Raw genomic sequence first — 72,089 nt, 5'->3', positions numbered from 1 at the left:
TGGACGGCCCCTAGAAACCGGACAAGGCAAGGAAACTGATTCTCCCTTATAGTCTCCAGAAGAAACACAGACCTGCCATTCATTTTTGACTTCTGACTTCCAGAACTGTATGGTAAAAATTTGTGTTGTTTTTAGTCAAGTTTGTGGTAATTTGTTACAGCAGCAACAGGAAACTTATACACTCCGGTTGAAACAAAACAAGGCCACAGAGTCATATAACTCCTGTAGAACTTTGGAGCACATGCTTGTTGGGACTGGTGGTGAGGGGTTGGGAAAGGTGGGAAACAAAGTTTCTATCAAAGACAACTGAAATAGACGTGATGTTCAACTAACTTTGAGCATGTGCATAAATAGAGACCAAGTAATTGTTATGGGTTGAATCTTACTCTGCCCCTCCCCCCACAAATTTATATGTTGGAGTCCTAACCCCTAATACCCTATAATGTGATCTGTTTGGAGATAGGATCTTTACAGGGACAGTCAGTTAAAATGAAGTACTTAGGATGGGCCCTAATCCAGTAGGTCTGGCGTCCTTATAAAAAGGTGAAATTCAGAGACAGACACATAGGCAGGGAAAACACCATATAAACTGAAGATAGCTAGCTACAAGCCAAAGAAAGAGGCCGGGAATAGATCCTTTCCTCAGAGCCCTCGGAAAGAGCCAGTTCTGCCAACACCTAGTCAGACGTCTAGCCTCCTCAACTGTGAGACAGTAATTTCAGTTGTTTAAGTCACCCAGTTTGTGGCACTTTGTCACGGCAGCCCTAGCAAATGCATACACTAATGGAGACAGTGAAGAAAAAGTGCATGATTTTTACTGAAGCAAATGCTTCATAATGTCTCTTTGAAAGACCTAGATGAGCCCCAGCAGGCAGGGTGTGGAGACTCTGGTGTACGAAGGGCGACTAACCAGGTAGACAGCACAAAGTTCTGTCTCCAGGTGCGTTTCAGGGGAGGTGTGCTGCACGTGACCGTAGTTCAAGTCCTTTATTTCCATATCCTGGTGGCTCTCACAAAGCAGTAGGAAGAAAGTTTGGTCCCATAGGTATGAGAAACACAAATGGGGAAAGGATTCACTGCAGAAGGAAGCAACAGTCCCAGAAATGAAAGAGAAAGAATGGAGACAACATGGGGTTGAGGTTGAGGGACTGAGAGAGAAAAATGAAAAAGAGAGAAAAAAGATTAAGAAGAAAACAGAGATTCAGTCAACGAGGGATAGTATATCCCACTGTACAGTTTTTAAGCACGGTTACAGATTATCTCATTTAACTATCACAGCGACCCTGTGAGGTAGTTACAGTTTTATTTAGACTTACAGATGAGGAAGGTGAAGCTGATCTGAACGACTCTGCGGTCCTCTGACAAGTAATCCCTGTACCTCATCCTGCCTGCCCTCTCCTGATTGCCCCCTCTCGAGGGATACACGGAGCCCCCCATCACTGGGCTTTCTTACGGCTTCTCCCAGCGCCAGATCTGCTGCGGCAGGTTTAGTCTCTTGTCATATGAACACAGAAGCCAAAACCCACAAGATGCTTGTTCTCAAGAAATACAGATTAATTCACCTGCTGGTTAGTGTTTGTCCACATAAATACAAACAGCCGATCACAACCGCTCCACTCCCAGCCTCTTCCCTTTTTTTCATTCCCCAAAGTCAGAGTCCACCCCTAGCTGCGTGCCTGCAGCCCCCTCCCCACCCCCAGGTCCCCCAACGTACCGGTTCACTACCGTGTCCCTCCTCTGGTCACTCCGGTTTCGGATGGAACTGGCCCAGTCCGGGGGTAAAAATGACGGGTTTGGGTAGGGCAAGGTGTGCCAGCCTCAAGGAAATGCTCTCCAGTCCCTCCTTCCCAGCGTGGGGCGTGGCCGCCAGCAAAGGATGGAGTCTGGGCGGGCGCCCCACGAAGGGAAGTCTGCGGGCGCTGAGGTTTCCGGCGCTCGCCACACGCTAGCCAGCCGGAAACCTCTGCTGAAACTGTGAAAGCCGGACCTGCCGCCGATCTACAGACTGGTTTCCTACTCCCGCGATTGCTAAACGGGCAGGTGCAATGGAGACTCCAGGGCAGGTGGAAACGGAGTCATGACACAGAGCAACAGCGCCACCTCCCGCCCGGCCCCATCGCAGCTGCCTTCACTGGCGCTTCAGTCGGTCTTGGTTAGTCACTCCGAGACGGTCTCCACCCCAAGCCTTGGCCCCTTGTTGCAAGACAGTATTGACCACCGCTGTGACATGGGGTAGCCTATAAAGAATTGATGGGGACAAAAATCCCAAGAGTAGGTAATCATTCATTTAGCATACGTTTTTTAAACCCATTGAGTGCCGGGCCCTCCTCTGGGGAAATAGTGATGAAGAAGTTATGTCACCTGCCCGCATGGAATTTGTAATCATAGGAAACAGGAAGAAGGACAGCTGAAAGAATTCCAAATTAGATACTGATACCTAATACAAGTTGTATTAAAGAAATATAGGTGATCGGTAACTGGAATAGATGACCAGTTTGTTCAGCATCCGTAGCATACCAAGCAGAAACTGGTATCCGTTACAAAACTAATTTGGGTGCAATGTAATGTGCAGTACTTAGAAATTGAGGTACATCAGTTCTTGAGTTTTCTGTATTAAAATTTCCACTCTCTTCAGAGCTCTTTTAAAACAGGGTGAATTGTATTAAATGCCACTGAATTGTACTTTTTAAAATGGCTAAGGGTTAATTTTTTATTATGTGAATTTACCTCATTTTTTTATCTCTAGTAATAGGATTACCTCAATTTTACAAAAAGGATGAAGGAAGAAGTTTCATTGGTCAATTGTTCTTTCCATACTTTATTTATAACTGATTAATAAAAGTCAAGCGAACTGATCTGAGCTTCTCTGCTTCTACCTCCCCAAGTACACTCCTTGATGGTAGAGACTGTGGCTTACTCATTTTTGTAATCCCTGCAGCATATTGCTATATATACATTCTGATGCACAGAATTTTGTTTAAAAATCTAGTTACCATTAAAATGATAGATGTTAATAACCTCTAGGATTTAAAAAAAAACATAACAAAGAGGAGGAGGCAAAAATTTACTCTCCAATTTTATTGAGCAATTCAAATACATTATAAATTATTTTTAATTTCTGAAATAGAGAAAACAATGGAAACAGTAATGCCCAGACACAGAAACACCTAAGTACTACTAGACAGCAAGCCCTACTTAAACAGCAGACAAAAACAAGGAGGTATATATGTGTGGCTGGTCCCACACATTATACTCATGAATAAAATGGTTAGAAAATTGGTTTTTTCTCTTTTTTCTCCAACTATTCCTTCCATTATAATTTCAATTATTACTTTGATCTCAAATTTATGCCCCTCCAACTCATTTTCCCCAATACTCAGTCCCAGTATCCCTTCTAGATGGTTATTTCTGCCTCACTATTAATTCCATAAGCATTTATTGAGTGCCCATTATCTGCTCTGCCCAGATTAAGTACTGAACAGTAGGAAATCACACTGAATATACACTGGAGATCTCTTCATTCTCCACTTTACTCTACACAAACCTTAACTACCAGACCCTGCTCTCCTCTAAACTCCTATTGCAGCCATTCATTCACATATTAGTGTATTCTCTCTTGTATTATATACAATTCTGCAATTGTGAGGAGGGAATTCAGCTTGAAGTCCGGTGGAGTGGATACTCCTAGAAGCTATTTACATGAGGCATGGAGGAAGCCCTGGGAAATAATTCATTATAAAGAAAAAGAAAGTCAAAGTATGAAGGCGTTGTTCATTAACAAGAATAGCTTGGGGTTCAGCATCGTGTTTGCCTCTCAATGTCCTTTTGGCCAACCTCTCATGACTCATAATTGAGTCCTAGTGAGAAGGGACTCTAAGTACAACTGGTAGTGTTATTTCACAGGAAAATATAACAACAACAAAAACTGTATTAGACCCTGGGTACACAAAGCATTATTGCTTTGGAAGTATATTCAAAGGAATTTAACACAAAAGCGAGGCAGGTGAATTCTTCCAACTTCATCTGAACACACAGCCCAACTTCACCACAAGAGGGCAAGCAGTGGCTATCAGTGCAAGATAGCTCCTCAGGCTCCTGAGACCTGAAAGAATTGCTCTGGCACAGAGGATCACAGCAACTTTGATGGAAGCTGTAAATAGAGTCAAAAGTGGAGTCACTGCAAAAATGTCTGGCAGCTAAATGGGGCCTCATAGGCATTGAGAGAATAGTAGACATCACCGGAAGGAATTTTACCAGACAAGGAAAATGGCGGATTCTATATAGCAGCTAAGATTTGGGTTGGGAAAAATTTATGAGATCCCATACTACCTTGAGGACTCTCAGGGACAGTGGGGGAAAGGGTCTTTTAAGAAAAATCAGAGGTTCTGGGCCGGGCGCGGTGGCTCACACCTGTAATCCTAGCACTCTGGGAGGCCGAGGCGGGCGGATCGTTTGAGCTCAGGAGTTCGAGACCAGCCTGAGCAAGAGCGAGACCCCGTCTCTACTAAACATAGAAAGAAGTTAAACGGACAGCTAAAAATATATATAGAAAAATTAGCCGGGCATGGTGGCGCATACCTGTAGTCCCAGCTACTTGGGAGGCTGAGGCAGGAGGATTGCTTGAGCCCAGGAGTTTGAGGTTGCTGTGAGCTGGGCTGATGCCACAGCACTCTAGCCTGGGCAACAGAGTGAGACTCTGTCTCAAAAAAGAAAAAGAAAAAGAAAAATCCGAGGTTCTGCGACCAACTAAAGGCAGAGACAAAGGAGTGTGGAATATTACTATTAGTATGGCCTCATGGTCACCCCAGGTTGGTGTGTCCTAGAGAATGTTGATCATGGGTAAGCTTCCATTCCTAAGTTCTTTCTTTTTACATTGTATATTAGTTTTCTGTCGCTGATGTAAGAAATTACCACAAACTTGGCGGCTTAAATAATACAATTTTTTTTTTTTTTATCTTACAGTTCTGTAAACCAGAAGTTCGACAAAAATCTCCCTGGGCTAAAATCAAGGTGTTTGCAGGGCTATATTCCTTTCTGGGGGTCCTTGGGGAGAATCTGTTTCCTTGCCTTTTCCAGTTTCTAGATTTCGTATATATTGTTTAGTTCATAGGTTCATAGCTCTTTTTTCCATCTTTAAACACAGCAATGGCTGGTAGGTCCTCTCACACCATGTGTTTGTTTCTCTGACCCTTCTTCCATTGCTGTCTGTCTCCTTCTCTGACCACAGCTGGGAAAGTTTCTCTGCTCTTAAGGGCTCATGTGATGGTTACATTGTACCTACAGCATAATCTTCCCATCTAAAGCTCCGTAACCTTAGTTGCATCTACAATATCACTTTTGCCATTTAAGGTAACATAATCACAGGCTCCAAGGATTGGGATGTTGATATCTTAGCAGGGGGCATTATTCTGCCTACCACACATTGCTTAGAAGAGCTTGTAGTATAAGACTCATATCTCATGCCTCTTTGTAGTTCCTGTTTCCTGCAAATAGTAAGAGATCAATAAATGTTGTTGAACATAAAAGAAGTATCTCACTTGCCAACTGCTTTTATTCTGGTCAAGAAGATTCATGCTCCCCATGGAGAAAAATGTGATGGTTTGGGACATTACGCCACCCACGTGGCTCCACTCATTTTTTTTCTTCCCTTTTTCCTACTTTCCCCAGGATTCTCATAGAGTCATTCAGTGTAAAGATCGTTGACTTACAGGGAGGTGCCGTGGCTTACTCAACACTACGTAAGCTTTGCAGCCTGAGAAAGATTAGCAGGCTGACCTTTCTGGGCCTCAGTTTTCTCACTTGTAAAATGAAAAGGTGAGATTAGATTAGCCTCAGGGCCTTGTCAAATTTCATATTCTATGATTCCCTAATCCCTGAACACAAAATCTCATCTGGTCCAAACTCCTGCCTACCAGAGCCATTGCCCACAGTGGAGCACCTCTGGCGGGCAGACACCCCGCTCTGTCTGAGCCTTTTCCGTGCTGAGGAACGGCCACCAGGCAGCTTATTCCCATTCATAACACCTGAATATCCAAATTTTTTTTCTCATACTAAGTAGCAAATGTGACGACCTCTCTTTATTTATTAAATATATGTAAAATGGAGACAGAAAAGATCTACCTCACAGAGAAGTTCAAATAAAAAAATATACTTGAAAGTACTATTTAAAAAGCGAAAGTGCTGCATAAGTGTTAACTGTCATATAATCATGAATATTATCAATAGTAATCTAGGTTTCTAGTAACCTGTACTTGTGCAATCTATGGTGGGTTGTACATTTATCTTTTAAAAATTTAATCTTGTTCATTTCAGTCCCCTTCAGGTAAAACATTAAAAATAATCCTGAATCAAAACTCTGGCATATACATTTCTGGCTATATTACTGAGATATAGTCAACTATCAGTTAATTTTTTTAAAAGAAAACACCATTTTTCCCCCCTACTTCATTGATACTAGTAAAAAGAACAGGATTTGAATACGTACTTACTCAATAATTCTCTAAAGGTTGATACCAATTATTTGATAAACACTCTTTGAATATGATTTTCCAGATAACTACCTGCCTCCCTAAGGGGCTATAAGCTTCAAATTAAGAACACCACATCCATGCAGCTGTGCAGAAATGCCCTGTAGATGCTTATCTATCACACTTTTTGGCTCCATTTCACCTCCTCAAATGTCATCAATAATGGTTCTTCTATTAATGCCTTTTAAATCTCTTTGTCTCCATAGTGTGAACTCACCCCTTCCTCTTTTCTTGCCTGAATTTCTGTAAGAGTCTTCTAGCTGGACTTCATTTCTCAATTTTACCCTCCCTCTACTCTTTCATATTACTGCCAGAAAGATTTTTCCTACAAGCAAGTCTTACAAGTTAATACCTTCCCCCATTTAAAATCATTACATAATTACAGAGTAACATCTCTTAATGGTAGTGAATCTCCATAAACATTCATCTTATCTCTACTTTCTAATATCCTCCAGTCATCCTAACTACTCATGTTCCCTACAACAATCAAAAAACAAGAAGTACTAAGTCCTCTCACTGCACAAGCATTTGCACACTCTGTTCCCTATGCTTGTACTTTCCATCTCTCCTAATTTACTTGATAATTTCTCCTGGTACTTTAGGATGCACTTAAACTACTTTCCCAGCACCCTTAAACCTAGGTACAGCCATGTAACTAGCTCTTGTCCACGGACCACACGCATTAGTGACAGTCACTTCTAGGCTGAAGCAGACTGGCTCATTTCCCCGTCTACTGGCTGCGTGGCAGCAGGACAAGCTGAAACCACATATTAAAGGTGACAGAGCCAAGCATGAAGACTTTATTTCTAAGCAGCTACTGGAAGGAGAAATGCCCAGGGAGAGCCCCCAAACCAAATAGTTTACAAAAGAAAAAAAAAATGTATTTTATTAAGCCAGTGGAATTTAAGATTGCTGGTTATAGCAGCTAGCATTAATTATCCTGAGGAATCCAGGCATATTGATTTTTCAGAGTCAATGTTTTCCACATCAGTAAAAAGGAAATAGTATGTCTCACAGCAAAGGTAAAAGATAGTATCTTTACAATGCTTGGTACTTAGGTTACTTCAGTGGGATATATGTAAACTGGGAGGAAATAAAAAGATTTGCTTGTATTTTTATCTTGAAATATATAAAAGTAAGCTTTCACTAAAATTCACTGGTATTTCATACAATGAAGTGACAGGGCACCCTCACTGGGTCTATATGTCAGGGGGTCATACACCAGGTATGGAAGAGGTATACTGAAGAAAGAACAGCAAGTATGTGAAATAAGGAGTTGATAATTTGCAAGTTGCATTTGTTCATGCATGTTTACTGTACTGCAATCTAGGATATCAGTATGGTTTAGTTTATACAATAAAAACCAATAAGCAGTATAATCTTAGCAATACCTTAAAATGAGAGAAATTATAATTAACATTTTTCTTCTATATAGAGGGTTACTGTTATCATCTGTCAAAATACTCAAAAGAGATGTCACATTTAAAATATTATTTATTTTTCTTTTTATACAAAGGCAACTCTCCTATGTTGCTATATTTTCTTGATAAGTACTGGCAAGAGTATGCTACCAAGCAAACAGATGCGACAAAATAAACATCTTCAAGGTAAAAAAGAAACTTTTTCAAAAAGATCATGTTATGGGTTTTGAAAAATTTTGGAAATGCTACCATTCATTATCTTGAGTTTTTGTCACTAAAATGATAAATTAGTCACCTATGAATTCTCTCAACTTACATTAATTATAAAATTTAAAAGAATTTTCTAACCTCTTTAAAAATTATCTTTAGGTTGGGTGCAGTGGCTCATGCCTGTAATCCTAGCAGTTTTGGAGGCCAAGATGGGAGAATGGCTTGAGGCCAGGAGTACGAGACTGGCTTGGGCAAGAGCAAGACCCTATCTCTACAAAAAATAGAAAAATTAGTGGGGTGTGGTGGTACATGCCTGTAGTCCCAGGTACTAGGAGAGCTGAGGTGAGAGGACAGGTTGAGCCCCAGAGTTTGAGGCTGCAGTGAGTTATGATGATGCCATTGCACTCTAGCCTGGGTGACAGAGAGAGACCCTGTCTTCGTTCCCCTAAAAAATCTTTAAATTGCATACTTCTGCTTAATTTTGAAAGCAATTATGTAACATTTCTAACTAGTCTACATAAACTGCTTTGATACCAGGGTGGATGGACAATTTCTATACAAATTTTAACAAAAACATTTAAATAATTGGTCGATGGGATTGAAATATTTATACCATGATACAGTCAGAATACTTTTTTACATTTGGACCACTATTTTTTTTAAATATTATAGCTATTGAAATCAAATATCATATTACACTGAAAAAAGAAACAGATTTTCAAATCATATATTACAAAGTATTAAGATAATACTTTTATAGATAATGAAACATTTTAAATCACATTACTGATTATTAAAATATCTTAGTATGAAGAAATTTGTTACATTAATATACATTTTCTGAAAGTATTTGACCTACAATTGATTTTTGTAGGTTTCATAACATATGCTATGCTTGTGGTCATACATACATGGAGATTATATATTAAAAAATATACATGTACCAGAGGTGCATACTGATTTCTTAAAATAGTTTTTCAAATTAGAATAAATGATTAAAGGGAGTGACAACTGCTCTCAGTGATAACTATATCATCTGAAATTTAAATAACTTATTTGGAACAACTAGAAGAGTATCATGAGAAAAATTGTACAACTGTGTCTTCTCTTGTTTCTTTATTAACTTCAGGAAATTTACCCCTATGAGTCACGGCAGGAAAAGAAACCAAACAACTCCCTGACAAATCTAAATTACAAGTACACAAACTGGGAATGATGGGCAATGAGATTGAAAAGTGCAAGTTAGGCCGGGTGCGGTGGCTCACGCCTGTAATCCTAGCACTCTGGGAGGCCGAGGCGGGTGGATTGTTTGAGCTCAGGAGTTTGAGACCAGCCTGAGCAAGAACGAGACCCCGTCTCTACTAAAAATAGAAAGAAATTATCTGGCCAACTAAAAAATATATATACAAAAAATTAGCTGGGCATGGTGGCACATGCCTGTTGTCCCAGCTACCCGGGAGGCTGAGGCAGTAGGATCACTTAAGCCCAGGAGTTTGAGGTTGCTGTGAGTTAGGCTGACGCCACGGCACTCACTCTAGCCCGGGCAACAAAGCGAGACTCTGTCTCAAAAAAAAAAAAAAAAGAAAAGAAAAGAAAAGTGCAAGTTAAGAGCATCAGGGGTCTATCTAAAAATTTTTTAGTCAGGGTTCTTTAGAGAAACAGAACTGGTACACAGATACACACACACACAGGGACTTCAAAAAGTTCATGAAAAAATTGAATTAAAAGGTAAAAATAAAGAACATAAACTTTATTTCTCAACATAAGCTCCATCAGGTTCAACCTTTGCTCTTGACCGGTCCACTTTTGCTGTGACTGGACCACATCCATCTCTTGGTAGCCATTGCTTTGATTGTGCTTTGTCTTCAGGATCATACTAGGAAACACGTGTCCTGTCCTGTTACAATTCTTTGAATAAATGCTTCAAGATCTTGCTCCCATTTGTTTAAAATTTCCATTGAAAGCTCTCCTCTTATCTGCAGCTGATTTGGGTGCAACGGTTTTGGTACCCTTTGAGTGGAAACTTTGCTCAACTTTTTCAGTGAGAATTGTGTAAGCAGAACCAATTGATATGCTGTTGGCTATTGTTTATGCTGTTAATCATCAGTCCTCTTCAATGAGAGCACAAAGAAGATTAATTTTTTCCTAAAAAATTAATGTGGATGATCCTCTACTGTGGGCTTCATCTTCAACATTTTCCTGTCCCTTCTTAAAACAAGTTAACCATTTGTAAATTGCTGATTTCTTTGGGGCACTGTCCCCATAAGCTTTTCATAAAGCATCAATGATTTCACCATTCCACCCAAGCTTCACTGTAAATTTAATGTTTGTTCTTGCTTCCTATTTAGCCGAATTCATGTTGTTCTGATAGGGGCTTTTTTAAAAACTGATATCTTATCCTTCTTGGTACCTCAAACTAGATCCTGTTCAGACATGTTATGACAAATTAGTACAAGTTTATTTTGGTGCAAAAAAATTTTGAAATATATGCATAATTTTTATCATAATACCCATTTTCCATAAACTTTCTTTTTAGAGACAAGATCATGCTCTGTTGCCCACGGTAGAGTGCTGTGGCATCAGCATAACTTACTGCAACCTCAAACTCCTGGGCTTGAGCAATACTGCCTCAGTATCCCAAGTAGCTGGTACTACAGGTACATGCCACCCCACCTGGCTGATTTTTTTTTTATTTCAGCATATTATGGGGGTACAAAAATTTAGGTTGCGTATATTGCCCTTGCTCCCCCCTCCCCTCCTAAATCAGAGTTTCAAGCATGTCCATTCCCTAGATGGTGCATATCGCACTCATTATGTATGTATACACCTATCCCCTCCCCACCCACATCTGCCTGACACCTGATTAATGTTATTCCTAAATGTGCTCTTAGGTGATGATCAGTGAAACCAATTTGATGGTGAGTACATGTGGTACTTAGTTTTCCATTCTTGGGATACTTCACTTAGTACAATGGGTTCCAGCTCTATCCAGGAAAATACAAGAGGTGCTATATCACCATTGTTTCTTACAGCTGAGTAGTCCTCCATGGTATACATATATGACATTTTATTAATCCACTCATGTATTGATTTCACTTGGGTTGTTTCCACATCTTTGCAATTGTGAATTGTGCTCCTATAAACATTCTAGTGCAGATGTCTTTGTTATAGAATGTCTTTTGTTCTTTTGGGTAGATGCCCAATAATGAGATTGCTGGACCAAATGGTAGGTCTACTTGTATCTGTTTAAGGTATCTCCATATTGCTTCCCACAGAGGTTGCACTAGTTTGCAGTCCCACCAGCAGTGTATGAATGTTCCTATCTCTCCGCAACTATGCCAACATTTGTTGTTACAGGACTTTTTGATAAAGGCCATTCTCACTGGAGATAAGTGATATCTCATTGTGGCTTTGATTTGCATTTCTCTGATGATTAGAGATGTTGAGCATTTTTTCATGTTTCTTGGCCATACTTCTGTCTTCTTTTGAAAAATTTCTATTTATATCCTTTGCCCACTTTTTGATAGGGTTGTTTGATTTTTTTCTTGCTGATTTTCCAGAGTTCTAAATAGATTCTAGTTATCAGTCCTTCATCGGATGTGCAGCATGTGAAAAATTTTTCCCATTCTGTAGGTTGTCTGTTTGCTCTCATGACAGTTTCTTTGGCTGTGCAGAAGCTTTTTAATTTAATCAGGTCCCATTTATTTAGTTTTGTTGTTGTTGTGATTGCCTTTGGGGTCTTCTTCATAAATTCTTTGCCTAGGCCAATGTCTGTAAGAGTTTTTCCCATTTGGCTGATTTTCCTGTTTTTTTTGTGAAAATGGGATCTCACTATGTTGCGCAGGCTGGTCTCAGACTCCCGGCCTCAAGTGCTGCCTCAGCCTCCCAAAGTGCTAGGATTACAGGCTTGGACCACTGTGCCCCGCCTCCATGAACTTTTTAAAGTCCCCTCAGAGGGAAGGAGTGACAGAGGGAGAGAGAGAGAGAATGAGAAAATAAATATCTATGAGGAAGTGGTTCACATGATTCTGGACACTGAGAAGTCCCACAATTTGCCATCTGCAAGCTGGAGACCCACAAAAGCCAGTGGTTTAATTCAGTACAAGTTCCAAATTCTGAGAACCAGAGGGGCCAACGGTGTAAATTCCAGTCCCAGGCCAAGGAGATGAGATGAGATGCTCCAGTTCAAGCGATAAGGCAGGGAAAACGGGGCAAATCCTCCTTCCTCTGCCTTTTGTTATATTCAGGCCCTCAGTGGATTAGAAGATGCCCACCCACATTGGGGAGGGGCAATTTATTTTACTGAGTACGTAGTATAAAATGCTAATCTCTTCCAGAAACACCCTCATAGACACACCCGGAAATAATGTCAAGTTGACATATAAAGTCAACTATCACATGTCCACCCCTTGTCAACTTGGCACCCATACACATCTCCTTAAACCATATCTGATCTCCAAATAAAGCCAATAACAAAGTCATAATTCCCCTTAACATGGTACAACTATCCTGCATATAAACAAAATTGCAGTTACCGTTTCTCAAAAGAGGAGGTAAAGTCCTCGAGTGGTGTTTACTCTTCTCCTTGATCTCCTATAACTTAAATACTATGATGTAAAATTAACAATACAGTTGGCCCTCCACATCTGTGGGTTCCAAATCCACAAATTCAACCAATTGCAGATTGAAAATGTGTAGGGAGAAAAGTGGATAGTTGTATCTGTACTAAACATGTACAGACTTTTTTCTTGCCATTATTTCCTAAATAATATAGTATTACAACTATTTGCATAGCATTTACATTATATTGGGTATTATAAGTAATCTAGAGATGATTTAAACTATACAGGAAGATGTGCGTAGGTTATGTGCAAATACTACACCACTTTATATAAGGGACTTGAGCATCCATGGGTTTTTGCATCTGCTGGGGGTCCTGGACCCAATCCCCCACAGATACTGAGGGAGGACTGTACTTAAATACTGTGAGCTCACACCTGTAACCCATCACTCTGGGGGGCCGACGCGGGAGGATCGCTTCAGGTCAGGATTCGAGACCAGCCTGAGCAAGAGCGAGACCTTCCTATCTGTTTCATTCCTGAGAACATCATTAACAATTAGCCAATGCCATATGTCTGTACAAGTCAGCCTATTCTGATTGATGCTTTGACTCTGCTGTCTATTAATGTCACCATGCCCACCTTGACTTTGGTGGTTGAGGGCTACTGCTTGGCCCCTGCTACCCTGAAATGCAATTACTCCTATTGCATTTAGGTTTCCCAATTCGGTGACAGCAGTTGCTGCTGTGTGGTCTGGCCTACAAAGAAGAGCAATCACAGAGCTCTTCAAGGATGCCAGAGTTCCCCTCACAAATTTATTTTTTCACAGTATTGGTGAAAGGTATGTCTCCTGGACTCTCCTAGTGTGGGTATGTCATAAATGACTAATTCACTCTGACATTCCAATATCCTTAAGCCTTTGCATCCCTTCTTCTACATTAAACAAGGCATGTTCTGCATATCCAATTCACTCATGGTGAGCCACCTTTTGATTCATGTTTTAGCCAACCAAACTGTTAGAGATCCTTCTAACTCCCCAAGGTGAACTGCAATATTAAATGTAGCTTAGTGAGCTCTTATCAATAAATTCAGCCTGAGCCAACTTTATGTTCCTACTATTATTTTATTTTTATTTTTTTGAGACAGAGTCTGGCTCTGTTGTCTGGGCTAGAGTGTCGTGGTGTCAGTCTAGCTCACAGCAACCTCAAACTCCTGGGGTCAAGTGATCCTTCCTGCCTCACCCTCCCCAGTAGCTTGGACTATAGGAACATGCCATGTTGCCTGGATAATTTTTTCTATTTTTAGTAGAGGCAGGGTCTCGCTCTTGCTCAGGCTGGTCTCGAATCCTGACCTGAAGCGATCCTCCCGCGTTGGCCCCCCAGAGTGATGGGGTTACAGGTGTGAGCCACAGCGCCCAGCCTGTTCCTTGCATTATTTTCCCACCCTTAATATCTATTTCCACACATATCCCCTGGATTGTTCTGTATAAATTAGAAAACTCAAGTAGCTCTTCTGGAGTATAATGTACCCCTTCATGGGCCACATATCTTGCATCTCACCTTTAAGGGCCTGCTGGGACTTGAGTCTAGTTATAGACATAGGAGCAAAGAGTAGTGGTGACGTGGGTTCTGAGAATCGGCATTGTTTTGCAAGGCAACTGCCTCAGGGGAGGTCATTACCATTTTCTCAGGCATCTCAAGCAATGCAGGTTTAATACCAGGTGGAAAGGTGATACCGCTGCTATTGAGCATGGAGATTCTGCTGGGGTATGAAGACCCCTGCCACTATTACAGAAGATTCATCAGAATTTAGGGGGTCAGTGTCCCCAGCTTCATCAGGGTCTTCTCATACAGCCACATCCCAATTTAGAGGATCCCATTTTTTTCCAATCAATGTCCTCACTTTAATAACAGACCCCCTGCATGGCTGGAAGTTTAGCTTGTGTTGTAATTCAGCCAGTCACAGGATGAGGTTCTGCCTTTGATTTTCAGCAATTTCAGCCCTGCAGCTATAGGAGATAAGAGTCTCCTTCAGGTCACACACGGAAGCTCGTAAGTCATTTATGCAATGCTTGAGTTGGGATTTCATATCCCTGAGCTCATCTTTTTCTTTCACCACTTTGTCTACTGTCATACGAACAAATCAACCAAACCAAACATGTTTGAAAGTATCATCTACACAGTCACCTAGCTCCTTGCTTCCTCCAAGTGGTTGATTAGGAGTAATCAATGCAGATATTTTACATATCTCCACAAACAGTTTGTGCCATGGACTATCTATCAATGCTCTCTCTACTGTTGGAAATAGAGTGTAAGCATCTTTCAATCTAATCAGATTAGAGAGTCAGAAACCTCAGAACCAATTCAGAAACTCATCCTTAAAATTCTGTTTATGTATAAATATAAAAGGTTATGAGGAATTGACTCATTATGGAGGCTGAGAAGTCTCATGACCTGCTGTCCACAAGCTGAGTTTCAGGAATGCCAGGGCTATAAATTAGTCTGAGTCCAAAGGCCGGAGAACCAAGGGAGCCAGTGGTGTAAATCCCAGCCTCAGGCTGGGAGATGAGATGAGATGAGATGTTCCAGTTGAAGCAGTGAGGCAGAGAAAAGGGGGTAAATTCCTCCTTCCGTGGCCTTTTGCTCTATTCAAGCCCTTAATAGACTAGATGGTGCCCACCCACATTGAGCAGGGTAATCACTTCACTAACTCCACAGGTTGAGATGCTAATCTCTTACAGAAACACCCTCACAGACACAGCCCAAAATACTGTTTAACCTGCACCCCCCAACTATCACCAGTCAGGTGGACACATGAAATTAACCACCACAACCTTCCAGCCACAGTCATACTCATTAAGGAAGGTGGTATTGACATACTTAACAACCACTATCTCAGTCCTCCCTGATTGCTACTTACTGGGGACAATGGAAATGATTAACAATTGCATGTGGCACTAGCACTCATTTAACCTTAAAAAGGGGGAAAAAAAAAAAAAAAGAAGGACTAAGCAGAAAAAGTAGGAGTAAAGGCCTGAGAAGTTCAGACTCTGGCAAGAAAATGACTTCAGGAATTCTTAGCCATTGATTCAGTAAGCTGGGGTAAGCTTACTTTTAACAATTTCACAGTTACCTCAAACTATGTCAAAAAGGATTTAGTATCACAGTTTAAATACACTTTCCTAAAGAGAAACCAATGAGCAGAGTGAGCAAGGTGTCTGATCCTTGTTCACCTTCTCTCTTACTACCTTGGTTACTTAACTTACCACACAATGTTGCCACACTCGTGGGACGCTCTACACTGACTTTTGCCTCCACTAACCTTTGCTCTGCAATTATGTACAGGTAGAGATCACACATCTCAGCCAATAAAATATAATTCCCTGGTGCCATCGCTAGATGTGACCATGACAGAGCTATACACAAAAAAGACAATGGCATGTTAGAGTGGAGGGATGGGTGCGGATAACTGAAAACCCATGATTCCTCCAACGCTTTTCCTTTCAGACAAAGATGTTGAAACCACCATCTGGAATGAGCAGCCTGAGGTTAAAGATGATGAAAGCTTTAGACGTGAACCTAGATCTTGTGATTCCCAGGTTTCTTCTCAGTCTAGCCTCCTTTCTGTGGATTTGAGCCTTATAATGATTTTTGTAACCAGCATCCACAACTTTCTCATTTTCTAAATAGCAACAAAAGCAACTAACAGGGATTGTTGTGAAAGGCCTAAAACAATGCTGAGAATACAGGTACTTAATATGTTTTTCATTTAATAAAGAAACTTTAAATATAAAAACTTGTTAAGTTAATGATACCATGCTTCTTGAGTTTTTTCACAAAATTTTTATAATCTTTCATTTGGCCCCACCCAGTTTCTTAAACTTTTGAAGTAGTTAAGATAGGTTTAGGTTGGATCTCCTGTGAGTCCACAAGGCAAGTTTCAAAGTGGGGGAGGTGCTAAGATGTTGCCCTTACTTCACACAGGTTGGTTCAAACTAGGTCTTTCAGTAAAGCCAGTCAGCACATGGCCCCAGGTTTCCTTTGTCCCCACCCCACCACCCCAAACTCAGCAGTATCACGTTCATGGAGCAGAAACCACTGGACCTAGAAGGTTAGATGGTCTTTCTCTTGATACAAGGATATAGGAGAGCTTAACAACATCGTCAACCAATAGGATCTAATTGACATTTACAGACCACTCCACAAAACAACAGCAGAATTATTTTTAAAAGCCCATGGAACATTCACTAAGATAGGCAATATCCTGGCCTATAAATAAAAACAAAACTCAACAAATTAAAAACATTGAAACGATATAATGTGTGTTCTCTGACTACAATGGAATAAAACTTCAAATATCAGAAAGATAACAGAAAAATCATGGAATACTTGGAAATTAAATACCATACCTCTTAATGGGTCAATGAGGAAGTCTCAAGAGAAATTTTTAAAATACATTAAACTGTATGAAAATGCAAACACAACATTTAAAATTAGTGCGTCACAACTAATGCAGTGTTGAGAGGGAAATTTATAGCATTAAAATGCTTATATTAGAATAGGAAAAAAGTCTAAAATCAATAACCTAAACTCCCATCTTAAGAAACTAGAAAAAGGAATGTGAGGGCGATCTGTCACCCCACTGATCACCAGGGTTGATTTGGCTGATCTGGCTGGCTAGGCGGGTGTCCCCTTCCTCCCTCAGTGCTCCACGTGCGTCCCTCCTGGTGCTGCACACTCAAAGAGGACAACCCTCCCCAACAGAGGAGGACCTTTCTTCAGTCAAGGGTATAACCAGCAGCTGTGCTCCCCTGCTAGAACCTCCAAACAAGCTCTCAAGAAATTAGAAAAACAAGAACAAAATAAAGCCAAAGCAAAGGAAGGAAATAATAAAGAGTAGTTATCAATGAAATAAAAAACAGAAAACCAGAGAAAAATCAATGAAATAAAAAGCTGGTTCTTCAAAAAAGACTAATAAAATTGAAAACCTCTTGTAAGACGGACTAAAAAAAAAAAAAAGGCACAAATTACAAATATCAAGAATGAAAGAGATTTTACTGCTATCCCCACAGACACAAAGGGAAAATAAAGGAATCACTACGAATAACTCTTCACGCATAAATGTGGTGATGACTTAGCTGTAACGAACTAACTCCTTAAAAAGCACGAACTACCAAAATTCACCCAATATGAAATATATCATTTAAATAGTCTTACAATTATTAAATCAAATTTATATTTTAAACATTCTCAAAAAAGAAATCTGTATGCTCCGATGGTTTCAATGAAGAACTCTACTGAACATTTAAAGAAAATTTAACATCAATTATATACAATCTCCTCCAAAAAATAAAAAGAGGAAAGGACACTTCCCATCTTATTTTATGTGGCCAGTATGACCCTGATACCAAAACCAGAAAAAGACAGTAAAAAAAAAAAAGAAAAAAAATCCCTCATGCACAAAAGTATAAAAATCTTCAATATTACCAAATTAAATCCAGTATTATATTTAAAAATTATATAACATGACCAAATGCATTTATTCCAGGGAAGTTAGGCTGGATCAATATTTGAAAATCAAAAACAATGTAATCCACCATATTAACAGGCTAAAGAGGAAAATCCTATGATCACATCAACTGATACAGAAAAAGCATTTGCCAAAATTCAACACCCATCCGTGATAAAAACTCTCAGCAAACTAGAAACAGAGAGGATCTTCATCAACTTGATAAGGAGCATCTATAAAAACCCAACAGCCAACTTGATACTTAAAACTGGTGAAAGATTGAATGCTCCCCCCAATATTGGGAATGAAGCAAGACTATCCTCTGTTACTATGTTTAGTTAATACAGCACTCAAAGCCCTAGCCAGCCAGCACAATAAGACAAACAACAACAATAATAATAAGGAAATAAATGGCATACAGATTAGAAAGGAAGAAATTAAGCTGTCCCTATTTGCAGATCACATTATGAACTATATAGAAAATCCCAAAGAACTTACCAGAAAAATTCCTAGAACAGATAAGTGAGCTAAGCAAATAAAAGGATAAAAGGTCAATAAAGAAGTGAAAGCTGATATTAAAAACACAATTTGCAATCACGAAGAATAAAATGAAACATTTTAATATTAAGTCTAATAAAATACATATAGGATTTCTAGGCTGCAAACTAAAATGCAGAAGAAAGAAATCAAAGACCTCAATAAATGGAGAGATGTACTGTGTTCACAGGTTGGAAGAGTAAATGTCAATCCTCTCCAAACTAATTGTGAGCTTAACACGTTCCTTATCAAAATCTCAGCAAGATTTTTTGTAGATAAATAGGCAAACTTATTCTATAGAATGTACACGGAAAGGCAAAGGAATTAGAATAGCTAAAATAATTTTGAAAAAGAATAAAGTAGTAGGAATCATTCTACCTGATTTTAAGATTTACAGTAATTATGGCAATGTGTTATTGGCGGAGGGATAGACTACACCAGTGGAACAGAAAAGAGATGCCCAAAACAGACCCACACAAGTAGGGACAACTGAATTTTGGCAATGATATAAAAGCAATTTAACTAAATTATAATAGTCTTTTCAAAAAATGTTGCTAGGATAATTGGACAGCCATAGGCAAAAAAACTGAACCTCAACTTAAATTTCATCTTTTATATAAAAATTATCTCAGAAGAAAACATAGAGGAAAATCTTTAAGATCTAGGCTAGGTAAAGAGTTCTTAGACCTGACACCAAGCACAATCAATAAAGGAAAACAAATCTATAAACTGGACTTCATCAAAATTAAAACTTTTGTTTTATAAAAAGCACTGTTAAAAGGGTGAAAAGATAAGCTACAAACTGGGAGAAAAATATTTGCACAACACACATAACCACAAAGGACTCATATCTAGATTATATAAAGAACTCTCAAAACTCAAACAGTAAAAAAACCCAATTTTCCAATCAGAAAATTGATAAAAGACTTGAATAGACATTTTACCAAAGAGGATAATACAGATGGGAAGTAAGCACATGAAAATACATTCAACATCATTAGCTATTAGGGAAATGCAATTACAATGCATACTATCTGGGGGATGGGCACACTTAAAACTTGGACTCCAATGGTACAAAAGCAATTTATGTAACCAAAATATTTGTACCCCCATAATATTCTCAGATTAAAAAATAAATAAAACCATAATAAATATCACCACACGCATATAAGAATTTTAAAAAGTGACAATACCAAACGTTAACAAAGAAGTGGAGAAACTGGGTCTCTCCAGCAAGTGTATGTAAAATGATACAGCTACTGTATTAGTTTGCTAGGGCTGCCATAACAGAAAACCATAGACTGGTTGCTTAAGCAACAGAAATTTCCTTTCTCACAGTTCTGGAGGCTGGAAGTCCAAGGGCAAAGTGGAGGCAGGTTTGATTTCCCCTGAGGCGTCTCTCCTTGGCTTGCGGATGGCTGCCCTCTTGCAGCCTGTTCACGTGGTCTCCCTTCTGTATATGTGTGCTCCCAGTATTTCTTCGTCTTATAACGGTAATAGTCACATTGGATTAGGCCTCACCCTAAAATGGACTCATTTTAACTTAATCACCTCTTAAAAGAACTTATCTCCAAATATGGTTACATTCTGAGGTACTGGAGATTAGAACTTCAACATAAGAGTTTTGTGGGGACACAGTTCAGCCCACAGCAGCCACTCTGGAAAACAGTTTAGGAATTTCTTATAATTACACACACACAAATTATCCCCAATATTCTTATTGCTCAGGAAGTTCTGTTTTCAACTGAGAGGGACTTTTCAGCAGTGGTGCCCTGTCCACGCAGCAGGCATGGGAGTTTCCTGGAACCTCTTACGTGAGAGCCTTCATGAATTAAACAATAAGATTAACACATGAAAGAAAGATATTATGGCAATAACAGCATGGTGACTTCTAGTCTCTTTTTAATCACATGCCTCCAATCTATACGCCTTTTAATAGAATACTGTCCAAACTACAGAGGTGCAGGGAGGCATCTGCAAACTAAGCTCCCTGTGTCACGTGGCCGGCGTGGATCTGTTTCATTACAGCTTACCATCCCCATCCTGGAAATCTGGGCGATTCTGAAGCTAGCTCATCAGATAAAATGAAACGCTTTCACAGAGCGTTTTGGGAAAATGACAAAGCTGATAAATTCTTACCACTGCTACTGACAAGATCACCTAATTTCAGGGATTTATATAAACGCCTGTTCCTTTCTAGGCTTTTTCCCATTAAACAAGACATTTGTGCCATAATATACAAAATCATTCCTCTGAAGTCAAGAGATTAAGTTTGTATTTTCCTCTCTTTAGCTGAAACTAAGCGCCAGCTCCCAGAGAGCCAATCTATGTCAGTGCTAAGATTTAAAGAACTTTATTACTTTAAAATCTCAAATTACCAGGCTTTAAACACATTTATCCACTGCATTAAGAGCAAAAAAACTTTCAAAAATTACATCTTTGTGATGAACACAAGAGACTATAATACCGTCACAATTGAGAGACCTGTGATAGGAAGGCACTCAGCATCACTCCTGACGGAGTGGGCACTCAAATATTCTGAGCTGTGCAGTGCTACTTTTTAGTAGGAGCTATGCCATCAAGTATGTGCAACTCCTGGGCTTCCGATCAATACCAACCATAGCTAAGGTGTGATCACAGTACAACAGCCTTCTACTTAATCGCTGGCTGTACTTCTTAATAAAGCAATCCAAGGCCCTGGCTCCCTGCTGTACAACAGCATGCTTCAGGCCCAACCTCAGATCACATCCAATTTGTGTTCCTTCTTCTGTACCTACAACCAGCGTGTTTTTGGATTATACTCATGAGACCCAGTCTCTACCAAAAATAGAAAAAATTAGCTGGGTGTGGTGGTGCACGCCTGTAGTCCCAGCTACTCGGGAGGCCGAGGGAGGAGGATCAGCTGAGCCCAGGAGTTTGAGGTTGCAGTGAGCTACAATGACGGCACCACACTTTACCCAGGGCAACGGTGAGACTGTCTCAAAATGAGCAGGAATGGGAAGGAAAATTAGAAAAGAGACTGGCTGGACAGTACAATTACCCACAGAATTTTAAAAACAGGTATGCCTAATGATTGTTTTTAAGTCATTAAGGCAAGCACAATTTAAACTCATTTTCTCTCCCAGAATTTGCATTAGGTTGCCAACCTCACACACACACACACACACACACACACACACACACTTTCTCTCTCTCATGCACATAAAAATATCTGAAATAGATGTATTTTTAAAAATGTTAACTGGCTACCTTGAGGAAATTGGGATTAGGTTGGTCAACTTTTTTAATAGAATACTTTTTTATACGTTTTAAGTTTTGCCTTGTGCATATTACCAATCTTAAACATTTTTTTTTAACTTGCAAGACAATATAAAGTTGACCAACAGTCTTTTACCTGCTTGCCATTTATTAAACGTGCTCCCTCTGCCTGGAATGTTTTTCCCTCCAGATATTCAAATTGTTAACTGATCTCTCACCCTCAGGACTCTATTTAAAAATTAACATATGCCTTGTATTATACCAGTCTCTATCCCCTTAACATGTTTCATTTTTTTTAACAGCTTTTATTGCCATCTGACAGATTACGTATTTGTTTATTTTCTATATGCATCCGGTCACTGAGACAAAGGTATGTTATTGGTTTGTTCTTTCCTAGCCACCAGAATTGTGCTTAGAACAAACCTAGGCTCAATAATGTACTTGATTTAAAGAACAACTTGGAAGGTGCAGTAGATCTGAGAACTATATATAGCACTGACAGATACTGTAGTGTTTCTCAATTTAGGCGCACCAACCCTGGGGGGAGTCATTTGTAGGTATAGTTGGCAAGAGTTTCCCTTCCTCTTCTCTGAAAGACACGCATAGACACACACCACACAGCAGCTAGTATTAAAAACATCAGACTGGATGTCAGAACCATTAACTCCTTCATGAATCTAAAGGAAATTACCATTGAATCTGAAGCTATTCACCTATAAAGGCCATGAAGTCACCTCAATGAAGATTATTCAGGAAGAGATAGAATATCAAACAATTCATGCCTACTACTAAACTCAAATTTGTTAATTAGCAGCTGTACATTTCAAAAGGAATCCAATTTTCTATGATCTCAAACTAATATGCCCAAATTTATTAAATATCATTAATTCACTGTACATTTGGCTTTGAATTTACTTTGTTGTTGTTGAGACAGGGTCTTGCTATGTTGCCCAGGCTGGCCTCAAGCTATCCTCCTGACTCAGTCTCCTAAAGTTCTGGGATGAATTTACTATTAATCAAGTGAATGAAGTAGGGGAAGAAAGATGAACTACATGCTAAGACAGGCAAATATATTCCACTTAAACACCTTTTCCTTTGAAGGGTAAAAATTTTATTTTTGAGGAAATTCTTACTGCACATTTTCAAAAAGAGTCACATAGGAAAGCAAAAATGTTATCCTCCCCTCATCCTAGAAATAAATAAGAAGGGCATAAAATTTCTTTTTAAATCACGACACTTGGAAGTTTAGCACCAGCATCCAAACTGAACAAAAAAGAAAAAAAGCATTTACTATATATCTCAGATTTCTTTGGTTGGGGTTCTCCCCACGTGGTATTAATATTTCTTCTTTCAATTCATATTACCAAAACAGTAAAAACCAGGAAAAAAATATAAACCTAGTGGTTGCTGAAACTGGGGAGGTTGCTCTCATCTTCTGTGCAGGCATTCGTAGGATCTCAGCTTGCTGGAAAAATCTGCTGACATTTTCCTTTTGCAGTTGTTAGTTTCTTAAAGAACAATAATAAACATTCTAATGTCCAAATCTTGGTTAGTCTTCCACTTTATTGCTTGGATGTTTCTTTGGTGTTGGTAAGGTTGTGGTCTGCTTTTTGCTTTGTTTTACTTCTGAATGGTCGTTAATTCTTTAGGTCACCTGGAAAAAATTAAAATCAAACTTATAGTGACAAAATGATTAACAGTTAAATAGTATTTCAAATACTCTAAAAATCTATACACTTTGTACAGATTTGTAAATCATACATTAATTAAAACTCTTACTTTTTAGTATTTTTATAAACCAGAAAAGTCAGTATGTAATAGCAAAAATTTTATAAAACTGCATAAAAGAAAATCATCATGAGGCCAAATAAACAATATTATACCATCAATAACTCTTCACTGTCATTTTAGTGGCCGTACCATACATATCTCCTAATATGGATACACCACAATGACTTCGGTAAGTACCCAATGTCAGACAGGTTGTAAATAGTAGAAATATTTTCCCCCATATTCCCCATATTTTGGATTTATTTCCTTAGAAACAATACCCAGAAATAATATTACTTGGGAAAAGGCTACAGCCATTTTTAAATGAGTAATATAACGTTAAGTCAGTTAATGTTAAGTTTAAATAGGAAGATTATTTCTATGATCATCCATGCTACGTAGAGATAAAAATACAATACTGCCAGCATAGCAAATGTCTATCTAATGAAAGGCTGATTTAAATCTGAAAATCACTGCATATAAAAGCAGACAGCATTAAAAAGCAGGAACTTTAAAAAAAAAATCAAAAACTTTATTAATGAAATTTTAACAATTTTTTTGAAAAAAGACACTGAGTTTCACAACCTCTCTTTTAAGTAAAAGCTAATGGAAAAGGCAACAAGCAATAAATATAAAAAAAACCTAAAGTCTCAGTGAAAAGGGTGAAGCAACTATGGCATATGAACCCTCAAGACTGGCTCTGTAGTTAGGTTGGTCTTTCTAGCTATATTTCTATCTATATAAATAAAATTTCCAAGATCTTTAACAAGACAGAAAAAAGTAGGAAATGACAATGATGCAAATAACAAGATAACCTTTATCAGTTATTCTTTATCACACCCTACTCTAAGCACTTCATTCGTGTAATTTCACTTAATCCTTGCAACAACCCTGGCTGCCAAGTGTAATTAGTGTCCCCATGTTACCAGGGTCAGACAGAGAAGATCACCAGCATATGAGACACGCAGAGGAGCCTGCACTGGGTATACAAACCTTGGTTCTTACACATCATACTGCACTGCATCAAAATAAATGTTGATTATCAAAGAAAAAGAGGAAGGAAACAGACACTCTAGTTTATTCTACAGGTTAAACAGTCTGTCTCCTTTAACAAAAACCAGGTCTTCATTAGGGACGTTAAAATTATCAAATCGGGCACTAGGTGCCACAATAGTGAATTATCAGTTTTCCTAAGTGGTACTAATGGTTAAAAACTGCCTGTCTAGGAAAAAACAGTTGTTTATGCCTCCAAAGCTTATCATAATAAGGTCAATCCCAGAGATATTTAACCACCAAAACCACTTTTCCCCAAGAAGCCCAATGGAGACAAAACGTTAGCACAGATGAATCTAACAACTAGTTCAGACTAATTTGTACTACTGCTGAGAAACCAGTGATATCTGAAGGAAACATCAACTCAAGGCTCATTGCCCAAGCTCTTACCCTGCAGATGGTGAAGGTGCCAGGGGAGCCTGGTGTTACTCAGCACCGCTCTGCTCGGTGGCAGGAGCAGGGTTCTCAGATGGGGCGTCACCTGCCTTGGTCTAAAACAACACAAAACCATGAAAAGGGAAATGTATCAAAATTCAGATGAAAGCGGAAAGCTCAAGACTAAAAGTTCTCAAAAGTTGGATTTTATTTAAAAATAAGTACATTTTTATTTATTATATATATATCAAAAATTAGTACCACATTCGAACAAAAAAAAAACCTCACAAAAACAAAAAAACAGAACAAGAAAAAACAAACAAAAAACTCAATACCACAGAGAACAGCTTCCAAATAACTAAATACCACTACTCTCCCTGGAGTCCGGGATATACGAGTGCTTCCAACTCGTGCAGAGGCAGCTTCCTCTCTACAAACGCCGTCCTTTATTTGGAGCCATCTAAATGTTTAGCTCTGAACCCTCACTAGTATCGGTAATTCTTTCAGAGAGTGTTAATTAGCTGAATTCAAATATACAGTTTGTGTCACACTCTCTAGACAGGCTGGATTTACCTCTTTGCCATCTTGTGAGGGAGCGTTAGGAGGACGGGGGCGACGCCGGTAGTTGTAGGGACGCCGGTACCCACGGCGAGCAGACGGCTGGTTTGGACCATTGGCTGCTTGCTGATTCTCTTTATCTTCGGCCTCCCCAACAGCAGGGGCAGGTCGTGGGCGAGGAGGTCCCCTATAGCAGAGAACACAGGAAAAAGAGAAGTGCAGTGGGACAGGAATTCTCGATAATAAAATGTTTTATTTATTTTTAAAGATAAAGTCAAGTAATCAGTACTTATTGCTAGAATTATTCACAGGCCAAGGCAGCAAATGGAACAGAGGTTTGGTGAAACAAATCTTATTTTTCTATCATTTTCCCCCCTTCGTATTTGTATTGAACAAACACACACTGAACACATACTGTCTTCCTATTAGTCACACTTTGATAGGCACGAAGAACAGGAAAATAAAGAAAAGTGGCCTGGTATCTGCCCTCCATGAACAGAGTTTAGTGGAGACTAAGGGGATTAAAACATGGAAAGAAAACTGATGTTACCATGTGCCAAAGCACATAGCATGTTTTCACATTAAATTTTTAATTTCAAATGCTAATTCTGTAGGTTAGATTTATAATGAGAAAACCAAGAGATTCAGAAATGATTAGTATGTGGTTGAACTACATGGAAGTACTGCTTTTATAGCTAAGAAAAAGGTAAAATATGACTTTCCCAAGATCACACAGTTAGGCACTGAGAAAGCTGGGCTTCACATACTACTACTGTCTCCTTTCTGTTTCATTAAGACATTTCTATGAAGTCTCTTTTATTCTGAAAGTCTTTAGTACTTAATCACTAGTGATTAAGCCTGAAACTGGAATGAATGTTGTGAGGTAAAACAACATAGATCGGTACAAATCCTTTCCCATTATAATATACTTACTTTGCCTTCGATAAACCCACATTGACAAATTTCAAGGTAGCACACACAGAATTCGGGGAAGGAGGTTCTACTTTTTCCACTTACCTCAAGGATAAGGTAAAGGAACAGGCAAGGCTTATAGTTTAAATAGCTTCAAAAGGATCTTAGAGAGTCTATCCCAATTCAGTATTCTCAAGTGATACAAACACAAATAATGAGATAATCAACCCTTCAGTAATATTAACATCATTGCTGGTAATTATATCTAATATTTATCAAGGGCTTAACCTACCAGACACTGTACTAATTATCTTAGATGCATTAGTAAATTTAATCCCATTGGCAATTGCAGGACATTCACTGATGTCTACTTTATAGACCTAGTGACTATGGCTTAGAGAGTCCAGAAATTTGACCAAGAACACACAGCTGCTAAACTGTAGAGTGCAAAGTTCAATTTGGGCAATTCGGATCAATAGACCGATTTAGCCCCTCTACTGGACTGCCTTTGGTGATTCAAATATTCAGTATCCCAGATACCCTAACACTCAAGTCTTCCTCCATTGATAGCTCTGCCACTGAATTGATCACCAATTAATTTGTTTATCTGATTTAATAAAAATTAATAATTTACATCATGTAGTAGTTACAACATACAAATAATGCCGTGGTAAAGAGATAACTAAAAATACTAGTTGTTAAATAGCGGGGGAAATGTCACTCTGCCACCTGAAATCTCTGGTGCATACTCAAAGCAGCCACATCTTCTAGTTATATAATAAACCCGCAGAACAGACCAACAGTAACCTCATTCTACTGTTGCTCACAAGTCCTTCAACTGATCATTATTAGTTAGTGGAAGATGTTACCTACCTACGGTACCTTGGGCGATAGGTTGGATTTCGATGAACCGGTCCCTGAAGTTGCGCTCCCTCTGGGACGCCGTCCTTAATCTCTCCAATCTCACCAGCCTAGAGAGGCAATGAGACCCGAGTGAGTGTTGTCACAGTGCCGGGTGTAAGAGACACACAGAGCATACAGTCGTGTTCAGAACTTTTTTAAGAGGTAAAAAGTGAACTGCTTCATTACAAAGCTGGGCACTCTCAGCTCTAACAGTGAACTGTGTTGATCAGATCTTTGCATATGATAGGAAAGGAAGAAAAACTCAGTCCTACTAGAACGGTCCTTTGCCTTATCCCAGAGCACCTAACTTTATTTTACTATATTAATTTAGCATCTTAAAATCTGTTGAGTTTCATTCATCTCTTGTAAGAAAACGTATTTTACAAAAGGAAATTCAATACCATTAACGGTTTCTACAAAGGTTCTCCCTCAAATCACTATGACGAATTGTATCCAAACCTTAACCAGACTGCCTCTACCTCCCATTTCTTCCTAGCAGCTTTTTCCTTTTATCTGCTTGCACTATTTAAGTATAACATCTTAGAAAAAATATACCTTCTTGATGATATACTTATTTTAAGCTTAGGGAATAAAATTAATTTATAGTACAACTTCCAGGGGGAAGAAAGAACTAAAAAGTAACAAACAAATGAACAAAACTCCATCAGCAATCTCTGAAATTCTTTACCATACAGACATATCCCAACTTTCTTTTCTCAAAACTAACATCCCTTCCTCCTCCACAGATTCAAATACTGCCCTTCATATTTCACTAACGGAAACAATCAGAAGATAATCAAGTCTACCAAACTATCTGCATTTATATTAATTTTCTTCTGTCCCACTACACTGGATAAGTAGGTCCATGCTCATCTGCAAAAAGAGCCCCTCTACTCTTACCAGTGAGAGCACATTAACTCTGTCCCCCTCCTTTACTAAGTATTTTTTTCCTTCTCTACACCATCATTTGCATCCAGGCACACAAACATGTCGAAATAGCACCCATCTTCTTCAATTTTTTTAAAATTTTGAAATAGCCAACTTACAGAAAAGCTGGAATTATAGAATCTAATCTTCAGACCCCCAATCGAGTTTCACCATTTGTCCCAATGCAGCAAAAAGATCATTTAGAATCATGCACTAAATTATCTCTTTTTGTCTGAAACAGTTCTTCAGTCTTTACTTGGCTTTCATGACCTTGACACTTTTAAGGATCACAAGCCAGTTATTTTGTAAAATGTCCCTCAATTTGGGTTGTTTGGTGTTTTCTAATGATTAGATTTAGCTTCTGCATCTTGAGAGCAAAGTTACAAAAGTGACACTGCATTCTTCTCACTGCCTCCTGTCAGGTAATGAATGTATAGTTCCAATTTGTACTGACAATAAGGGGTTAATTTGATAAGGGGTTAGGGTGTTGTCTACCGGGGTCTTCCACTGTAAGTTGACTCTTTCCTTCTTTGTAATTAATAAGTATTGCATGAGGAAGTACTTTCAAAGTGTATAAATATCCTGTTCCTCATCAAATTATTCAGTGTAGTCATTTATTTATATCTGTATATACATGGTTTTCCATTTTATTCAATGAGTTATAATCTGTTACTATCATTACTGGCTAATGGGAATGTCTCTAAGCTGGCTCATGTCCTTCTGACGTCTTTCCAACATTCTTTGAGTACTCCCTTGCTTTCTGGCACAACAAGATGTTCCAGGCTCATATTGTACTTTCTCTGTCCCAGCTCTGAAATCAGCCATTTCTCCAAAGGAGCTTCTTTTTATTAGAGAATGTTATTTAGAAATGGGAAATTAGGGCCAGGTGTGGCTCAATGCTTTTAAGGTGTGACTGCTTTCAGGACCTTTCAGTAAATAGAACTAAGGAACACACACACCAAATGTTACATATGCACATGTGTATGTGTGTATGGCAAACACATACATGCCTAACTTGATATGCCCCATCTAATAGCTTTAGCAGTAAGTTGTTGGTGAGCTAAGGCGTAAGGGAAACCAGGGGGAACTCATCATTGCATTAAATAACAGGCAAATCAAACAAAAATCTTGCCTCAATCCCACATCCTTCCCCAGCTACTACCCATTTCTTTGAGCTCCTTTACAGACATATATACTCAATTACCACTTCCGACCACCACTACCACCAAAGAAACCTCCTCAATGGGGTGTATGAATGTCTCTTCTTCCCCATCCTTTGCTATCCCTTAAATTCATCCTAATCAAACTTTGGTCCTCACCAAACCACTGATCTCCAAGTTACCAAAGCCTATAATCAATCAGCTTAATTTCCTCTACTTATCAATAGCATGTAACACATTTCCTTCTTGAAGTACATTCTCCCTGGCTGGTCTTTTTCATTGTCCTTTGCTAGGCAGTGCTTATCTTTCTAATTTTAACAGTTGGTGTGCCTAGAACTCAGTCCTAGTATCGTATTTCCACCTACACTTACCTTGCCCTGATGGCTTTAAATACTATGTTGTTTTATGACCCTAAAATCACAATGAGCCCCAAAAGACTTTGGTTCTAAAATTATACCGTCCTTCCTCCACCCATTTTCTACCTCTTGACTCTGCTTTATTTTTCTGTCTATGTGACACCTCTACTTGTAGGTGAATTTTAATGTAGAAAAAGATCCCTAAAGAATTTTCCCCTTTCCCCTGAAACCAATCTTTCTTTTATCTTCCCACATTTGTTTAAATCAAAAACCACAGAGGTATTGTTTACTCCTCCTGTCTCATATTCACTCCATCATCAAATGCTGTCACCACTACACTTAACACATCCCCCAAATCGCACTCCTGATCAGCATCTGGCTACTGCCAGCACCTAATCCAACCCACACCCATCTCTCCACCGGGAAATTACAGTAGCTGGTCTCTCTACTTCTACTCTAGCGCTTGGTGGTCCAGTCTCCATAAAATGGTATGATAATCTCTTAAATGCTTCTTCTCCTTTCAGATTCTCCCTGGCTTCTCATCACAGTGAAAGGAGGTCAACCTTGCCAACAGTGGTCTACCAAGCATGCCTGATCTCCCCTAAGACCTCACCCTAATCTCACCTCCAACAGTCTCCCTCCACTCACACCATCCCAATCGCATGAGCCTTCCTTTAGTTTCCTAAGCACACTAGGTTACTTTTTCCTCAGAAACTTTGATTCACAAAAAAATACTAACAAAACCGGCAATTAACATGAGTAAAGGATAAGTATCTACTAGAATGACAGAATAAGAAGAATACAGACAGACTGAATTAATTAATATCAAGTTCTACCACGTCTTGCCCATGTAACCTTAGGTAAAAGCTGCTGGTTTTTAAAAATATTCAAAGCTCTTCATTTGTAAAAACAACAAAAAAATATGAAAACCACTTCTTTCATAAGGCTATGAAGAGGACTGAATAAAAACTGATTTCAAACATCTGTCACTTGGTAAATGCCAAATGTTGCTCCCTTCCCTCCATCATATAATTCTTTTCTTAAAGACAACCAAGTGGTTGATATTAGCTCAGTGACTGATTCTCCTTAATTTTCAGATACACAGAAATACTACCTTTAAAAAGTGGAAATCATTTTGTCATTGATGAATCAGGTTATATTACATCCTTAGTGAATAAGGCAAATACCACTGGCCTATATATTATCGCCTTTTTCCTATTGTGTTCCATCAATTTCATACTGTTGTATATAGCACAAAAATATTGGCAAAGACTTTACACTGATAATCCTGAAGTAGCTTAGTTATATAGGAAGGGAGCTTTAGGTATTTTCATTTGATACTGTTGATTGGCTTAATCAGACTTCTTAGTCACTGAACACCCAAACATGGTATGAATCAGAAAGATTCTAAGAAAAAATTGTTGAAAGGATCTCAGACAACTGTTACTTCCAACACAGAATGGGTAAGAAAGTCAGCCTGCATTAGAAACAACTAAGCACAGTTATGAGAATAAGCACACATATTCAAAATTTAGTTTACAATTAGCTTCTGCAAATGATGCTCTACATGGCACTAAGGATTCACTTTACTCTGAAACTTCAATTCCTAAGGTGAAATATACTTTATTTCAGAAGATATGCAAAACAATCTTCATGTTTTCAGTGAATGTGATATATGTGTGTACAATACTAAGAATGATTACTTCAGGACGGCACTATTAAAGTACTAAAAATAAATGTGTACCACAATCTCACTGACTTTTCCTTGTCCTCATTTCCTAGAAGCCTGCAGTGCTGGCCCTAAAGAAACCTACTATGCCTCATGTACCCAATCTCTCCATATATGTAAATCTACTTGTTATTTTTAGCACATTTGTCAGGGGCAGCTGTTGAACAGTAGAAGAGAAAAAACAAGAAAGAACACAGTCATGCATGATGGGATAGGAGAAGGGTAGCAAAGAACAGACTGAACATAATGTTCAGTCAAAACATTTAGTGTGGGAAAAAAAAGAAACCCCAAGGACACTAAAGAGGAAAAGTTGTAGCTAGTGATAAAAATGATGACCTATTCCTAGTTTTCCAAGTTTCCTGGGAATTGCAAAGTTGATGTAACATTTATTAATCACAGAACAAATTCATAACAGCTGTACTAATAATATTTTGCAATAAAAAATGAGAACCAATAATCAGTAATCCTAATTCTATATTAGGCTGTTTTAAAAATCAGCACCATCTATTTCATCTTAATCCAGTAATTTGTAAATGTTATCTACATTGCAGACATCATGCTAAACCTGTTGTATTTAATTTGATCATCATAATCCTACAGTGCAGGCATTTAATGCCCCCATTTAACGGATGAATTTAATCTCTCTAAAACTTGATTTTCTCAAAACCTCACAAGTAACAGAGACAAGATTCAAATTCAGGCTTTGTCTGACTTCAGAGTCCAAGCTTTTACACATACCATCTGTCTACCTTATTTCACTTATTTGTCCATAAACTATGAATTTCACTCTAGCCACCAGGGTCCCCTATATAGGCATGGCTCGTGTGGTTGTGCTTTTAGAAATGTTGCTGGAATGACTGCTCTGCAAAAGCAGACTGAAGGCCTTGCCTCAGCGTTTGCAGCACCGGGAAGCCACAAGCAAGGTTTTAGTTCCGACAGCTGGTGTTGGAGGAGGAGGAAGAAGAGGAGGCAGAGAAGGATGGAAGGGTGAGGATTGTTGAAGAGAAGTCCCAGGTGCAATTTTACCTGCATTCTGTTGGGATGGGGAAAGACCCGTGAGCGGCGGTCAAAGGTCTGTCCCAGGTGGTAAGGCGGGAACCGCCGCTGCCGGTACTGAGGGCGGTACTGAGGGCGGCGCAGCTGATTCCGGGCCCCCGAGAACTGCCGGTCAGGGGCAGGGGGCTCAAATCCTTCACTGCTGCCGCTCCCTTCCTCCTCCTCCTCCCCAGCGTACTAGCGAAGCAAAGAAACAGAGATTCAGAAGAAGTTTCAGCAAGGAAAGAACCAAAGAATACCATTTAGGATGACTATCACCAAAAGGAAAAAAAAAGCTCCCCAAAGCAATAATCCCTTTTATTATACAGACAAAATGCATTTAGCCCAGATTATCAGGTGATTACCTGGGATAAACTACGTTAAGATTAGAGTAGATCTGTGCAGATAAAATACCAAGAAGCAGAAAAAGCAAGAGCAATCAATCTATAATGAATTTCATAGTTACCTAATTAGAACTGGTAAATATCAGCTGACCAACCACTCAAAGAATATCTACAAGACTGATAATATTTAGCTCTGTGAAATGTGTGTCTCCCAACATTTACCATCCCTTGGGGCAAAGTCAGGGCAAAGCCAAAAAAGAATACATTTTATGCTGCTATCAACATATTTGACCTAAGTATTAATAGTATACATCCTCCAGCAGTTCTCACATTGGGGATTGGGTCTCTGAAAACTTCCAGAAGGTCAGCGAGGTCAAACTAGTCCCATAATGTTGCTAAATTGCTATTTGCCTCCTTCCATACCCCTGCCGTTCTCTCAGGAGTCTACAGTGGGGTCTTCCAAAGGATATAATGATATGGGTCCCTCAGCAAACCAAATGCAGAAACGGATATAAGAATCCAGCTATCTTCTATTAAACCATACATCAAAGAGACTTACAAAAGTGTAAATAGCATTCTTCTCACTCAATTTAAATAGTTTTTCATTAATAAACGTTATTTAACATAAATTACTTTAAATCAATTAAATACATTTTAAATTTAATTTCTAATACAATAAGTACTAATAGACATAAACACACATTAAAAACTCTAGGGTCCTCAATAATATGTAAGCATATAGGTGGGTTCAAACCCCAAGAAGTCTGAGAACCCCCGACTCACAGCATGATACCCTCCTTTATGTTTAGGAGTAAAGTTTTAATTGCACTTTAACAGGTAGTAATAAGTCCTAATACTGGTAGTTTCTAAATATAGACCTTATTAACAAAGGGAATCAGTGACTCATTTTATATTTTTCCTGTATTTAAGCTGTACCATATACTACCATTTTATATTCTTTAAAAATTAAACAACCAAATATCCCTCAAAGAATATGTGATTTCAAATCTGACTTCAAAGGTAGGTATGCAAATGTCTTTATGAGAAGTAACTGTAGTTTTTAAAAATGAATAAATTAAAAATAATGACCCATTTCTTATTTTGTGGGAGGGTATTTAAGCTTTAGATTCCTCCAGAGCAAGTCCATACGTGTAACTATATATTCCCAAAAAGGAAAACCTTAACTAGTCTAATTTCAGAAAAATCTTCATAAAACCCGTATCAAGATATGATTCACAATTATGTAAAGATTAATTATTTGCATAGGGAATGCTCACCAAAATACTCAGTGTGAGACTATATGTATACTACTGAGTTTTGACAATGTTATTCCTAAATCTTTTACATGCATGACTTCAGAATTTCCAGCTTTCAGAAAGGAAAAGTCCTTAAGAAAAATTTTTCACTGAAAGTTTTCCCATCACTTTTACTTCTGAATTAACTTGAGTTAAAACAATCATGGCTATAGCTCTGTGAACCTGATGAACTTGAAAGAGTTTACATGACGTAATAAATGCTACAGTAGCTCATTTCTACCCATGCCCCACCTTATTATTAAAAAGCAAATAGGATAAGCAAAAACAAGGGTAAGAAAAATACTGAAACTCATAAAAGTCCTAAGGAATCTGATGAAATCAATTTGGGCAGGGTGTGAGGATGACAGAATAAAGAGGAAAAGCATTTACGTAAGCAGGAAGGTATAAATCTACTAAAATAGAAATAAGTCATTCTCAATCTGCAGGTATTTTATTCCACTGAGATTTTTCAAAAGTTTTTCTTTGGATGATATGGATAGGCACAATCTTATGCTCTGAAAGCAACCCCAAGTTTTAGGCTATGGTGCCAATCTCTTGTTCTAATTCTAGAAACATCAAAAACTGATTCAAATCTAACAAGGTCCTTGTGATCACAAATGAACTGGGTTCATTTTGGGTACCTTGAGAATAATTCTTCAAATTGAGCCTCTTAATTAAGCTCCAGCCAGATTTGCTGGTAAACTTTTTCACCTGGATTGAGACCAATCTAAAGAACTAAAAATCCAGAGCATTCTTACTGCTTTACTTTGAAATAATGGGAAAATGCCAGGCTAAGTAAAATGGCTGCTTAATCGAGGTAAATTATTTAATATTTCTGTAACCAGCACTTTTATTGTCCATACACAAGCTAGTCCTCATTCTTTCTCGCCAACAAATGCTGGTTTTCTTAGAGGTCAACACCGTCAGCACCAAGGAGTGAACCACAGGTTTAGGTCCAAGACAGAAACCCCACTCCTCTTTGCCAGTGCATGTCACGTGACCAGGTTCTGGCCAAGAGCCAAATGAAGAAAGCCTCTTTGACAACATCAGCACTGCCTACCTTAGGTCACTCTTCCTGTTAAAAGAAAACTAAATGTCTGTTACTTGCACCCAAATATATGCTAATTGATGAAATTTCTGAATGGCAAGTTTCTAATGGGACCAATGGCTATGGATAAATTGTGAGCACTAAAAATTCCTCCCCCCCCCAAAAAAATCATTTGTCCTATCTCCAGGAGAAAACGTGGCATTTATCTGCTCCAAGTATATTCACTTAATTTCAGACATGAAGAATTTTTCAATCTCTGATTAGTGACAGAGACAACGTACATTCCGGGGAGGCCCACGGCGTCTGCCATAGTACCCACGTCTATAACGGCGCCGATCGGCAGCATAACGACTCCCTTCCACAGGAACTCCATCCGGGCCAGTCACATTGGCTGCCTCTGCACCCTGGGAAAGAAAATAAAGATGGCCTCAAAATTAAAAAGATAAACTGAGCCAAAAACAGCCTTGGACAGCTAGAGTATAAGACTGGCAGAACATACTAAGAATTCTGACTGTGATCTCAAAAGCAGACCCAAGTTTTAACAAGGTGAACAAGGTGCTTGATGTCCTGATTTAAATGTATCTGGCTTGTTTGCTCACACAACCCAAGCTTTGCTTTCTTGTCTGGTTATGGCAAATTTAAAAGCAGTATATACCTCTTTAAAAAACATATACTAGTAAATGTAACACAACTGTAAAAGGAGAGGTAATGGTATACCAGGAAGAATATTCCTAAGTGGAAAAGAACTGAGATACTGTTATCTTTCTAGAATATGCTGAAATTTATGTTACTCTAAGAGGTACCAAGAGAATCTATACTCATGGGCTCGCATGGCTCTGCCTAGCACTAAATTATTGAAAAGTGAAACTTCTCCCATTTTGGCTGCAACAGGAAGAAAGAAATCCTTGATTTAGTAACACATAGTCTCCACAGGTGTGGTTTTTCTCTAGACTTCCTATTATCCTTGAGACAGAGTTCGTATCCTCATATGGACAAATGGATAAAATAATACTTCAAACATATTAAAAAATTAGGATAAAGGAGAGTCAAAAGAGTGTATTTCACATTCTACACATCAGTTTGTAAAATTCCAAGTTCTAAAAACATGAAGAAGTAAAATCAACCTGGCAAAACAAATCTTTAAGAGCTGGATAGGATATCAGAGATTATCACAGGCCAGCATTTAGCTGGTGGATAATTTGAAACTCCCAAGAGATTTGTAAGACACCCTAGGTATCACACGCTGGTAAAGACAACCACTTAAATTTCTGTATCAAATGAAGTAAGTGTTTTTCTTTTAGAACAGTTTGAGGTGCTGAGAACATGGACTATGGACTGGTGTGTACGTGTGTGGAAAGGGCACGTGCCTGAGAGCTAAACTAGCCTTTCGTTCAGTTACTTTATAACTCAGCTGCCATAGCAATTGTACCATATGCAGTTTTAAAATGTTTTTAATCTTAGTCAATATTATTTTACTGATATCTATAACAGACTGTTGATTAAAAACAAAGCATAAAGGACATTACTAATATTGGGATTAAATATAAAACAGCATTAAAAAATTCTGTAGTCTTCAAGATGCTCCATCAGCTTCTTAGATTGAATTCACCTGAACAAAACTGGTACAGTCCATCAAGATGCCTTCAGCTTCCCACAATCCAAACCAGAGAAAATATAATGAATTTAATTTGAATTTATAAACAGAAATGCTTACCAATCAGTCTGAAAACTTTATTCTGATAAAAAGAAATCTTTCCCCCCAAAGTGTTTATCTTATATTTTTAATGCCATGAAAGTTAAATTTTAATCTACTCTTAAATACATACATTTGGTACAAAAAACAGTTACTTTAAAATTTTGAGAAATTAGCTTTTTCTTCCATAAACAGAGTTCATTTATTAAATGAGAAATTAAAACGACCTTTTTAGTATATTGAAGAATGTTTGCAGTGACAGTCAATAAAAAATATTTCTACTTAAAGTCACTTCCTATTATCCAAAAATTCCAGAATAATGTCAATTCAGAAGGGCTGAGACCATCTATTGTGCAACAAAACCGTGTGCTAGCACACTCTGATGCCAACCACAATTTCCCTCACCTTCTCTCCTTCAACCACATCAAACTCTACAGTTTCTCCATCTCCTACACTGCGCAGATATTTCCGTGGGTTATTCTTCTTGATGGCAGTCTGTCAAGAGAACACAAAGTTTTATCTGAAGTATGTTTCAATATTGGTCACAGATTTCATTATTTTCAAGTTTACTGGAGTGAACTGGAAGAAACTGTTGACCTCTTATTACTTTAAAAAAATTATTCTCCCGCTAATCTGGATCTCCAAAACAACAAAACAAAGCACTAACACTACATTTCACATTACTTTGTGTTTTTCTTCAAATTTCATCTGGAGAGGTGGACTAAACAGAAATGTGTTTCTACTGTAACAGAGTGTACAGTTGTTACACACTGCTGTTACAGCCTAGTTTCCTCAAACCATTAAGCTTTGGAGATTCAGCCTGTAGCTCCATCAGCAAGGGGGAAAAATGCCTTCATGTTGCATACACATACCAACGCCTATTTTAGGTATAAAAGTTTTTATAGACAAGAGAAACTGCTAACTTCAAAAGGAATTTTAAAAATGTATGTATATGAGGGGGTGATAACAGAACAAAAGGAATTAAAAGGATATAAATATTTCTGATAGGGTAAACAAAACTACCTTAAGAATCAAAACAGTAGTAATAATCTGGCCTTCCCTCTCCCTCCCATTTTATGGATGAGTCAATATAAGGCTAACAGTTAAACGATTTATCTGAGGTCACAAAGATAACAGCCCTAGGGATGATGGAGTGGGGAGGAGAGGGAGTTCATATCCCTGTACTCTATGTATATAATATTTATTCAACATTTTTCCTATCATACCACATTCATATGTCAACTAATCCTACTATATTCTCTGATAATACATTAAAGGGTTAATGAAGGTGTTATTCTTTATTAAATATCTACACATAAATAACTACTTATGAATAAGTCTCTCTCTCTCTCTCTCTTTCAATGGAAGGCAAAGAATAATTCCTGCAACGAATATTCACTTCTTTGGCTGGTATCTCTAAACAGTTAAAGGGGCTTGAGTTTCTATGGAACTAGGTCAACCTTATTTTATAAAGCGATTAAGCGTGTGTAATCCAGCCCTTCCCCAACTCTGAGTAGGAGGGAGAAAAAAGAAGAGTGAGCCAATAGAGCAGATACCTCACCCACAGAGGGAAAAAAGGCAGTCCCGGGACAGGAGAAATGCGCACACAGCAGCAACATTCAGCCACTCCAAAAACAGCCCCTCCCTGCCGGCTCATTCCCTTTTTCCTGTTCAACTGGGCGAGCCTCAACACATTGAGGTGACTCACCATACGGGGGCTGGATTCAGGTCATACACTCACAGGTTAATAAAGCTGGCCACCAGTACACAGACTGTGAGGACTTTCACTCTAGTAGTCATCAGATACAGCGTCCTCACCCCCAAAAGTTCTGTTTAACTCCCAGACATTATAAGCAACACTTCCTTTCAGTCTGTTACACCTTAAGTCACTGTATGTGAACAAAAAATCTACGCAAATCATCTAGGTACAATTGATATATCCAGTCAAGCAGAAATATGAAACAATGGAAACCACAACTGGAGAGCTTCTTTTTAGTTATCACTATCTCCAACCCCTACACCCCACCCCAATACACACGCATACTCCTAAACAGAACGAAACAAAAATATAGAAAACCAGGTGCTTGACAGAGCCCTGCAGGTAAACGTGCTGGCGTTCGTACCTGCTGCTACACCTTCCTTATTGTTATACGCAAAGAACACATAGATTTCAGACAATTCATTAAAAACTAAATCTACAAAAAGAACATACAGTAAGGATAGGTATTCCTTCTCTTAACTTATTTTGTAAAGCAAGTCCACGATACATAATAATACTAGAATAAATAACATCGTAGGTTCACAATATAAAGAAAAACTGAGATACCTCATTTAATAGGACTACCCTGGGAAATCGAAGTTTTCTCAGGTTTTACCATCTGCTTCTCTGCACTCTTTAAGAACTGCCATGATAGAGGAGCTTTAACCAACACCTACCAAGCCAGGTTGGCTCCAGCCAAACATTGAGGAGGAACCACAACATCAGAATAGGATGTTAACATGGAAACATTCTTTGCTAGGGACCCAAAGTCTAAAAATTAGAAAATGGTCCAACTAAATATTACCTCATTCAACTACAAAAATAAAACTATTTGAAAAAAGATACTATGATAGGACAGAAGAGCTTATCTGCCAATCTTAAAATATGGAATTAAGCTCTCATCCCAAAGTAAATCACAGAAATAGTTTAGAGTAGAATAATAACTTATAAGACTTACTTTAGGGAAAGGGACACTAGCAGATTACACACACCCCTCCCTCACATGTAATCCCTCTTACCTGATGTACAAATACATCTTCTTTGGTGTCATTTCTGTTGAAAGACAAAAAGCTCACAATTAAAGGTACTACGTATGTGGAAAAGCTTAAAAGAACAGATGTATTATGAATTTAGATTCCAAGACCTCAGAATACCATATAAATTTTCATTTATCCTCTAAACTCAATTCAGACACCTAGAATCAATCTTGTTAAAACTTCTAACTCCACAAGATATTCCCCCCTCATTCCCCCACATCACCACAGTGCTTAGATCCAAGTGTACAGATTCAACATACAGAAACATCCCTTTCCTGTCTCTTTCTAAATCACGTGGTATGTAATCAGAGCTCTAGATTTTCCTCCCAGCAAAAGCAAAGCAAGACAGTTAAAAGGACAGGGCACAGCTGTGAACTAGGCTCTCCTTACACTGAAACTTAAAACAGCCCCCCGCCCCCACCCCACCAAAACAGACAAGAAAAGAAATTGGAGAAATTTTTTTAAGAAAGGGTGGGAAAGCAAAACAAATGACTATATCATGTAAAACCATCATGATACTCCCAACAGCTTGCAGTTGTGTTCCCGTTTCTGTATGGTTAGAAGTTACCATAGTTTAAAGGAAACGCTACAGTTTCTACACAGGACTTGGACCAGACTGGGGTTACAGATCCAGCTCAATTACTCCCAAGTTGGGTGACCTTAGAAAAGTTGCTTAACCAGTCTACGACTCCATTTCTCCATCTGAAATTATGGATATGGGCTCATTTGTCCTAGGGCCCTTCCCATTTCTGATTTTATCTCGCCCTCCTTTTTTCCTTTTAATGACTAGATTTTATGAAATGAGTTATTTATCAGTGTCCTGGAAATGTATTTTAATTAATATTTAACAACCAGCAGCTTAGAAATGAGAATATTTACAGTGCTTAGAAACTTAAAAAATTTATACAAGCCATTAATGAAGTATGGTAAGGGATTTACAACCACTGGTGCCACAACATAAATATAAATTTAAATGTAGATACACACATACCGATTTATAAATCCATATCCATTTCTGACGTTGAACCATTTGACAGTGCCAAGGACTTTGGTGGCTAAAATAGGATTAAGCAGATAAATTAGTATCTGACCTACAAAGAGATAAAGCTCATATCACTAAGATCTTGATAACATTATACAAAGCCTAAACATACCTGAGGAAACCATTAAAAGCTTATTTCAAAAATGTACTAGGAAAAGAAAATGGAGCAAGCCAAGATATATTAAGGAAACACTATTCAGAAGACTAAACCTTTCTTCCTTCCTAAACTTTTCAGAAAGTCATAAGATAAGGAGTGGTCATATGTTCTGCAATAATTAAAACTGAGAAAGTATTCAAATGTTCTTTAAGATTAATGTTCCAAGATTTAACCTAGACAAATTTTATAAGTGCAAAAGAGGGGCCACCATGAAAGATTATAGGCAGATGAAAGACCTTAACACATCATTTCCACACTTTGAAATATTAGGCAAACTTTATTAAGTGACACAGTAGCTCCTTGTTAATAGCCAATCTACAAAGATATAAAGTAACTTGTCTGGTTGCCAAATGGGGGCCTATCAAAGGAGTCAAGAGTAATAATAGAACTGATGCTGTCTCATTCCAGTTCTGTACTTAGCTATCCCCAGACGTGATATAACAGGCCTTTTCAAACCACAGTGATGAATTTGGGCTTGTTTCATTGTTTACCTTGTTCTCTACAGTTGGTGGAATCAAACTTAGCATTTTCTGTAAAATCTCCCTTTAACTTGGATTGTCTCTACCTTCTGTCATGAGCAGGACCACTTCTCTAAAATGCCAGAATTTAGCAGAATTCTTTATGAGAAGGAATCTAAACAAAATATAGCTTCATGTAACTTATACTTTGTAGATATTCATATTTATCTCAACTATTTTAAATATAATCCTTGGAATCAACTGTGAATGTCAAATTCAATACCTCTAGGAATGCCTATGTCTAATTCAGGAAATGCAGAATGCAATTATGAAGACTCAATGAAACAGGAAACATGACAACAAACTACCTTAAAAGAAAAAAAAAAAAAGTTTAGTAGAGAATGAAAGTAACTATTAACAGTAATCCATGCTGCCTCTCTATGAAATACAAAGTTCCTAATTTCCAAGGATAAACAATAAGGCTTTGCTTTTAAATTCAAAACTAAAGTAGTAATTAGGACTTGTTCTGTTGTGGGCAGGGTTAGTTCTAAGTTTTGCTAGAATGACACACTTGGGGAAGTATTTTAGCTCTCTCTGTAACAAAACAAAACAAAACAAAAAAACCCCTCCTCTTTATGTCTCCAAAGTCATTTAGCCCACACTAACTAAGCATTCTCCAGCTCTTAATTCCAAGTAAGATCTCTCCAAGGGAGAGATCAAACCTCTGGAATCTTTAGTTTGAGGCCATTCTAATTAGAGCAGCAGGGCAAAGGAGAAAAAAACATTTTGTTTTAGATGCAAATGTACACAGAAGAGGCCTGCTTTTGATAAATTATATGCACTTTTAAGTCACATATTATTTCAAACGATATAATTTTTGTATCACTTTTCATTTGCCCAAAAAATTATTGACCTTGAAAAATATAAAGATACTGTTCTTAATGTCTCGCACTGTGGAAGGAATAATCCTGAATAAAAAGGCAACATTAATAAGAGAGAAAAAAGATGAGAAATGATTCAAGTCTAATCTCAATCCTGGCTGAAGGTTATTTTTAACTTCCCAATGTAATTTAAAAATCTTTTTCTAATTCCACAATATTTCTAAGGAGTTCATATGGTCCAACAAATTTATTACCACTTCTTGCTTTAAACCATAAACTCACTTCACATACACAGGGGAAAGGGGGACAGAGGATGACCATGGCTTCCATAACGCTCATTAGGAGGAAAGTTTTATTTCACTCAAGTAAACTACTTTCCCCAGCCTATGTGCTATAAACTGAAGTTAAGGCCCATTTGCAAATACTAGAATGAGAGAATCCAAGAACAGATATCCATTTCAGCCAGCACAGTGCCTAGCACATTTTCGGCATTCATGTGTTTGCTTGGCAAAGCACAGGAGATGGCAGAACATACTGGACAGAGAAAAACAGTGTTGAAGTGCCCAGTAGAGAAGGCTGTCCTTCATTTTGAGAGAGTTGCAGACAGAGTGGAAATAAAAAAAAGACATCAGACTCATCACCATCAGGGATCCGGTGGAGGCATAACAGCAGTTGGCCATTGATGCAATTAACTTTAATTTATCTGTTTCCTTCATCGCTAAAGATAATCTGCTTTCCTTATCTCAGAGAGTACAATGGTCAAGTGAAAAACTACAAAAGTTCCTTTACACAAAAATAAGGTATAATTAAGAAAGTATCTTAACACTGCTCTGGATAACACAAGGTTGTCCCTCAGACATTTTGAACACTTGCTGGAAGCAATATCACAATGCAATACTGACTAGATGTAGGCAATTTTTAGTCCCGCAAAATAGGGGCTATTTTGTTTCTTAACCTACCCAGATTACAGTTAGCATGTTGTTTGCAGGAACTGAGTAAAAGCCCCGGAAAAAGAGGAAAGTAGTCCTCAAGGTGGGGAATATTATCATGTTACACTTTCCTCACATTATTTCCTCAACTTTCTTCCTAACGAGGCAAGGCTCAGAGAGATCAGACACGCCCCAAACAAAACCGTGAGGATTTCTCTGAAGCATCCCACACCATCTGTTAACTTTCCTGTTTAAAAAGGAGAACGATATGCGCACACACCCTTTGGGGAGATTATTCACCACCCACCTGCTTTGCAATCCGGTTTAAGGCCTCACACAGGGCGTTACTAAGAAAGAGAACGCTTTAGTATGTGACAAAACCAACAATCATCACAGAAACCCTTTCCAATCGTCTGCCCCCTAAATCCGAACGTCTCATCTTCCTGTTTCCCTTCCTAGGTTACAAGTCCCAAGGTAACAATGTTTTGAACAAACGTCATACCCCTACTTCCGACGAAGTTTTTTCAGCTGCTGCACCACGTGCGTTCCCACAGTCCGGGAAGCGGGGAGGCGCGCGGCGATTGGCGGACACCGAGTGGCCGTTTGCGGCAGCGGCACAGCGAGAGGGAGGAGGACGCGGGACCGAGACCCACGTTTCCCGGAGAGGATTGCAACACCTCTTTGGCGGCATGGGGCCGGCAGAAGCATGGCGTCTTTCCCATGCCCATGTGGGAAGGGCGTCAGGGACGGACACCTGAGCCTTCTTGGCAACAGCTTTTCCATCTCTCCCTTCTCGTCCCTTTCTGGCGCCTCACTCTTCCCCAGAGGAGATCCTCTCCTTCCCCAGATCCCGAGCCAGGACTCCAAAGTTCCGGGACCACGTGTCTGTCCCTCCCCTACATCCACATCCATCTCTACCCAAGGCCCCCTCTCCCAGACCGTCTCTCCTTTCGTCTTCCCACCGAGGCGTTCTCCGCCACAGGCACGTGCGGCAGTGCCTGCTGGGTGACAGGAGACCCCGGCTCGCTGGCCCGGGCCCCGAAGAGAGGCGCACCGGGCGGCGAGGAGCGCCTGCGGGGCGGGCGGACCGCGGCGACCGGCGCTGGGGACCCGGAGTCCCCGCGCTGTCAGCCCCTCCCGCCCGGCGGGAAGGGTGGCGGGGCCGCGCACACGTGCTCGGCGGCGGCCGCTGCCCGCCCCTCCAGAGCAGCCTCTGCCCCCCCGGGCCTGACTCACCGAGAACTTTCTTCTCCGCGTCTTCGCTGCCGGCGGGGGCTGCAGAGGCGGGGGCCGCGGTGCCCGTGGCTGCGGCGGCGGCCGCGTCCCCACCCGGGTTTCCTGCGGCGAGGGCGGCCGGCGCGGGGGCCGCGGCCTGGGGCGCGCCGCCGCCCGCCGGGCTCTTGGGCGCGGGGTCCCGGGGGGCCGTGGCGGCCGCCTCCGCCGGAGCCTGCGGGAGGGGGGTGGTGGTGGTGGTGGTGGTGGCCTCGCCCGCCTCGCTCATGCCGCCTCCTCTGCTCTCCCTCGGCACCCTGGTGGCGGTTGGTCGGCGGTTAGCGCGGCTGGTGGTCGCGGCGGCCGGGCTCGCTCTCGGAGGCCGGTGCGGATCTCGCGGCGCGGGCGGCGGCCGAGGTGGGGTCGCGCGGCGGAGGCGGCTCGAGCTGTCGGGCGCTGCGCTCGCTCGTGGGCTCCTCGCTCGATCTTACTGCCCCAAAAATGGCCCCGCACAAGTTTTTCTAGGCGGCGCGCCGGCCCGGGAGGGAAGGGCGGGCGAGGGAAGAGGGTGGGGAAACTTGGCTCCGGAGTGGGGCCTCGGCTCATTAGCATTTAAAGGCGCCCGGCGCCCTTTCCGACCCGCCGATCCGCCCGGACGGGGCGCGGGGCCGCCTCGGGGAGCGAAGGAGCCGAGCCGGGGCTACGCGGGGTCGGATCGAAAGCCGGAGTTTCCTGGCGAGCGCGCGCTGCTGCCCCTTTGTTGGAGCGGGGCGGAGGGGCTGTGCTCCCTCAAGACAACCTGACACCTGAAATGAGCCTTTAGGAGGGGTTAAGTACGCCGTCCCGATTACAATGCACTTCACTCTCTCAAACACTCGTTTTTAAATCCTTTACCTTTAGTCGTTCCACGTGTATCAAGCACCAGAAACTGTTCCCGGTACAGCAGTTAAGAACTGGAATAATAAAACCTTAAGACTATTTGGCAACTAATTCCTGAAAGTTAATCTACCGATAATTTCATCTATAACCCACAAATGAGGAAATTGAAATCCAGACCTCAGATAATTCATGTAAATTTAATGTTTATACCAATTTAACAGCAACAAATAATGAGCTGTCAATATGTATTTAATAATGTACTTGAAAAAAAGCTGAATAAATCCACATCCTACCTTCTGCTCCAATTGCCTCTGCCAGCTGGTGAAAGCTTAAGCAACTGAGCCCTCTTAGCCTTGAGGGTGAGAGTTATAGAGAAACAGATCCCGCAATAAACATGACTCCCAGTTTGAAGAGCCCACATGGCCCTTAGAGAATGGGCTGGAGGATGTTAAACATACAGCCAAAGGGAGTGTGACCTGTACCCCAGGACTATCTAGAATGCAGGACTATTTGGCCTCTAGTGTTCAGACCGACTAGATATAAATTCTGGCTCTGCTCTTTATTAACAGAGTTAGCTTTGGCCAGATAATCAATGTCCCTGAGTCGGTTTCCTCCCATGAAACCTTCTCAAAGGTCCCATGAAAAGTAGATGAGATGATCATATGTAATTATCACATGTAACTCCAGTGTCTGGTGCAACAAAAGCTCTTTTTTTTCATTTCCTGTCTCCCCAAACCATTACCTACTTTTTCCGCTGGAACTTACCTGTTCTGTGGCTGTCTGCCCCACACCAGGAGGGCAACTATCAAGTGTAATTCATCTTTGTATCTCCTCTGGTTAGAACAGTACCAGCATAGAGCTTGAACACAACGTGTTTACAACATTTTTGTTTGTAAACATTTTTTATTTACAAACAAAAAGGTCCAATTCTCCCAGACTCAATTACTTATCTACACTTTCACTATCAATTATTATGAAACTATCCTGCCTTCTTAGTTCATTCATAAAAAATACAAATTAAAGAAAATAAATTCTTAGGAAAAGTAGTGAAATATGGATTGGGGGCTTTTCCATGTAATTCACCTATATTTTAAAAATTACACACTCCTAAATGTCAGATTGATATTTTAGTTTGACTTCAGTATAGAGCACACAGTAACGGTTCTATAAATGTGGATGCTTAAAAAAATGCAGATCTCATTCAGCGCATGATTACATTGTTTCTTAAATTTAAAGATTATGGTCTTAATTAAAATTAAATTACAAGCCTGATTCATTCTGGTGAAGACTGGCAATTGACTTTCTTCTCCAAAAGATGATTATCATTGCTATTTACCATTCAGAACTGAATTGCAAGAAAGAAAAATGAGAGGGGTTGAGCTCTTCAAACTGATCCAATAGTCAATCCTGTTTTTTTTTTTTAATATATTCACCCTTGGAAAATAATTCATAACTAACAGGTGTGGTCTCCAACCTCTGGAAGACCCTAAAATAATTACAGATGCACTCTGGGGTTTCCTAGAATTTGCACTGGACTGGCTCCCAAAACTACTCATCATTTTCATCCAAAAAAAGCAGTGAGCAGCTGGGAGTTCTTGGTACTGTGCTAAATAAATCTCGAGAGAATTAGAACAAACATAATCGATGTTGTTTTAATAATCATAACTAGGAAGCAACTTGGGTACAGATGCACATAAATTCATCCATTCCTTCACTCGCTCATTAATTCATGCACTGACTTATTTACTAAGGACACACTGTGCCAACATACAACATTATAAGTATCCAGTGTTGGTCAAGATGGAACTTGCTCTAAGTTTTTCTTGATGCGTTGTTAAATTTTTTTTCACTGTAATCATTTCTATTGAAAGAAAATATCATTATTTCTTAAATTTGAGACTGCGACAAAAAAAGAATTATAATCTACTTGCTGACAACAATCATTTTAAAGAAATTACTGGTTTGGTCATAAAAACAAAAGCCACTGTATTCCTAGTATGAAGGATGTGAAAGCTTCTACAACTGTTGGAAGGGCTGAGGGAGGGAAAGTCTGAGAGGCTCCAGTGAATATCTCAGACTCCAGTCCCCAAGCCAGTGGTTCTCAGGAGTTCTCCTGAAGCCACTGGAGTCACAAGATCTCTGGGAAGCTCTCAGCCATTCAGGGCTAGATCTAGGTTTTGTGACACTTAAAGCTAATACAATTTAGAGAACCCCTCTCAAAAAATAAATAAATAAATAAATAAATAACAAATACAAAATTGCTAGGGCCACTCCCAGAGTCTTAGAAAAGGTCCAGGAATTTAAATTCCTGGGGCCCTGGAATTTAAACTTCATTGCTTCACGGCTAGTCCACCCTTGCACCATCTATCTCAGTCGGCAACACAGATGCAGGAGCTCCTCAAGAAGTTCATCAGGAAGCAGCTTTTATGCCTGCACATCTTTCTGCAACTGACTCTGGAAAATAATGGCCTCCGCTTCTTCTGCCTTCTAAATCTTGAGTGTCTTTCATTCACACATTCTAACCTGGAACTCTACGGGGAATGGGATTCTGGGAAATGTAGTTTCTGCCTTTGAAGAGGCTGAGGAAGATGCCAAATTGACAGGAGACTGACTATCCAACATGTCACCCTAAGGAAGAAAGTGCAATTAATTGACTACGAAGAGGAGGGAGACTTCATGTCATTTAAGGGACTAGAGCTTAAAGTAAGAAAGCATTGATATATTGTTATAGCATCTCTGAAACTGGAAAACAATGAGGTATTAATTTAAACCTGATTGTTGCTAAAAACAACAAAGAAAGGAAAGGGTCAGTTTGGAATAAAAAAGTAGAAGAATAAGAAAGCAAAGGTTTCTCAGAGTGTCTTTAGTGATGTCAGGGGAGAGGGGACCTTGATTACTATGCTCTGTTTGGCATTTACTAATAATGCATTCAGCACATGTATTGATCATTCCCATTAAGTGTTAAGGACACAATGCAAAACAAGACAGGAACAGCACCTGTTTTCAAGGAACTTATGGCATAGACCAGCACGGTCCCAAATGAAATTCAATTCAAGCCCCAAATGTGAGCCACATATGTAATTTTAACTTTCCTAGTGGCTACAATAAAAAAGTAAAAAGAAACAAATGAAATGAATTTTAATATATTTTATCTAACCCTATATGTATATATATAATTTCTACATTTAATCAATATAAAAATTATTAATGATGTATTTTGCATTCTTTTTTTGGTATTATCTTCAAACTCTGGTGTCTATTTTATACTTTTACACTTATGGCACATCTCAATTTGGACTCAGTGTTGCTAGTGGCTACCACATTGAGTAACACAAGCCTCCTCGACTGCTGGAAGTTTAGCCTGAATAATTCTCCAGGAACCCATTGTGAAACAGTCCTGGATCTGCAATCTGGACCACATAGCAGTCTGTGGTGACCCATCAAGATAACGCTACCTGTCAGGCTGGCTTGAGCTTCCTTTATGACATATAGTTTGCAAAGAATTCACATAAATCAAAATTCCATAATTTTGAATAACTATATCATGGTGTCAGTGATAAGCTCTAGGGTATGTAAGCCAAGTTAATTTACAATATCCATTCCATGCCACCATGGAAGGCACAAAGAGTGCCTTCGTAGACATGCACTCTCCTTCTTTAACTTTCATATATATTGGCCTACCAAAGTGAAGCCATATCATGGACTTTCTTCCTTTTCATTAAGAGAACTAAGAGTAGGGTGGATATTGGCTGTGACTTAACTCTTCCCTATGGGAAGCTGGATTTCAGGTTCAGAAAAATGTTACACCTCTAGACGTGAGATTAAGGCAAAAAAAAAAATTAAGCAATTACTGACAAGTTTAAAAAGTAGGTTAAAAGATTGATTATTTAGCATATATTGATTTTATATAAAAGTTCTAGTTTCTCCAGCCTGAGCAAGAGCAAGACCCCATCTCTACTGAAAATAGAAAGAAATTATATGGACAGATAAAAATATATAGAAAAAATCAGCCGGGCATGATGGTACATGCCTGTAGTCCCAGCTACTTGGGAGGCTGAGGCAGGAGGATTGCTTGAGCCCAGGAGTTGGAGGTTGCTGTGAGCTAGGCTGACGCCACGGCACTCACTCTAGCCCAGGCAACAGAGCGAGACTCTGTCTCAAAAAAAAAAAAAAAAAAGTTCTAGTTTCTAAAAGACTTTGTTGTGTTTGTTTTGCTTCTATTTTTTTTAAATTAACTATTTAGAGAGGTTCTTAATGTTTCTTTAAAGACCAGCAAATTGGTACAGTTTTGGTGGAAGAATTGAAAAGATTATCTTATAAATAAGAACTAGAAAGAAACCTTATAAATTATCCATTTCAACCCCACTCATTTTAGAAACAAGGAATTGAGGCTCAGAGAGACTAACCAACTTTCTCAAACTAATTCATCTATTTAGTGACAAAGCTAGAACCCAAACCTGAGTCTTCTTACACTAAATTCAGTGCCCTTTCCACCATGCAATGCTGATTGAAAAAGTCCCCATGTTCTGGCATTGAGTCTGGGGATGTTTCAACACTTCTCTTTAAGTTCATCATAATTAGAATCTGGCAAAATGTTGGAACCATGCAGAGAAATATGTAAACACTGAATTCACCTCAGAAATAGAGCAAGGCTCTGTCACCACTAAACATGGTCAGATCTTTCCAATTAGGACCTCTGGAGAGGAAACCAAACAGCTGTGTGCAATTTTATTTTCAAGCATTTTGGAACTAACTTTCTGAAACAATGAATAAAATATATTCTCTTCTTCCTGAAAAAGCTTTCTTCTGACTCTTTCTGCACACATTATCTTTTTTTATATTTTAATTTGCTTTCTTTATTATTTTATCTTCTTCATTACTACTTCCCTTTATGTCCTCACTTGTTTAGGAATTATATCTCATGGAATATCTAACCTATATTCTTGTTTAGAAGGTGTATCTTTTATATTCAGATGGGATAATTCTGGAAAATATACTCTCAACCAACAAATGAAAAAAAAGGAAAAGTATCCAATACATCTCTTCAGCTTTGCTCTTCCAAATTCTTCCTTTTCTTCTCTTCAAATTGAACTCTTCCTCTTAGACTTTGATTTGATTTTTTATTAGCATCGCTAACTGCTCACTGCAATGATCTATTTAATACTCATCTTTTGGAAATATCTGCTTCATAGAATTTTGATGCTCACCCAACATAGGAACTTTGGGGTAGAAATTGAGAATGAGAAAATTTGGGAGGGTAAGAAAGAAACTGGCTCCTAAATTGCAAGAGAGAAAGATTAGTTAAAATTCTTCTGGCTCCTAAATTGCAAGAGAGAAAGATTAGTTAAAATTCTTATATAAAATGGCTTAGTCGAAATAAAAAAATAAAAAAAGATTAGTTAAAATTCCATCAGAGTTTTGACTTCCATATGATAAAATTATACTGTTGCAGAAATAAAATGCATATATACACACAAAAAAAATTGCCACAGGACAGCAGTATTTGCTACTGTAGACCTGAATGTGTATTTATATTGGCATTTTGGATAGAATATGAACAAGGAGTGTAATATCTACCTCTTCCAAGTGTTTGGATCTCCAGAAATCTTACAGCACTGTGAGCAAGCTATTTCTAGTTTTTTTCCTTTTATTCTGGCTTTGCATGAATCCCTTGCATCCATCACTATTGGTCTTTTAATAAGTGTGGGATGGTGGGGAGTTTGAGCAAAAAGGAGTGTCATTATGGGATACTTATTGTCTTAGTTCTTGTGGGCTAATATAACAAAATACTTTCAACTGAGTAGTTTATAAACAACAGAAGTTTGTTATTCACAGCTCTGGAGGCTGGGCAGTCCAAGATCAAGTCACCAGCAGGTTTGGTGTCTGGTGAGGGCCTGTTCCTTGCAGATGGCACCTTCTGTGTGTTCTCACATGGCAGAAGGGCAAAATGGCTAACAAGCTCCCTCAGGCCTCTTTTATAAGGGCACTAATTCCATTTATGAGAGCCCACTCTGCTGACCCAATTATCCTTCAAAGGCCCCGTGTTCTAAGGCCATCACCTTGGGGTAATTAGGTTTCAATGTATGAATTTTGGAGACACACAAACTTTCAGACCATAGCACCTATGTCCTCACTAGATTGTATTTTGCTACTATTTATAATTACAGATAAGCTTGTTGCAAATTTTGGGAAATACATCCACTTAATGCTGTTTTACTTCGAGACATGAAATATATTTTCAAAAATAGTTTTAATAAGATAATTTTTCTTTTATTTGTATTCTTTTGGGGGCAAGTTAGAGTGATTTGTTACATCTTGACTCTCCAGCCAGTTTTCTCTTTTCTTTGGCTTTTTATGGCATTGAAGATGAAAAGGAGTAATCAATGAAAGAGTGGTTTCATTGATTAAGATTAAGATGAAACAAATTTAGAGTTTTTCAGGATAAAAGTAAATGTTTGAGAGTTTAAAACTATACCACTCTAGGAGTAGCCACAGTGAAATTGTCCATGGAAAATAAAAATACTAAGAGTTATGAAATTTCAAAGGAGTAAACAAATTCAAGTAGGTTAACTTGTAAAAACAAGATTGCAAGAATCAAGTGGAATGGTTTTGTTTGTTTCCTGAGGGGGTTACTTTGTTTTGGTGGTGGTGAAGTAGTGACAATTTTTTGTGCATGTATAATAATAATTATTATTATTTTCCCATCCTTAAAAAAACTCAACTAAGCTAAAAACCTGTATGTCGGGATGGCAGACAATATTAAGAAGTACGTTACAGAAGTTACGTTACAGGTGGCTCACACCTGTAATCCTAGCACTCTGGGAGGCTGAGGCGGGAGGATTGCTCAAGGTCAGGAGTTCGAGACCAGCCTGAGCAAGAGTGAGACCCCGTCTCTACTAAAAAAATAGAAAGAAATTACCTGGACAACCAAAAATATATAGAAAAAATTAGCTGGGCATGGTGGCACATGCCTGTAGTCCCAGCTACTTGGGAGGCTGAGGCAGAAGGATCGCTTGAGCCCAGGAGCTTGAGGTTGCTGTGAGCTAGGCTGACACCACAGCACTCTAGCGAGGGCAAAAGAGCAAGACTGTGTCTCAAAAAAAAAAAAAGAAAAAGAAAAAAGAAAAAAAAAGGAAGTACGTTACAGTAAAGACGCATATTATAGTGTTTGGCTATGGCTACTCCCATTCTCCTTTACCTCAATTTGGTGAGTTTCTGTTCTGATTCAAGGTTCATAACCTATAACTACCATGAAATGAGATATTCCCCTAAAGCTGAAGGATGGAACCTGACATTCAAAGGGACCCATTAGGCATATTGAGGCCTAAGAAAATATTATAGAAGAATGCCATTTTATCTGAATTGCATTAATCTGTAATAATGCTAACTAGCTACTTTGCTATAGTGAATAAGAGTAAAACAGAAGAACACAAGTCAAATTTTACCAGGAAGGATCTCAGTTTAGTAGCATCAAAGCGTGAGGGGGGGATACATTCAATCATGTGACAAAATGACTTAGAGGTGTCCCTTTGAGGTACCCCCAATCTTTGTGGGCCAATGGTTTGACATAGTCTTAACTTTCTGTGAAAAGCCCATAAGGATGTGCTTCAGTGGTATCTTATTAACCAGACTTGCCGGGAGCAGGAGTCTGCTCACGAAGGCTCTCCACACTTCACTCCATCCCTCAACTCTTCCTTCTAGAATAGGAAATAGGATCTACTACGACTGCTCAACAGGTGTAACAGGGCACACCTTTGCCTTAGTTTCTCATCTCAATATATTCTGGTCCCTCAAGATTAGTTGGCACTTTCCTGACCTCTATTATGACTGAAACTCTTAAGCAAGCTGTAGAAATAGGCCACAGTGCTGGCTGAGATGGAAGTCTGTCAGGAAAATGCTGGATTATTACTGACGCCTTTAACTCCAGAGGGGGACCAAACTCATATTGAGACTAAGTTTTGTAATCAGAGGTTACCTCCCATCTCTCCTACACAAAAACTGGAAAGAAGAGACAAAAATATCTTCTGAGTAGAAACTGATTCTTCTCTTTAGCTGACCCTTTTCGTTTCCTATTCTTGTAATTTCACTTGCCCTTAACTCCTCTCAGTGCAGTTCATTTTTCAATACATCAGATTTTCAGGACCTTCTCTCATTTACTGTTTTCCATGGTAGTGAGGGTGGCACAATTACTTAAATATTAATAGGAGGTATTAATTAGCTGGTACCCACCATGGTCTAGGTATTAAACAAGGACCTTATATTCTTCATTTCTAATCCTTACACCAGCCTTGCAAGGTTGGTGTCATTATCCTAATTTTACAGATGAGGAAACCAAAACTCAGAATGGTTACATGACTTGCCTGAGGTCCTAAAGCTAGTAGATCATAGAATAGGGGTGCAAACTCAGAGCAGTCAAAGTCCAAAGCCAGGACCATCTCTTCAACTTTGCACGGACACTTCTCTTGCTGTTATCCATACAGACTGTGGGAGACTACCAGCTCTAGGAAGTAATCAAGCATTCATTCAGAGAGGCAAGTCGGTTTTAAAATTGTAGGTGAAGCCATATCACTGTCTGGTTACCTTCATCCTCCTTCCTCCCTGACTTCTGTCAATCTCAGAGGCTCAGATACATGAAAGCAAAGAGAGGAGGGGAAAAGGACACAGGTGGAGTGAGATAAGTGACAAAGCTATGGCTGGGTTTCTTTTTATATACTGATTTTCTTTTTTTAAATTTTTTCTTGTTTCCATCTTACATGCATGCTAGAATTAAACTCAATTTCCCTTTCTGCTATGCTACCCCAATTCCATTTAAATTTCCAACTTTATTTATGTAAATTAAATTGCATGTTATTTATGTTACAATAGAAGAATCAGAGAGAATTCTGGCTATAACTGGGTTTGTTTCTGTGATTTCCTTTTTCCTTACTCCAAAAAGAAAGCCAGAAAGAAAGACTTTGGCCATTAGTATAATAGTTTTCAGGGCTGAAAGCAGAAGGTGCTTCTTTCCCATGAACACGGAGGCACAGAGCCACAGAACCACTGGACTTGGGCATTCCTGCAAGCTGGACAGTGGTCATCGCAGCAGAAAGTGTGAACAGAATCTAGACTAAAGACTAAACTGTTTGCTCTACTGAGTCTTGGATAGGATGAGCGTGGATAGGGAGGAGAGGCAGAGCCCCTTAATTAATTTTAACCTGTCTGATTTTAAGTTAATTTTAAGTTAAAGAATTAATTTTAAGTTAAAGAAAATAATGTAGGCTGAATATTTTTTTGTCCCTTATATCCATTCTCCACCTTTTTTTTTCTCCCCATTCTGTGCCCCAGGGGACTAACCATTTCAGACGGCTTCTGCAGACTTCCTTGCTCTCTGGCTTCCAGTTGGGTCCAATCATTGGGAGGCTCTGGCAGGAAGTCAGAGGAAGAGAGCAGAATGAATTGGGATATTTATATCCAAGGATCCCTCCCTGTGGATTGCTGCATCCCTTTACTGAAGGCAGCGGGTCCTTGTCTGGTGGCCTTCCCTAATACCTACTCTCTCTGGTGTGGGTTCTGTAACTATTCCTTCTCCTACCCTCTCAAACCTAGTAGTGTCTTTAGAAGCTTCTCTGTCACTGTTAGCCCCAGGGTTGCTGCAACATTCCTAGCTGATTTCCCTTAATCTTGCCTACACATTTTTAAGTAGTTCCTTTGTTAATTCTCAATTAATTGCTTTTTATCATGCCATCTTTTTCCTGGCAGGGCCCTGAATGATACAATAGTGACTTTTTTTCTCCACATCTAAATGTGTGGACTATGATTCATATCCCTTATATGTACCATATTTTTTTCTAGAATTAACAAAAATGTTTGTGCAGTCCATATAAGAGCCATGGGTAGATTACAAGTCCTAGCACTGAAGCCAAATCATTTTGAAATTTTAGCACTGGAAGTCCTAAGTCCTGGGAAGTGCCTTATTCCCAGGCAAACCGCATGACTGGTCAACCTAGCTGTGACTCCGGTGTCGAGTTGCCTGTGCACTCTCAGGACTCCCTAGTCACATGTGTCTGGTGGACTATGATGAGACAGTTTTAAAGTTACTACACAATTCTATGCATGTGATTATCCAACAGGAGATAAAGAAAGGAAATTAGGGGGATAAAAAGCCTCGTTCTAGTATTCAGCAATTGCTTGGAGAATATTTTTAGTGGAGCGTGGATGTAAGACCCTCATTTCAGAATGAATTGTTAAAAATTAAACCTTTGCCTGAAGATGGAGGAACGATGCTGTCAGAATCCTGGGTACAAGGTGAAAATTATTTCCCCAAACCTGGACATGCCATCAGACACATGATTTAACATGTTGGAATAGATGATAGAGCCTGGAAAAGACCATTTAGATTGCGATAGAAATGATTACTTACCAGAAACTGAGAGTGATTGCAGAGGTTACAATTTCCATCCCAAGAGAAAAGAAATTTCTGTCTTGACCTCAGGAATGAGGTGGCAGGGAGCTGACAAAAGGACATGACCTATGGAGCAGCTGGGGAGGTCAACCGGAAGAGGCCACTGGTGCTCTCAGGTATTGTGTTTCTGTGACTGTAGTTGAAGGTACTTGAACGCTGGCTCTGGGGACTTAAGACCAGAGAATATGGTAGGTAAACTTTCAAAATGTTGCCATAGAGCTAAGGGAAGCTGACTGTATCCATAGCGTGGTTAGCTGGGCCACTCACCACTGGCATGGGTGGGAGCAAAGCTTGATCTGACTGAACCCAATCCACTTCCAAACTTCTCCCAGCTAGTGAAGCTGGTGAAAGGCAGGGAAGAAGAAATTGTTTCCTTCCACAGCAGTGGGGAGGGTATAGGCAGACCAGCCTTTTTTTGTAGATTGGCCCAGGCCCCCGCATCAGAGTAGATGGGGAGTTAATATGGCAGTTTAAATGTCTGAATGCTACTTTTCAAATTTTTAGGTAACCGGAGGGCTAAATGGATACCTAATCTGGATACCCTTTTCCCGTTGTCACCTGAGTCAGCTTCTGCCAGGAGTGGATTCTGCCACCTCTGCTGAATTGTCATAGACTTTAATCTGCCATCAACATGGTGGCCCGAGGCACCTGCAGAGAGCCTGTGACTTGAAAGAGACTGGACCCCAAAGTGAGACCAGCCCTGAGCACCATCTGTAATGATTAAGAACGAAGATCTGAAGATGTGTTTGTTGGAGTTTCAATCTTATAAGTTGTGCAGGCTTGGGAAAACTCATATCTCTTTGCTTCAGTTTCCTCATTGGTAAATGGAGATAATAATAACAGGATCTCTTTATAAGGCTGTCGAGATGATTAAATGAGACAATGTACATAACGGTCTTAGAATAATGCCTGCCACAGAATACTCAGTAAATGTGTGCTTATCCTCTTATCCTCATCACCATAAGGGAGATATTTATAAGATAGCTGTTTAGGCTGGGCGTGGTGGCTGATGCCTGTAATCCTAGCACTCTGGAAGGTCAAGGTGGGAGGATCACTTGAGGTCAAGAGTTCAAGACCAGCCTCAGCAAGAGTGAGACCCTGGCTCTACTAAAAATAGAAAAAATTAGCTGGGCATGGTGGCACACACGTGTCTGTAGTCCTAGCTACTCAGGAGGCTGAGGCAGGAGCATTGCTTGAACCCAGGAATTTGAGGTTGCTGTGAGCTATAATGATGTCACTGCACTCCAGCCTGGGCAACAGAGCAAGACTCTGTCTCAAATAAATAAATAAAATAAGATAGCTGTTTAGGGTTCAGGGTGTATAGTCACCCTTTTTTTAAATTGTGCTTTTGAGGAAGAGTGACATTCCATACTGGCCACACAATGAGTGCTTACCAAGCTAAGCATGGGAGATTTCGGGGGGCATTCTTGTCTCAGTAGGGGCCACATTCAATTGACACCTCTTTTTCTTGACTCATAACCAAGTAAGTCAAGCAAAACTCAGCTTTCTTATGATCCACTTTTTGCACCCACAAGTCACATAGTTAGGATTAGCTCTACATATTCTGCTCAGAAACTGAGAGAACCTAACTGGCTGTTACCAGGTAATTTCTCTTTAATAGAAGACTTGTGCTCGGGGAAGATTTTTTAGAAGATGAACTGGAAATTAGAAAGAGAGGGAAGTGCAGTCTGAACTCTCACCTGGTAACAGATAGAGGGCAAACACCGATGCATGTGAGCAAGGGCATACCACCAAGGGGTGGGGGGAAAAAGGGAGGGAGTGCCCCCTAGGATGGAGAGGCTCAGCTGAAGACTTGGCTTGGGTGAGCAACTCACTTTTTCCCACAGATAGAAAACCTCTCAATCCATGTTTAAGCCCCACACAGCCACTCCATTATCTGAGACTCCAAGTTATCTGAGGCTAATATAGACCCCGAGCAGCTCTGTCAATGAGCAGAATTGTTCTGGGAGAAAGAAATTTTCCAAGAGGACTCAGTTCCTCAAAGGCACAGGCAAGAAATGTCATAAGTGCTCAGTTTACATATTCTGCTCTTAAGGAACTCAAGGAAAATATTGCCTACATCCAGGCATTGATTTTTCTCAGACAGCTCCTATCTTTGAAACACCTCTCACTCAGGCTAAAAATGGTTTATTTTATTTTTTATGCTGTGAAGAAGGCAACAGAATAGGGTTAAATTTTCTTTACAGAAATATAAAGATTGATAATGGGAATGGGGCAGAACAATATTAAAATATAATAAGAAATTATATATCTTTTTGCCAGTCTGGTTGGATGAGAGGTTAGATTTGATTTAATTTCATTTAAAGAAAATAGTAATGTGATAGTTCCTAAATATTTCAGTTTATTACAGATTCACTTCCCTCATATTATTATTTCCTCAAAACCTTCTTGAAACCACAGCAAGTTCTGTAGCAGCTGGAGATGTCTCAGTACCAGAGTCTACCACATCTGAAGCCCCACACTACAGAACTAATTTTAACTAGTTAATTTGTACACCCAGCCAGTTGATTACAAAAAGATTAGTTTACAGGCCATAAATCATTGGTGTAACTCCAAAAAACTTGCCTTTCTTCTGTTAATGCCTTAAATAAGAAGCAGAGCAATAGGAATGTCCACTGTCTCAAAGCCCAGTTCTTATTACTTCCGTCTGCCACTAGAGTGCCCCACGGAAATTTTTTCTTTCACAATGTTTTTATTTTTTCATTTGATTAAAAAAAAATAGGGAGAAAGTGGGAGGGATATATACTGTTTATTGTAAAAAGTTTAAGTAAAGAGTTTATGAAAAGTTAAAATCTCCCTTTTAAGCTTTTTCTCCCATATCCCACTCACCAGAGATAACCACTATTAAAAGTTTGTTTTACATAATGACGTACAGTAATGACTCACTGAAAAAAAGGGATTTAATGAGTCATACTGATAAAAAATAAACAAACACATGGAACGAAGAGAGGACTCTTGCTTCACAACAGAATGCTGAGTGCTGACTGGTGAACGCAGAAATCATCATTTTGCACCTGTCATGGTGCAGATTGGATCAGGTAAGATTCATCAATGGACATCAAATCTAGGAAGAAATTTTGGTGAGGAGAGGACATTCCCATGCCTTTAAAGTCTCTCCCCACAGATTGTTTATTAGCTGGAAGAGAAAAAATAGTAATTTTACAGTGGCAAAATTGAATCACACTTTGACCAGGTAGGTAACCAAATTAATACCACCGCTGAGGGACAGATTGACATCTCATGTCTCTAGATAAGATATGAGGGTACAACATGACCTAGGTAGTAGTCCAGCTGCAAATCCATAATCTGAAACTAATAATGAGGAAATATCAGACAAACCCAAAATGAGGAATGCTGAATAAAAAGAGGAGGCTGCATTCTTTAAAAATGCCAGTGTTACAAAAAACAAACAAACAAACAGCTGTAAATATAGTCCAGATTAAAGAAGCCTAAAGAGACGTGACAACTAAATGCAGTACTGGATTGGATTTGTGCACTGGAAGGGGGAAAAAAGAATGCTATAAAAGACATTATTGGGTTAATGACAAAATTGAAATTCATACAGTAGATTAAAATATTATATTTAATACTATGATATAATGTGAAATGTATAAGTTGATAGCTGTACTGTCATCATATAAGGGAATATCACAATTCTTAGGAAACACATCCTGAAAAGTTTGGAGTAAAGGAACATGACTTATGTAACTGACCATGAAATGGATCAGGCAAAAAGAGATAATGATAAAGCAAATGGGGTAAAATGTTAATAAGTGAATCTAGGTAAAAGGAATGTACATGATCTATTTTTGTACTGTTCTTATACTTCCAACCTTCCTGTGCCATTAAAATGATCTAATAAAAGTCAAAAATTCTAAAAATATGCTTCTTAGAATCCTTTCAGGCTTTTTCTATGCATTTACAATGTTTGTATATGTATACTATACTTTCAAATATATTTTACTGTCATTGTACATCAAATTTACTTTTTGAATTTATTAATCTATCAATCGCTATGATTAAACCACAGAGACTGGCACTGAGGAGGAGCTGGAGTGGTTCCCAGTGGTACACAAAGAAGCGAAAGACCTCAAAGTAGAAAGTGTGGCCCCTTTGTAATCAATTACGATTCTTGTGGTCACCTGCCCGAGTAGGGCACAGAGCAAAAGAAGGGAGAAGAAAAGCAAAATGTGAACATCTTACCATGTCTGAACACCCAAATTAAAGCACGAAACACATTAGATATATATATGACAACTATGGGCCATTATACATTTGATATATTTTGCTACTTATCCATCTTAATATTGTTATGGTCTGAGACGCGAGAAATGACCACCTAAAGACCGAATCGAGCCAAATCAGGAGTCTTTATTAGCTGGCCAGCGACTGCCCTCTGCACCACCCAAAGGTGGCACAGAAAACAGCCGTGAGCCTTTGAAACAGAAAGTTTTGATATTGTAAGTTTGTGGGTGGATAATTACTAAGACAGAGCAAGCACGTGTACAAAAAGCCTTGAGTAAGCATTATATCATTTTCTTATTTTTGGAGTAACAGGATCTGGGCAGTTTGGGCTCTGGGCCATATCTTGTTCACTCAAAACATGAGTGTTGTAATAGCTTCATGCAAAACATGGGGGCTGTAATCATTTTACGCAGAACATGGGTGTTGTAGTCACTTAGGAATTTCTGTGTTGGGGGTAGCAAGCAGGAGCAAGCAGGTTTAACAGAAGCAGAATGGCTTCTGGCAAATTAATGATTTTTCGGCGCGAAACTAAGACTGTAACAAATATATGTCAGATCGGTAATTGGTGCAGCATCTAACATATCTTTGAGATTTAATTAAATTCCCAGATAACTAAGAGAACATTATTTTATTAAGTTCTGTTGGTCAATTACAGTGCTCATGACTGAAAGACAAAAGAGAACTCAGTTATAAGAAAGACTCTGCTTTTGATTGTCAGCCCTTCGGAAAATAACCTGCCAAATTGAGGCCTCATTTTTTTCTCTCTTTAAAGGGCCATAATAGTGCTGATTCATTTCTCAGCAGAGCTCTGAGGAGTAGCTTGGAAAAAGTGGTTAAAGACTTTAATAACTTAGGAGTGTCTTACGAAACTGAGTTAATAATGACAGGTGTTGTGGGTGAATTTGTCCTCCAAATTCAGACATTGAAGCCCGGTCAACATGATGGTATTTGGAGGTGTAGCCTTTGGGAAAGAATTAGGTTTAGATGAGGTCATGAGGGTGGGGCCACCCCATGATGGAATTATGTCCTTATAAGAAGGGTGAGAGACCAGAACCCTCTCTTTCTGCCTTGCAGGGACTCAGCACAAGGGCAGCCATCTGGCAGCCGGCAGAGAGCCCTCTCTGGCACACCAAGTGGGCTGGCACCTTGATCTTGGGCTTCCTGCCTCTGGAACTGTGAGAAATAAATTCCTGTTCTTAAAGGCACCCAGTTTACAATATTTGTCACAGCAGCCTGAGCTGACTAGGACATCAGAGTATCTCTGTCCCATGCAACACTGTAGTCTGATTGTAAAGGGTGGAGTTCTCAAGACCAGTTGGAGCTTGAAGCAATATTTTATGTGAATATTGTGACAGTCAAGATATGTTACTATTATTTATTTGGGGATTTAATTCCTAGAGCAATGCACAAGGTACCTGAACAGAATCAGATGAATAGCGAAACAAAAAGTTTGAAACACCTACCAAAAGGAAGGCTCTCACAGAGCCCAGGAAAGTTATTTCAGGTGCCTACCTATGCTCCGGTTAACTTGGCTTGTTTGTCACCACTCACCTGAATGGTAGGGGGAAGAAAAAAGGTAACGGAGTTCCCTGAGCTTCCACCAGCATGCCCTTTTTTTTTTTTCTTTTTAATCATTTTTCCTGTGTCTCAGTCCCTGGTCCACTCTTCAGCAGCACTTTACTCTTAAGTACAGACAGAAGGCTGTCACCAACAAGAACTAACTTGAGTTATTCACACTAAAATCTTTCCCCACTAGACTGAAATTCTACCAAACAGAAATTTGTACACTTTGGTGAGCATGGTTTTGGCAAAGAGACTTCATATCCCGTGAAAACTTCAATGGGTTGGCAATGGTTGCCTGGACTGCCTTGCAAAGAAGGACTCTGGGGGCACATCTGAGCTCAGCATAGACAACTTCGGTGGACCGGTGGTGTCTAGCATGGCTACATAAGGGATCGGGGACACATTCCGGTGTCAGATCTGCTTCCCGTAGGTAAATGTATTGCCTCCTCTAGAAATCTTTTTTTGGCTCCGTGATTTTTTACAGACTGTTTCACCTCTCTGGAATACCCTTTCCCGTTTGTTCACTTGAGAGCTTTCCCCATTCCTTCAACACTGTGTTCAGACTTCACCTTCTCTGTAAAGCCTTCCCTAGCCTCTTAAAGCTGCTTCTGACATCCCTACCTGGTGAGCCCTAGTTCTTATCTTTCTCTCCACACAGTGTCTGCAGCACCAGCGGAGGGCCCGCCTAAAGGTGGGCACCAAAAGAATGATAAGGGAGTAAATGTTTACTCTCAAGAAAAATCACAACCTAGCGGAAGGGAAGAGAAAACCAGTAGTATCGAACTTAGAAAGTTAAGCATGAAAAGAACACAAAAGAAAAGGTGGCAAAGTGTTGTAGGTATTGTAGGCTAAGAATGACCTGGGGATAAGGCAAAGAATCATGAAGGAAGTGACATTTGAGTGACACCTCCATGGTTAAGTAATGTTTTGATTGGGATACATGAAAAGAATCATTGGCATGAAGGGCGAGTAGGGGTAGGATGAAAATGCTCTCAAAAATGCCCTCAAAGGTATTTATATCTTCGTGTATCACTGACAATGTAATAAAAACTAGTTTATCTGATAAAACAGATTCTGCTGTGTTGAATAGTCAGAGAAGATGAGCATCTATGTTGTAGAAGTTCAAGGTCAGACTCCCCACCCCCCACCAAACTCCCCCAGAGACAGAATCAAATAGCAGAAACGCTACAGGATTATTGGAGCAATGCAGGAAAAAAGCAAAGACTATATTATCAAAAATAAATTTTCTCCCCATTTTATTTTTGCCTAATTAGGCCTGCCAACAGGTTCTGATGCAATACGAAATAAAAGTAGTGAACATTACTTAGAAAGAGGAAAACTAAGGAGTGCAAGGCATGGAATATTGACTAAATGAGGAAGTTGTCCCGCAATGAGAACTTCTGGTTCATAATTGCAGCAGGTGAACTTGAGAAAGACAAAAGGAATAAGAAAACTCATCTTTGTAGAAAGGCAAGGATTTAGCCTCAAACCATTGAGGGTTTGACTTGGAGTTTTTGCTCAAGTGATCATGTAATTCTGTTTTCTTGTTTGCAAAATGGGAATAATGATGGTTATGATGAGGATGATTATGTTGATGCCTCAAAAGACTCTAGTGAGCACTAAATGAGCTAATATACCTAGTTGAGTTCCTTGCATATAATACCATCCTAATATATGGTGACTGTATATTAGAGTGATATGTACTAGGTATTTTAATATATGTTATCTGATAGTATTCGCAACATCACTTTTAATAGGTATTATGAAAACCAGTATACAATTGAACAGTCTCAGACAGTTAGGTAAATACTCAGATTTTGTACTTAGTAAATAGCAGACCTAGGTCTTGAACTCTGGATGCCTGACAACAAAAGCTGTAAGGATTCCATTATACCATGCTCCTTCACAAACGTGACAATTTGAGCCCATATTTTTCTTTCCATTTGGTCTAGTACTGGCCTCGACTCCAACTTTCGAGCTTTCACTCACCTTTGAGAGCATGTGGGATGTCATTTATGAACATATCTATATATTTTTAATTCTCCCAACCACCATTATCCCTGTTTTCAGTTTGGGTAAAGCAAGACCCTAAGAAGCAGGCCAGTGAAAACATTTTTGTGTTTATCTGTTTGCTTATATTTTTAGGTACATTTGGTTGTTTGGTATAATTCTCTACGAACCTAGAGAAATGTTAGTTGGAAATAGTTTCTCTGTCCTGAGCTTAGAGTAAGAGTTCTCAGAGTGCTATCCCCAGACCAGCAAAATTTGGAAACTTGCTAGAAATGCAAATTATTGGGCTCTATATCCCTAATGAATCCAGACCCTTTGCAATCCTCACAGTTAGGCAAAGCTACAAACCCAATGAATCAGAAACTCCAAGGGGAAGAAGGTGGTAGACAGGCAGCAATCTATGTTTTAACAAGCCCTCCAGGCAATTCTGAAAGGCCCTACTGTTTGAGAACCACTGATGTAGGGTATAAGCAGCATGTAATTTAGCTTTTGATAATAACTTACACTTGTGATGCATTGATAACTTTTACCTTTCTCTTTTGCTAAACGGAATAATAAACATTACTTGCAAACAACTCGAGACTCTCTTTTAAAAACAAATTCACTGACCTGGTTCTAATCAGGACATTGAATATCCTTGTTAGATCTGCTTTATTATTTAAGGACCCTTTTCCAGGAAATGGAAGTACTCATTGCAAATGGCAACCTATGTCAATGACTCCCCCTGTAGTAAGAAGTTTTCCTGTATGTCAAGTTTAAATGAATCCCCTGCGATTTTAAGTATATTTCCACCTGCTTTATCATCAAGGCACATTTCAAAAAACGTTTGTTCTAAAAATAGGCTGAGACATGGATATTGTAAATATAAATTCAGAATATTCTAATTTTGGCCTAACTTTAAATATTTTGAATCTATGTCCCAAATTATGGTTTTATAAGTGTTACTACCATGGAAATGTGGACATGTCAAATAGTTTGGAATTTCATCCTGATCTTGGGGAAATGAATTATTATTTCTTTTTTAACTTCCCAGAAAAATATTTAGCCAGTTGTAACATACATTCTTTGGGGTGTCTGTGTGTCTCAGAACATCCTTCTTTGATAATCTCCATCCTTATTTGTGTTTAGTTATTCCATAGCTGTAGCCAGACCGTATTGGATTCTCTCTCAGAAGTTAGGAATCAGGAGTCAAAGATACAGGTCAGTCTCTGCCAGTTACTGGAGCTGAGGATGTGTGAATTCAGGAGCTGTGGGGTCTAGAGAAGAGAAAGCCTGTCAACAGGAAGAGGCAATAGCCCAGGCATGTCAAGAATGTCATAGACAAGAGAATGTGAGAGAAAGAGACAATAGTAGGAGAAATTGTCATAATTCCTGATAGTTTTCTGGTTGTTGATTCTAATCTTCTGTATCACCTAAAGATGAGACGTTTCTTTGAAATGCCCCATAATTTCATTGAAAAACCACTTCCCCCCCTTTAACTCAATTTAAATGAAATTCTGTTATTCCTAATTCTAAGTGCTTTAAGATTACAGCCAATGAAGAAATGTTCCCGCTCCCTTTAAGTAGCAGGAAAGAACTGTGAGTGGCCCCGAAATAAACTCTAAAATTGAAATTGCCGTAGCAATTCGGCAAACCATTACTTAATAGTGGTGGGCAAAGTTATTCATATTGTCTTGTGCTAAAAATGAATCAAATCTTCTAAGCTTCTTTTCGGTTATAAAGAAAATAGTAAAAAGTCTCCTTCTATATCAGTAAGAAAGCTGTTTAGGAAGGAAGGCCCTTTTGTCTTTGTCAAGTGAGTTTTATTCAGAGTTCTCAGCATTCTGTGATGAAAGGACCATGGCCACTGATCATTGACTAAGGTTTGAATTCTCGCTAGATCACTTACTACCTCTGCTCCCTTAGATAATCTACTTGATTTCTCCCTTTCTAGTTTCTTCTGTAAAATGAGGATAAGAATGGATAAGAATGTAAATGAGGATAAGCCTCCTTTGCCGATGAGGATTGCCAGGGTCTAGACCAGGGTTCTCCTGCAGAAGACGCATGATCACTGTCATGCTTTGTGTACAACCTCCTGCTACCAGCTTCTGCGGCCTCGGGGACGTCATCAAAGCGGGGGAAGGGAAATCTGCAAACACTAGCCGCGGAAGAATACTCTGCGTTCACTTTCAGCTCAGTGTTATTGCCGCCCCGTGGATTTCTCGGGTAATGAAACTCACACTGAGACACTAAAAGGCGGATTACCACGTCTGGAGTAAACCTCCGTGGTCGCCGCGAGCGCCCTCTTCTGAGCGCTGGAGGAATGAGCGCGGGCTCTCCGCCTCGGTTTGTGAAGTTGGTTGCAGTGACGCGGACGTGACTGAGATCATGAGTTAATCGCCTTCCTCGGCGGACCTCCCTCCCTAATTTTCAAACGTAAAAACTGATTCCCAAGTAATTTGAATTTCAAGGCTAGCCAGTAGTAAATCTAGCAAGAGAAGTTAAGGTCTCCTGACTTTTAATTAAACATACTTCCCACTTACACAATTGGCTAATAGATGCTTGTTTTTTACAATTCATTGATGGCTATTTCTTCACTATTTACGTATTTTATAAGCAGTAGTTAATTGATCGATTAATTAATTGGCCTTTGAGTACTGCATTTACATGTGATCCTGCACTTTTCTGTTCTCTTTCTTGGGTGTTGGTCAGTTTTCTTCCTTTAGAAGCATTTTGTCATTCTTTTTTTGTGGAAGAATTGGGTGATAGTCCAAGAGCTTGTCCTAAACCCTGAAGACTCCATGCGAATTTCCACCTTTGTGTATTCCTCCCACTTCCTGAAAAATCCCTCCCCTTCTCAGAGGCTGTGCGTATTTTAATTCCTCTAGGCCCAGTTTAGGTTCTGTCTACTTCTGAGCCTTTTATGCCACAGTAACTCTTGCTCCTCTTTTTGGGGCTCATATCATTGGCTTCTGTAATTTATTTTAACATGTATATTATTATTTCTTTAGTTAGACTATGATATCTTTGAAAGCAAGGCCTATGTCTTAATTGTATTATTAAGAGCACTTGAACTCCCAACATAAATACAATTAACACATATTTTTTGATTCATGTGGGTGTCCCTACTTTCTTTTTCCCCTTTCTGTTATATTTCCATCTTTCCAAGCAAGCAGAAAAAAATCCTATGGTCTATTTTAGGTCGTAGCAAATTATTGTGTTTTGTTTCTACTGGTTTTTACTGGTGGCAACCTGTTTCCTCATTGTGCATCCACATGCATGCTAAGTGCATGTGTGCATTTGATTCCCTCATAACTGTCTGTTGTGAGAAATTTATCTATAGGTATTTTTTGAGATCTCTGTTGAAGTTGCTTTCCTTTACGAGAGGTTTCCTTTTTGCTTCTTATAGGCAACTGAAAGCATCACTTTAAAACAAATTCTCAGGTTGAGGTTTTGGGGACTAATGTTGCAAACACGTTTGAAGGCTGCTTTGTGGTTACAGATTCTCAACGGACGTTATTCTTTCTCATTTCCAAGAATGAAACTCATTATAATTTTGTTGTTCACTTTTCTGAGGGAGAGGATTTTTAGTTTGCTTGTATGTTTGCTTTAATTTGTTTGTAGTTTACCATCACAATCAGGGTGTAGCTTTATTGTATTCCAGGTGTATGTGTGCTGGAGGGATGTCTATGAATTAGTCTCCCATTTAATGTTTTTTCATTAGTCCAATTTGAATGTGAGCTTCGTGGCTGTCCTTATTCCTCATGCTCTATACAAATGGAATCCTGGATTAGCAGATACCCCTAGGGCAGGACCCCATTTCAAGCTTCTCTCCTGGGATTCTTGCTTTCACTTTACTTTGTTAAATCTCTTAACAATATTTTTTCATGTTATATCTTAGAATCCTAAATTTTTTGAATCGGGATGGTTGTTCTTGATGCACACAGTGACCATTCATTTAAACTTTTAGATTCATTTTAGGATCAGTTTGCAAATTTCATGGAAGAATTCTGTCAGGACCTTGGATGGGAATTTCACTAAATTTATAGAAAAATTCAGAGAGAATTAATCTTTACAATATTTATTCTTCTCCTTCTTACATATGACTTATCAGTCCACTTACTACATCTTTATTATGTCCTTTAGTAATGTTTATATTTTTTTCTTTGAAGCTCTTACATTGAGGTTTTATAAACAGGTTTTTTTTTCCTCTTTTCCCAGAGACAAGATCTTGCTCTGTCACCCCAGCTGGCATGCAGTGGTGTGACCATAGCTCACTGCCACCTTGAACTCCTGTGCTTAAGTGATCCTCCCACTTCAGCCTCCCAAGTAGCTGTAAGTAGGTTTTTTTAACTTCCATTTTCTATTGGTCATGGCTGTATAGCTAACACTTATATAGTACTTACTAGTGCCAGGCATTATTTAAAATATTTTAGTGATTTTTTATCTGTTTATTAATTTAAATAATCTGTCATTTAGTTTCTCTTGAATTTTCAAAGAAGGCAATTATATCACCTATAGTTATTGACTCTTTACTCATTTTATTTTTAATATCTGGGCTTTTAATATATTTTTAAAAATTACTTTGTCCATTGGGTGTCTATCTTTAATGAAATGTTTTTTTTTCTCTGTGTGGTTTGCCACTCTTGACTGCAGGTTTATATTTGCATTTGAGAATTCCTCTTGCCCTGCCTCCAATTTTGGAGTGGAGATGGCTGGAATCCACTAGTACAGAGTCTTCCAGCACAGGAATGAAGATTTTTCCATTCCTTTAGGGTGTTGCCAACCACCTGGAACACTGTATTCTTCTGTGACCTAGTTATTCATGCTAAATTCTCCAGTCTAGAAGCAGATGCGGCACTGTTTATGGCTGATTCTGTGTGTGTGTGTGTGTGTGTGTGTGTGTGTGTGTGTGTGTGTATGTAAATGTGTTTGTGTAGGGAGTATGGAAACAGGGCCAACCTGCCTGTTTCACATTCCATCCCTAAGCAGTCACCCTAATGATGATTGTCCTTGGCTCCCTACTCCTCTTTATATTCACTAATTATGAGTTAGCAGAGTCTCAGGAACTAATCTCACCGTATCAGCCAGCTCACCTGTTTTCTGTCTTTGCGCTAAGATTTCCTTCCTTCATTCAATCTTGTCAGATTTCTATCTTTATACACACACACACACACACACACACACACACACACATAAACATTTCTGGTTTTCTAATGACATTTGGTTAAGAATTTATTCTTTATTTTGAAATTTATTTTCTAAGATTTGTTGTGAAGTTTGTTGCATTTGTTCATTCTGCTGTATTGATGAAATCTTTACTAATACCCCACTTATTAATTTTTTGCCTATTTCTAGCTATTTCATATTGGCTTAGCTGCTAGTAAAAACATATATTACTGACACCAGCAATGGAAGAATATTTATATTCATCAGTCTCTGATCAACACATAGATCAGAGAAAAACTGAATTGAGTAAAAAAGAGTAATTATCATAGGCTATTCTATACAAATTGATATCGTTTTGCATTTCTCCAAAGCTTTCATAAATTATATCACCAAATTCTCTCCACAAGCCTGAGGCAATTATTGTAATTTCAAGTGGAGAAAAATAAGACTGAGGAGTAACTGAGATTTACACTTAGAGTATGTAACAGAAAGACTCATGCCCAGGGTAGCATGCTGCTAATCACACAAAATACAGAGCCAGACAGTCTGGGTTCAGATTTCACTGCAGTTGCTAACTAGTTGTGTTACCATTGCACATTATTTAATTTCCCCATCTCTTACTTTCTCATCTACAAAATGTTATTAATAATAGTACTGCCCTCAAAATGTTATAGTAAAGATTAAATTGAAAGAGCTTAGAACTATTTCCATCACATATTATGCCCTCAAGAAATGGTAGTTGTTATTATTATTGCTATTATTTTGAATTCATGTCCAGCATCTTTTACTACATTAAATCATTGTATGTAAGATATTTTACATACAATGCAAATTTTTAACAGTCCTTTTGAATTTAGGGGTAAGCCCAGAAAAAAAATAGAACTCTCCAAAAAACTCTCCACAAACACACACATGCACATCTATATGAAAGAAGTATTGTTAAACCATTTGCAATGGTAGCTCAACCTGGTGCTTCATGGATTCCAGATAATACAAAATGTGTCAGGAAAATAGTGTTGAGCAAGACCGATAACTGCTGTCTCTCATGGAGAAGAGAGATAGAAGAGACAGATGTTAAAAAAATGATTATACTGAAACAAAATCACTATTCATTTGGTAGTGTACTGCTGAAAAGACATAAGTTAAATCATGATGTCTGGAATATTTTCCTAAAGGTGTGCTTGGAGAACAGTAGCTGTTAAAAAATGTAGCAGAATGTTCATGGGTCCTATCAGAAGAATTGAACACTCAGAACTTCTTTATTTTCATTTTTACAATTAAAGTGAGGGAAACAAAATATCTAACAGATAGAGCAATGTAAGTCGTTGAAGACATGTATCATTGTGAAGAGAAGGACAGGTCTTCTATTGTTGTCATTGTTACAAGGTTCTGGGGGTTGGCAGATGGCTAAAACAGAACAAATATACAGCGGCAGGTTCATGGATTATAAGCAGTACATTAGGAAAGCAAAAATAAAAATTTTCTATGAATTGATAAGACATTGCTGAATGCAAGAATTCTTTCATTACTTGTGTCTTAATCTCTGTTTTACTGGAAGTTGAGCTAATAGGAGTAGCTTTCAGTTTCTGATGATTAACATTATATGAACTTATCAAATATATACTGATTGCCTACCATGTGCTAAGCACTTATAGGAATTTGAGGCATATTAGTCAGCAAACCAGATAAAAATCTCTGAACTCAACGTACTTCAAATAAGTCAATAGAAAATCCCACCTGTTCTCCATGCACCCTGTGTTTGTGGAGAAAGATGAGGGAGGAGCAGAACCCTACTTTTCTTTTTCTTTTTTTTTTTTTTGGGACAGAGTCTCACTCTGTTGCCCGGGCTAGAGTGAGTGCCGTGGCATCAGCCTAGCTCACAGCAACCTCAAACTCCTGGGCTCAAGCGATCCTCCTGCCTCAGCCTCCTGAGTAGCTGGGACTACAGGCATGCGCCACCATGCCCGGCTAATTTTTTCTATATATATTTTTAGCTGTCCATATAATTTCTTTCTACTTTTAGTAGAGACTGGGTCTTGCTCTTGCTCAGGCTGGTCTCGAACTTCTGAGCTCAAACGATCCACCCGCCTCGGCCTCCCAGAGTGCTAGGATTACAGGTGTGAGCCACCGCGCATGGCCAGAACCCTACTTTTCATGATAGAACTGAGGACAAACTAAGTTGCAGTTAAGGAAGGGGACAGCTGTGATGGTCCTCTTGCACATCTCACTGACGTTTGCTGATCTGAGGTATCTTCACAGTTTAGCCCCTGACAAGCAATTGCACTTGTAAGTCTTACTTGCAGTCAGGACATTGTTCAAGCAGAGTCACTATCTCATGCATCACAGGTCATCTCTGTGTCTAGGCAGAATGTTCAGTGCATGAGGAGAGGATGAGTGACCTTTCTAGAGTGATGTTAATGGAGTAATGGCACTGAAAGAATCCAGATTACGATGAATTGTGAAGTGAAAGATTACTAAAGAAGTATTCTAGGCCGGGCGTGGTGGCTCACGCCTGTAATCCTGGCACTCTGGGAGGCCGAGGCGGGTGGATCGCTTGAGGTCAGGAGTTCAAGACCAGCCTGAGCAAGAGTGAGACCCCGTCTCTACTAAAAATAGAAAGAAATTATATGGACAACTAAAAATATATATAGACAAAATTAGTCGGGCATGGTGGCTCATGCCTGTAGTCCCAGCTACTCGGGAGGCTGAGGCAGGAGGATCGCTTGAGCCCAGGAGTTGGAGGTTGCTGTGATCTAGGCTGACACCATGGCACTCTAGCCCGGGCAACAGAGCAAGACTCTGTCTCAAAAAAAAAAAAAAAAAAAAAAAAACAAGTATTCTAAGAAAACGGAGTGAGATTTGATGGGTTTAAGTGCCATTAAAACTGTCCTTCAGGATTCTGCCGCTCAGATTTTTGCCTCACAGTTCCTGTTTTCGGAGCTTATATGAAAAGAACAGTGGACAAAAGAAGTGCACACCTCAGGGGAGTCGTATCTAACATACACCTAGGAACCAAGGTCAGAACACAAGGTGAAACATCACGCGTTGACAGAATTACCTATGAGAATCCCATAATTGCCCCAAATTCAGGTACTTGACACCTTTTTTTTTTTACACCTATATATCAGT

At 39.3% G+C, this 72,089-nt stretch overlaps 1 protein-coding gene across 2 annotated transcripts; it reads right to left on the bottom strand.

The window, feature by feature from the left end:
* Positions 1-25,233: 25,233 nt before the first annotated feature.
* On the bottom strand, positions 25,234-45,262 carry YBX3 (Y-box binding protein 3). Of its 2 annotated transcripts, XM_045554321.1 has the most exons (9): positions 44,678-45,262; positions 40,966-41,029; positions 39,957-39,990; positions 37,584-37,673; positions 35,767-35,889; positions 32,790-32,996; positions 27,562-27,659; positions 25,792-25,963; positions 25,234-25,334 (listed from the first exon to the last, which is right to left on the bottom strand). In XM_045554321.1, the coding sequence occupies exons 1-9, from the start codon at positions 44,940-44,942 to the stop codon at positions 25,269-25,271; spliced, it is 1,119 nt and encodes a 372-aa protein (XP_045410277.1). In that variant the 5' UTR covers positions 44,943-45,262; the 3' UTR covers positions 25,234-25,268. The 2 variants fall into 2 exon arrangements, with proteins under 2 accessions (XP_045410277.1, XP_045410278.1); XM_045554322.1 differs by lacking the exon at positions 32,790-32,996 and having other exon boundaries at positions 25,236-25,334.
* Positions 45,263-72,089: the final 26,827 nt, after the last annotated feature.

The sequence above is a fragment of the Lemur catta genome, chromosome 6 (genome assembly GCF_020740605.2).
Source record: "Lemur catta isolate mLemCat1 chromosome 6, mLemCat1.pri, whole genome shotgun sequence".
Lineage (NCBI taxonomy): Eukaryota > Metazoa > Chordata > Mammalia > Primates > Lemuridae > Lemur > Lemur catta.
Note: the sequence above shows the minus strand (reverse complement) of the source record. Positions and strands in the feature narration are given on the sequence as shown.

Excerpts from the sequence above, each read along its gene's own strand:
- YBX3 (XM_045554321.1), bottom strand. The coding sequence starts at position 44,942 with ATGAGCGAGGCGGGCGAGGCCACCACCACCACCACCACCACCCCCCTC. Across the intron at positions 39,991-40,965 it reads GGATATGGATTTATAAATCG|AAATGACACCAAAGAAGATG; the intron begins GTATGTGTGTAT and ends GTCTTTCAACAG. Across the intron at positions 35,890-37,583 it reads ATGTGGTTGAAGGAGAGAAG|GGTGCAGAGGCAGCCAATGT; the intron begins GTGAGGGAAATT and ends TTTCTTTCCCAG.